Source organism: Thamnophis sirtalis, unplaced genomic scaffold, assembly GCF_051295495.1.
Source record: "Thamnophis sirtalis isolate CommonGarterSnake01/CBP01778 unplaced genomic scaffold, rThaSir2_p1.2 scaffold_14, whole genome shotgun sequence".
Classification (NCBI taxonomy): domain Eukaryota; kingdom Metazoa; phylum Chordata; class Lepidosauria; order Squamata; family Natricidae; genus Thamnophis; species Thamnophis sirtalis.
Window position 1 is genome coordinate 28,227,155 of NW_028261394.1, and position 72,089 is coordinate 28,299,243.

Sequence of the window (72,089 nt, forward strand, 5' to 3'; positions counted from 1 at the left end):
CGTGTGAAGAATGCATTTCCCCCACATGGCATCATTTATTCCTGGAACGGATCTTGAGACCACACCCAGCCTCCCACGGTCATCTGACCAGTCCCTGAAGCTATCCCGACTTTAAAGGCTTTGTGGGAACTCCTTGAGGCGTTTTTAACATGAAGGCCTTGGCTTCCTGGATTGCAATTTTATTTGCCTTTTGCTAGTTTGTGGGGGGGGGGAACCTTCCAATTTGTAGGAAAACCTCTGGGTTGGAGGGAAAGGCCTGTGTAGAGAGCAAGAACTTTTCAAAATTCTACACAATAGTAATTTGGCAAGGTTGTGGGAATCAACAATGTCTGGGTTTGATGGTGTGGAAGTCCTCCCCATAAGCAATGTAGTGTATATGGGTTTTCTCTCGACTGGTCTGACTGGCTCAAGGTTGACTCAGCCGTCCATCTTTAGGAGGTTGGTAAAATGAGGAGCCAGATTGTTGGGGGTGACAGGCTGACTCTATAAACTGCTTAGAGAGGGCTGCAAAGCATTGTGAAGCAGTATATAAGTCTAAGTGCTATTGCTATTGCCCTTCCTCTCTTCCATCCATGCATCCATCTACCCATGGTGCCCAGTGGTTAGAATTCAGTATTGTAGGCTAACTCTGCCAACTGCCAGCAGTTTGATCCTCACTGGTTCAAGGTTGATTCAGCCTTCCATCCTTCTAAGGTGGGTAAAATGAGATTGTTGGGGGCAACAGGCTGACTCTGTAAACAGCTTAGAGAGAGCTGGAAAACACTGTGAAGCGGTATACAAGTCTAAGCGCTATTGCCCTTCCATCCATCTATCCATCCACCCACCCACCCATCAGTGGTATGCAGTGATTAGAATGCTGTATTGCAGGCAAACTCTGCCCACTGCCAGCAGTTCAATTTCGACTGGCTCAAGGTTGACTCAGCTTTCTATTTTTCCGAGGGTAAAATAAGAACCCAGATTGTTTGGGGGGGGGGAAAGAGTCTGACTCTATAAACCCCTTAGAGAGGGCTGCAAATTGCCGGTTAATGTTTTTAGCGTGTTTTAAAACAAAAGGTTGGCTCAGTGGCTAAGACGCTGAGCTTGTCGATTAAAAGTTCGGCAGTTTGGCAGTTTGAATCCCTAGCGCCACATAACGGAGTGAGCTCCCGTTACTTGTCTCAGCTTCTGCCAACCTAACAGTTCGAAAGCATGTAAAAATGCAAGTAGAAAAATAGGAACCACCTTTGGTGGGAAGGTTTAAAGTTTAAAGTTTAATAACACTTGTATGCCGCCCAATCCCATAGGACTCCGGGAGGCTCACAATACAAATAAATCAAAAGGCATAGAAAAAAAGAAAAGATACACTTAAAAACACACCATGCACTCCATTCCAAGTGGGGCTGGACCATATTTTGGGGTCAACAGCCCCAGGCCTGCTGGAACAGCCAGGTTTTAGTGGCCTTACGGAAAGCTGAGAGAGTGGGAAGGGTCCGGATCTCTGCGGGGAGAACAAGGGAACAGTGTTCCGTGCGCCTTCGGAATTTAGTCATGCCAGCCACATGAGCGCTGGCTCTTTGTCTTAGAAATGGAGATGAGCATTCCCCCCTCCAGAGTTGGGAACGACCAGCACATAGGCGCAAGGGAGACCTTTACCTTTAAAACAAAAAAGGGAAATTCATGAAGTTGCATGGAGCTGTGGCTCCTGTCAGCCCTGAAACTTTATGAGCATTACAAGTAGTCCACAATTATGACCATAACTAGCACTTACAATTTCCACTGATAGTTGTTAAGTGAGCTTTGCCCCACTTTATGATGTTTCTTGTCAGAGTTAAGTGAATCACAGCAGTAAAGTTAGTAACTCGGTTGTAAAGTGAATCTGGCTTCCCCATTGACTTTGCTTGTCAGAAAGTTGCAAAGGAGGATCATTTAACCCTGGGATACTGCAATTGTCACAAACACGTGGCAGTTGCCGCAACGGTTTTGAAGGGTGAAAAAAAATGATTGTAAATCACTTTTTTTCCAGTACAGTTTTAAGTTTGAATGGTTGATAAACAAATGGCTGTAACATTTTTTCCCCCTGTAGTTCTGTGCAGATTAATAAAAGTTTGGTCCTTTGCTCTCCCTAAATGCATTTTTAAATACTCACCTGCCTGCTCTTGGCTGGTTTTGACAGTTACTACCATTAAAAAAGAATATATAGCAGAGAAGCGGACATGAATAGTAGAATAGTTTACATTACTGGGATGCAAACTGTATTGGAGGGAAATAAGGAAAAAGAAAAGCAGCTATGTGTAAAACTCCCCAAGAAGCTTTCTGTCCATTCAAATCCTTTCTGGGGTTTAAAAACTGCACCTGCTTCCTGCCTGAAATCCACTCCACCTGGTTTTATTGTTCACGGCGGATCCGCAGATTTTAACCCAGCTGTTGTGGGATGAAAGGGCGTCAGCGGAACCTGCTTGAAAGCTGAAGACATTAAAAGATAAAGGTTCCCCTCACACATACGTGCTAGTTGTTCCTGACTCTAGGGGGCAGTGCTCATCTCCGTTTCTAAGCCAGAGCCAGCGCTGTCCGAAGACGTCTCCGTGGTCATGTGGCCGGCATGACTCAACGCCGAAGGAATGCAGTTACAAGTAATTGAAGTTCACTCGGTTATGCGGTGCTAGGGAATCGAACCGCCAACCTCTCTGATCGACAAGCTCCCGCGGCGAAGACATTGAAAGCATTCAAATCTCAAATGCAGCAAGGCAAAACTGGCGCCTTTTGCTGTGCTATCGAACCTGCGCATCTAGAATTAGGTCACAACGCAGAAAACCACAGGTGTAGCTGTGATCCGCTCTTGTCGATTGCCCTTGACAAAAGCAGACAGTTGAGTACAGGTAGTCCTCAACTTACAACAACTCGCTTAGTGACTGTTCGAAGTTGAAAAAAGTGACCTATGACCATTTCTCACACTTGTGACCGTTGCAGCATCCCCATGGTCACATGATTCACATTTGGATTTGCTGGGCAACCGACTCATACTTATGACAGTTGCAGTGTCCTGGGGCGGGGGGTCCACGGGATTCCCGCTTTGCGACCATGTGGCTAATTTAACAATTGCAGTGATTCCCTGTGGCAAGAGAAGCCGGAAAATGGGCAAAACTCACTTAACAAATGTCTCCCTTAGCAACATAAATTCTGGGCTCAGTTGTGGTCGTAAGTCGAGGACTACCTGTAGTTCCATCGTTGTTAGTTTAGCTGGGAACTCATCAGGTAGCCTTTGGACCCTCTGTGGAGGGGTTTGCACAAGGTGGGAGCCTCTTCCGCTTGCGAGTTTGCATATCCAAGACCGAGGAGATGGAAGTGGGCTTTTACAATAATTATGTCACAGCTCTGGAAAACACCCAGTGTTCCTCTTCTCCTGTCTCTTTTAACAATAGCTTTTTATTGAGCTTGCAAGACAAGCATTTTAATCACTGTATTTTAAGGAGTAGACGCACCTTTTCCTCTCCTGAAAGAACGTGGAAATATTGGTGCGTGTATACACCGAATACAGCCATTTTTGGCCTCCTGAAATCCCACCTCTGCATCCCATTTTTGCAAAAAAACAGGCAATTTTTCACAAAAATGGAGGCTTTTTCTGCCTTCCCTCAGCCCCCATCAGCCCTCTGCAGGCTTCAGCAGGGCTGGGGCAAGGCAGAAGCTGATGCCTGCAGTGGGCTGCTGGGAGCTGAGGGAAGGCAAAACCTTTTTTTCCTTACTTACCTCTTCGAAATCCTGGTGCATTTTATACACCGGTGCGGTGTCTAGTCTGAAAAATACAGTAAACTTGAGACCAAATAGTTTAACTTCTATTACATTTAAAAATTTTGAATAGTAGATATTGCAAACTTTTCTGGGAAAACATGCATTGGAAAAGTTTCATTGAATTGATGTTTAGTTCTGGAAATGAATTTCAGAAGAAATTTCTCTACGGTCTAGAAACCAATGAAAAATATATACTATGGGATGTTACGGCTGACTTAAGCAAAAATGGAATTTTTCAACTGTATATACTGAGAATCTATTCAAAAAGAAAACAAAATAGTGATCACGCTTTAGGAATACTGCTTAGAAAAATAATAATAATTTGCCCAGTATTTCTTTTTAAAAAGTCAGTCCTTCTGACCTTGTGACTTCTTGCATTGCTTCGGAATATGGTTGCAAAGAAACAGACAGCCACCCGTTTCACTACACAGAAGTTTATTATGAACATGACAGAGAAAAAGACAACAAAAGCAATGTTGATGCTTTAAGGCAACTCTTAAAAAGATGGTTCCATGAAGATGATGCAACTTCTGTTTAAATAGAAATTATGAAAATATCAAATTGCATCAATAACTTAATGTTTAAGTTTAATAGGTTTGCACGAAATAGCGACGGAAAACACTTGTTAATCTTAATGCCAGCATTAAGATATAGCGGCCTCTTCTGACAATCATACCTTGGTTTAATAAACCTTTGCATCGCAAGGCATTAAATCGGAAATTCCTAATTAACCATAGCTTCATGTGTAATCCGAATTTAAAAAAAAAAAAAAAGAACTTCAGGTCAAGGAGAAACTAGATTGCAAAATTGATGTTTTTCATACTCTGTTTATTCTCTAAACAATTGGAAATTGAAAACTATGATCAATTTTAGGTGTCTTAATTTAATTGATTCTATCATGAATTGCCTGAAAATATGGCAAGTCCCCTTTATATATCCCACCTTATTAAACCGATGTGATCAATGGAATTGACCATAAGTAGCATGGTTCTAAGGAATAGGACAAAAATATTTACACACAAAGGTTAATATGCAATAATATAGTTTGCATACTTAAGGTTTTTTTCCCTCCCTCAAATCATATTGGAAGCAACCAGGTGACATCATGCTATTTGCGAATAAAAGGGAACAGAACGTTATGGATGATAACAGCAGCTAGAAATTCTTTGAAGCATTATTTCTTAAGGAAAATTTAAAAAAACACTGAAAAAAAGTATCAAAATTAATAAAATGAAGTGTGACAATGATCTGTTTAAGAAATCTATCTGGGAACAGTACCAACAATCAACCGTTACAGTAAAGATAAAATCCAGAATTGTCACCTCTGGGGAATTTCATCAGCTATTAACATAAATCTGTAGTTGTTTCTAATTCAGCTCCCATTATTAAAAAAAATAATGCATCTTAATTATTCTTCTGGGATCAGCAGAATATTTTAAGGGGAGAGGATTATATACAAAACAGTAGAAAAATAAATGCAAAAAAAACAAAAAACTGATAGGAAACAATTAGATGAGATGATTGCAGCTATATCATTATTACATCCTCAAAGTTAGTAAGTAGAACTTTAAAATCCTGAGGTTCAAATGATGTGTATAGCCTTAACTACCAGCTTCAAGAAATCTGTTGGGGAGTGGTAATAGCTGCGAAGGCAATTTCTTTTGAATTGATTCCTTTCCTTGGTGCAAAAGCCACCAGCCTTTCTAACTTCAGGTCCTGCTATGGTCAATCTTGTGGGCTTATTTGGGCTCCATCTCCCTAGGGACCACCACACCCTCTGAACCCTGTAAGAGATCTCAGAACAAGCACCAAGGAGCTTTTTTGACATGACTCTCCTTGACCTTCCCCAGTAAGAGTGGCATTTGTATGCTGGGTTACTGGTTTAACCCACAGATGGTCATAGCTTTCATCTGCCACACCAACATGCATGATTTGGAATGGTGCCATGTCAGTTTTTAAAAAGCAGGAAGGCCTAAGTAAGCAGACCTCACCTTCCTGGTTTGTGGCCAATAGTCATCCTGGCTAGCTTACCTTCTTGCTCGCTCATTCACGCTCTAAAGTCCTCAGAGGGTGTTTGATGGGCCAACAACTCTGCTTCACGAGGAGGGGGACAAGGTTCCAAAATGAACGAGAAACATCAACCGCTGCATTACCGAATTATGAACAAAAGAAGCCCTTTATTGGCTGACTAAGAATATTGAAAGACCAAGGAGATATGTCAATTTTGCAAAATGTAAGCAGGCAGAATTCTGCTCTGGCATTTTGCCTCTTGCCTTGGCTTTTACACAGATGGCCGACTGAAAAAACTGAAAACCAGACAACTGTGATTCAACCTAAAAGGGGTATCCACTCTTCTGCCAATGACCATTATCTACTCACTCTAAAAGTCTAAATGAATATTGCAGGTAGGTATTTCAAGTGGACGGCTTAGATAAACAGAGCAAAACTACTAGATACAACATAAAGCAGAGAATACTTCTTGAGTAATAAATGGAAGGAGGGAAAGGTGACTATTGATTAATGTTACCCGAAAGCTTAATCCCATTGGAAAATATGGAATCAATGGAAAGTAAACATACACAGACATACAAAAAGGAATCTTGCAACCAGTGGGAGATTCTGTACACACTGAACCATTACTTAAATGTCTTGATTTCAGAAAAAAAACCATTTCAGAATTCAATTTATAGCAGAATGTGCTGATAGGTTAAGATGCATTTCGCCCCTGGACATGTAAACTAAAATAATAGGACGCTACGGTACTTTTAAAAATAAAACCATGTAATTCAATAAATCAACAGACAACAACTTGGGTTACTTGGTTCAGGTTGCATAATGTAAAAGTCTTTTGCAAGTTGATTAAAAAAGTGCAAAAAGAGACAACCACAAAGGGTGCGTGTCAAAAGCAAGAACACTATGACAAACTTCTCACATCTCCTATAAAATTAGTTTAGAAAGTTTTGGTTTTTTTTAAGAACTCACAAAAAGTTATTCGGACCTATCCTGAAATGAACAAGTGTCGGCTGAGGAATGTTTTTATGGCTGCGTCAAGTTCTCTCTTTGCTAAAATAGTGCCAAGAAATCATAAGTTTGCATAGAAAAAACAAGAATCTCAAATCCCCACTGGCGACATGCTTATTAAAGAACAGAAACACAGGTAATGCAACACAAACATAGTGCAAACCACGGCAGGACATGATAATTTGGCTGCCGAGATCAGGGGAAAGGTTATATATTCCTTATATATATATAACCAGTCATCACAGTTTCTGGTCTTTTAATTCGATCATTTGCCAAGTTTAAAAAGCGCAGCATTGCCTCTCAACGCAGTTTGAGATCATCGCCACTTCCCATGTTTGATCCAGGACTAGGGTCTTGTTGTCTTCTTGCCTAGATGAGAGGGACAAAAAGGAAGGATGGAACAGAAATTAGAGATAATAGAATGTTGCAAATCAATTCAAAATGTTTTAGAGGACATTTGAAACCACCATTGGGATAACTAACAAACCGAAAAGAGAATGATGGATGGTCTTGGGCTCATAACACTGCGTCAGTGCCCAAATTGGAAGGTTTTAAAATATCCAGTTCTAGATGTACATGTTTATCTAGGCATCTCTTCTCTTCTTTTGCAGAGATTGTTCCTATATTTCACAAAGTTAGATATCTTCAGTGCCAGAGATTCTGCTTTTTCACTTTCACCCTGATTTAGTCTCCACTAACTCCAGACATTCCTAACATTGGAATTTTCCACTTCAAAGCTTCCATCTTTCTGCTTTACCATGATGAAAAGCTATAATCATCTTGTTTTATTACCATCTTTGAAAAGAGAATCTTTAGTGACAGACTTACAACCATTTGGTTAGTGACCAAAGTTATAACAGCACTGAAAAAAGTGACATTTTCCTTACACTTACGACCAGAGTAGCCATTCCCATGGTCACGTGATCAAAATTTAGCTGCTTGGCAACTGGATCGTATTTATGACAGCTGCTGTGTCCTGGGATCTTGTGACCACCTTTTGAGATTCTTCTGACAAGCAAAGTCAATGGGAAAGCCAGATTCACTTAATAACCTTGTTACCACAGTGATTCATTTAACAACTGTGGCAAGAAAAGTCGTAAAATGGAATAAAACTCATTAACAATTTTCTTGCTTAACCACAGAGATTTTGGGCTCAGGTGTGATCATAAGTCAAGGACTACATGTACTACAAAGTTTGTATCTTTACATTAAAAAAAAGTTCACTGCTATTACCATTATACTGGAAATCATTTTATGACAGAAGTTAAGCTCAAATTTTCTAATTGTATAGCTACATTAAAAATTAAACCATATGATCAACAGCCTCTTGCAAGAGCTTCATACCATATACATTTAAATCAAATCTTTGCACGACAGACACAATACGAAAGCCATTATAGCTAATGCATAAACTCATTAAAGTAGAATGATAGGCAAAAATTAAAAAATGCACATGCGCTCTTAAGGATTTCTGGAAGCAAACAAAATATCATTGTAGATATTGCTCTGTATTGAAACCCCACAAAATTGTCAAATCCATTGTTAGTTAAAGCATCTGAAGCAATTTCTACAAAATAAATATTGAAATATCGAAATGAATTAACATAATGTGCATATATACACACAGATAAAAATGATATTAGAATTAGCTGCATAAAGGTTTTATTTTCTTTCATTTTTTTAAAGTTGTATTTTTTATTTAGCATTCTTAACATATACATTTAACCAAATAAGCTTTAAGGTTAAAAGAAAACAGAAGAGACAATCCCAAATGAATTAGAAATGCAAGTAAGAAACTTAGAAAGAAAAGTAAGAAAATCCATCTTTTATTTTTATAAGGAACAATAGTTACTGGTTACTAAAAAATTCACTAGTGTAATATGAATAATATAGGATATTATTGCAAGATATTATAAGATCTCTTCCATAGTAACACATATCGTTACATTTTTTGATAGAAGTTATTGTCTTTCCCAAAACAGCTGACCATTTCTGGCAACCATTCCTTCATATTTGTAATTTCTTGACAATTCTTTTACTCACTCCCTATGCTCGATACCACCATAATTCCTGATAAACAGATTCCAGATTTATTTCATTTCAGGGCTTTTGGGAGCAGGCCACTTTCTTTAGCTATAGAAAAATAAGATTTAATCCTGGGAATAATTTTAACCAGCCCCTGTGCTGAAAAGAGTCTTGTTCATATACCAAAGGTTGTCTGTCAGGTAGACAGATGAGGTCCAACAATACTGAATTTCAGGTACTCAGGTATATTTTACACAACTTTAGAATATTAGAATTTTGCTAATCCAAAAATTGAGTAAGGCTGAGATGTAAAGTAAGAATTAAATCCAAATGCAATTTATTTATTTATTTCCTCTATCATTTATCTATCATCTATCTATCTATCTATCTATCTATCTATCTATCTATCTATCTATCTATCTATCTATCTATCCATCTTATCTATCTATCTATCCATCTTATCTATCTATCTATCTATCTATCTATCTATCTATCTATCTATCTATCTATCTATCATCTTCCTTTCTTCTCTCCCTCCCTTCCTCCCACCTACCTATCTAGTATGTCTGTTTGCCCACCTGCCCACCAATCATCCATCCATCCATCCCAATTAAAGTGAACCTAGGCAATCTATTACTACATCAGTTTTAATGGCAAGGACAATTACAAGCCTGTATCTTAAAGCTTGATTTTAAAAAGTTACTGTGTCTTTATTATTGCCATCATTATTGTTATTGCTATTATTATTAAACCTCAACCTATATACAGCTGCTTGCTTACTCAAGAGTACTCTAAAAAGTGCCAATAGTTCACCATTTCTAATTAACCAAGTTGATGGCTAAGGAGTCGTCCCATAACAATCTTGCCAGACAATATTTCTCTCTTGGTTTGGCTGGTTGAAATTCAGCTTAGAACTGAAAAGACCAGGAAATCCTAAGGGTTCAAATCTTTTCATGTACAACATGCATTTTAAAGGGAGTTCTAAAATTCACTAGCCAACCCAGGAAAGGCAGAAATATTTTCTCAGTTTGCACATGACTTTGATAGTATGTTAAAAAAAATGGCCAAGCCTATACTACAAAATTAATAGATGGCAGACTGGTTGTCTTTTTTATATCTGGTGCAGATAATGCAAGCAAACAAGCAAATAATAAATATGATGTTAGATGTTGACATAAATCCTTTTCCCCCTTTCCAAAGGAAGACAAGGTGACCTAAATGAGATATACTTTCCGCACATCTATGCATTCTCAATACTGACTATTGAAAGTGTCTGCTTTCTTATATTTCAGAATTATATTCTGATTTGAGACTTTCAAAGAGGGAGAAAAAAAAACCCACAACCACCTGAACGGTTGTTTAATGTCCAGATAAATATTTATGGCCTCTTTCTGAAGAAGAGGCTGAACTTCTGTATAAAAATGCAAAATAAACCAGTAGCAAAATAAACCAGTAGCAACAATAGTAAGCTGCTAAGAAAACTGCTTTCTTTTTTGCTTAGAATTTGCGTTATATGTAGCAGAGAGCAGTTAATCTTTGCAAGTCAAGCAATCCTGTAATATATGCTTTTCTTTCAGTCAATGCAGGTTAAAAAGGGCTGAGCAACAGTGAAACCCTGACTGACTGTGATCAATAGTGATTATATATTTATAGCATCACTATTAACACGGACGTCCTTTTTCAAATAAAAGCATTTTTTCCTAATAGAAAAAAAATCCCAAAGAAGCTAAGACCTGCAATAGACTTTCAAAAGGCATATAAAGATTTGTCCAGCTGAGAAAAATGAATTAATGTGCCAAGGATTCAGCTTTCAGTTGAGAAATTGCCCATAGCTTACAGTTTCATGTTACTTTTTCAAGGAAAAGCTTTTGGTTTTTACTGTAATTGTATTTTCTTATGTTTTATAATCTTACAAGCTTCTTTGGTAAGACTTGTATGTCCTGAAAAACAGGCTAAACATCTCTTAAATAAACAAAGGCTATCAGAGCCTCAATTAAATGTTTCAGTATTTCAAAACATGCAAAGCAATTTTTCCATGACCATATAGCTTGATATTAAATGTCACTTCCCCTTCTCTGTTTTCTATAGAAACCCATCAACCAAAAAGGGTAAGACATAATATTTTTCTTCTATTTATACTCAAGGCAACATTTTTCTTGCCTCTAGACTACACAATTCAAAAGCTTACCATGCAGAGGATCTCGCTTCAATACAGAACTGCTTGAAACTAAGCGGAATTCTAATTTCTACAGTGCTGCAAAAAGGCTGATACATGTATCTTTTGGAAGTTTAATGCAAGTATATTTACTGTCTTCCCACAAGGCAAAACAGCATCTTTTGTAAAATCCCCATTATGTGGTAGGCCTTGTGGCGAGACAAAGCTACCACAAGAATAGCAGCAACAACAGCACACTGGCAATCTCTTGTCGGGGGCATTAATATGTATCCAGCAAACAAAATCCTTGTAATGTTCTTGTTTGAACTGATTTATATGTCTTGCTGTGCTGTAAACATGGGATAAGCCAAGCAGCCAGCTTTCCCTATCTATCTTAGCTTCTGCAGCGCACTGCCCATGGGGAGATAAGAACAAATAGAAGAAGGATTGGTATTAAGAAGATATATGGTGAGATACCTCCGTTCAGAATGCTTGCTTTGTTTCTCTGGTCAATAAGGAAAGCTTACTTTAAATTCGAATAAAAATGTTAGGTTCCGAGTTGCATGGAAAATTAAGGCTATCACCCCTGTAAAAAGGCATTCATTAAACGTTACATCGCATGCATCTCTTTACTCCGAAACATCACTAAGACTTTAAAATAGTCAGACAGGAAGACACACTTTACTTTCCATACATAAAAAGAAATTTCGTAGGTAATATTTTCCAGATGTTGCCACATGGTATGCAGCATCAATCCACATGAATCTTTTGTCTCCTGGCTGTGACTACAACTTTAGGCCCTGTCTTCCAACTGCCCCGGTCCTTTTAATGTCAAAATCTGCTACTGCTTGTGTTGCAAAGCTTTTAGAACTTTCTCTCATTTGCTTTAAATATTACTGCAATTCTGATTAATTAAGAGTTATTCCCAGAAGATGGCTTCTCTTAAATTTCAGTGGCACATTTAATTGCAACTTCTTGTGCTAAACATTAGTATCTCTTCTTTTCCCCAAAAAAATGTTACTGAACTTTCCATAAGATGTAGATCATTTAACTGTCCAATAAACTGTTTTAATTTGCTGAACCAAAATTAGAAAAGGCTTCCCCACCCCAAATGATATATAGTTAAGGTAAAGGTTCCCCTTGCACATCTGTGCTAGTTGTTCCTGACTCTAGGGGGCAGTGCTCATCTCCGTTTCAAAGCCAAAGAGCCAGTGCTGTCCGAAGACGTCTCCGTGGTCATGTGGGCGGCATGAGTAAATGCCAAAGGTACACGGAATGCTGTTCCCTTCCCCCCTATTTTTCTCCTTGCATTTTTTTACGTGCTTTCGAACTGCTAGATTGGCAGAATCTGGGACAAGCAATGGGAGATCACTCCGTTACGTGGTGCTAGGGATTCAAACCGCTGAACTGATGACCTTTCTGATTGACAAGTTTCTTAGCCACTGTGTCCCTAAAATTATGTACACATTGGTTGAATATTCTCATTCTGTATTTTATATCTTATTCTCTAACAACTTGACTTTGCTAAAAAAATGCATTTGATGTGCATATAAACGTTGCTTGTGGGAACATTAATGAAGTCTTTGATTTAAGCAAAGGTCGCTCTGGGGTAGCTACGATGTGTCTAAGAACAATATTCCTTCCTAGCTTTCAAAACTGTCATGAGGCTAATCTAAAATAAGGACCCTGCGGATGTTTTAGGAAAGAAGACTTAAGTTTCTGCACATGCAGAAGACTAAAGCAAATAAAAATCTTTTATAGGAGAGAAATTGTATAAATAAAGAATACAATCTGTGATCATTTTCATATGCTGTTAAGAGTTGGATGAAGACTTCCGAAGAGCTGGCGCCTCTTTTGAGGAGTGGCAGACCAAGGAGTGCAGGGATTTCCCTTTTTATTGAACTCAAATGTGGTATCTATTAAAGTAATTTAAGCTACGCATGTTTTTTTTAATAAAAGGAACTTTTGTGCAGACTTCGCAGCAATCCTCTGTGTACATTTGTAACAATGAGACTTTTTAAATCTTTAAGCATTCTAATTGTACAGGCTCAGCAACCTTGCAATCTGAAAAATAGACTGCTTGAACTTCGGTTTTGTACAACAGCTCTGTTTTCTGCACAATCCGTGAGAACAGAGCTAAAATTCAAGGTAGCAATTGGAATCTTTTCAAATATTCTGCCCTGGTTCCCAAAAATAAGAACTCCCTGGATAATAAGCCTAATTGGGCTTTTGAGTGCATGTGCTTAAATAAGGCCTCCCATAAAATATTTAAACGCATGTGCAGCCGGTCCCTGCTATTTCCGGGGGGGCAGAAAAGGGGGGTAACATGCCCCGCATGCCCCACCCATCCACGCAGAATGGCCTTGCGGAGGCCGCTCCCACAAACCCTAGTTACTGCGTCCCTTCTTTTAGTGGCGGCTGCAAAAAGAATGGCAAGCCCAGTAGGGCTGGCAAGAGTATGCCAGAAACAGAGACAGAACTTCTGGTCCTCTCTGGAGCAGCTGATCCGAGGTTAAGCGGTATCCTGCACCTCAAAAATAACAAGACTTCCTGAAAATAAGGCCAAGCACTTATTTCGGGGGTCAAAAGAAAATAAGTCCCTGTCTTCTTTTCAGGGAAACACGATAAAATTGTGGAATTTGAAATGCATAAACGAGGAAAATGAAAATGATAAAACTGCTAACCAGCCTTACTTCCTAAAGGATGGGTTTTAATCCTGGAGCAAACAAATGGTATTTAGTGTAGGGCTTCCACTTGTGGTGTACAGATGGTTTTTGGCAAGATGCATTTCCCCCTCTTTAAATAAGCATACCCAAGAGAAAGACGAGCAAAGCCTTCGTCAAAAGTCTATAGAGATTCTCAATCATCCAGGTCATGGTTGTCCAAAAGGTGCTTTCCCCCCCAGGAGGCAGCTGGACTTCTCATTTTTTTTCTTTTGAAGATGTTTCACTTCTCATCCAAGAAGCTTCTTCAGTTCTGACAGGATGGTGGGGAATGGAGGATTTAGCTATCCAATTTGGAATGAACACCCTTTGAATGGTGTGGGAGTAGAAATGGATTTCCAGAGGAAAAATTGCAGACTACAGGAACCAGGAGCACCACTCAAGTGACTCTAAGGACACAGATACACCTGCAAGTGCTCCAACGACCCGCTAAAACATGGCTGTCAAACTTGGAGCCTGTGAGCTGGATGCGTCACACTCTGGTCAAGCCCAAGCCCAATTTAGCAAAGGGGGAAAAAGTCATGATATGTCACGTGAAGCCGCAAGTTTGACACCCCTACTCTAAAAGGAGGCAAATGACCAGCTGCCTGCAAGGAATATAAACCCTTCCATTCCCCACCATCCTGTCAAAGCTAAAGAAGCTTCTTGGATGAGAAGTGAAATATCTTCAAAGAAAAAAAACAAAAAAGTCCAGTTGCCTCCTGAAACCTCACCCCAAAATAACTCAGTTATGGGGGTGATCCCTAAGGCTCTGTAATGGGCAGAGAGAATAATCTGGAAGAACAGGAGGAAGAGCTGCAACCAAGATAACAGATAAAAGAAGTCTGAGTCCAGGACAGAAATGTAATTTGAGAAAGCATCTCAAGTATGACTGTGTCTAGTAGATAAAGGGAGGGAAGGGGGAAGCACATTCAGATTTGCAAGTTATTAGTAGTCCTGGGTTATAACAGCAGTCGCAACCAGAATTTCCTTCGCTAAGCAGTTGTACGGCATGACAGCAAGGGCTGCCAATCAAGAATTGCTCATGACTGTTGCAGTGTCCTGAATTCATGTGATCGCCTTTTGCGACCTTCTGACCAGCAAAGCCAGATTCTTAACAGCTGCAATGATTCACTTAACAACTGTAGCAAGAAACCAACCTAGGGTCTATGAGACCAGCATTGAGTCATGTTACAGAACTTGCTTTAATAGAAGGAGTAATATTTTTTATAAATGTATGCACTAATCTTCACTTAAACAACAGTTCTCCAAATCACAACATTGAAATATTAAACATTGTAAAAAAAAAAAAAAAGCTAGATGTTTGGTAGAGTACTAACCAGTAACTGACAGCAGCTGTGAGACTCTCACCTCCATTTCTTCCCGATGAGACCTATCTCTGTCTTCAAATTCTCGGGTTCTTCTCCGAGCTTCTTCGAATGCCTGCTGCGCTAATGCATCTTCCTGCTACCAACCAGAAACCAGAGTCAGGGGGAAAAAAAGGAGTCTTACTTGCATTGGAATCAAACGTTTGCCTGACTGATGCAGTTACCTGGCCGAATTCTACCTTTTGTAGGAGAATTGAACAAAGCATCATGAAACAAGAGCATACAATGGATCAGGGTGGATAAAAATTGATGATTTTAAAAAATGGATTTTTAAAATTTAAATTGGATTTTTATTTTTATCAAATTTATTTTAATAAAATGCTTTTTGGAGTAAATGTCTATCTAAAGATAGTTTTCTTTTTAAGATACATTAATAATTTAGTTTATTCAGCATGAAATGGAGCTTAGTTACGTAGCACATGAGGCTGTACATTCTATAATATTGGGACTGTCGGTGAGTCAACAGCCGGTCAGAGGAGGAGCCGTTGTGGGACAGAGATGACAGTTGCTCTTTAAAAATTATGATTTAAATCGAGTTGATTTAAATCAAGCCTTTTTATCACTGATTTAAATCTTGATTTAAATCAACTTGATTTAAATCTTGATTTAAATCAACTTGATTTAAATCTTGATTTAAATCAACTTGATTTAAATCAAATCCACCCTACAACGGATACGGCCCTGTGGCTACATATATATTCCTTCAGACTCAGTGTTGCCTTCATAAACAAATGAGGCATTTTAAAAATTTGCACTCGCCCTATCATTAATCATTTTATTTCTTCTCACGTTTAAAATGGGTGTTTGTAAAACGGTATGGGCGTAGCTCAATTCAAACTGTTGGTCATTGGGACTGGAGGTTTGTCCTTGCAAGCTTTTGGACTCATGCTAGAGCCCATCCTCAGAGCTTCTCAACATAGAACAGCCTTCTCAACGTAGAACAGAATATCCTGGAGATTGAGACATTCCCTGAGGATGGGCTCCAGCACAAATCTGAAAGCTTGGAAGAATAAACTTCTGATCCTGGTGACTGATTCACATTGGTTCCTGCAGCATTATATATTAATGTATATTTCCTTCTATTCACGACAGCTTAATTCCTCTACTGTTATAGAGGCCATGTGTGGATTCTCACAGGGTGCTGTCTCTGTCATGCAGGCAGTGAAGGATAGGAAATAATTTACAACCTGTGTGTGAGGAAATCACTGCTGATTTGCATCTTAGCAAAATTAAGAAATATGCTTGCACTAAGTGTTGATATGACATTTTAAAAAGGCGTTATCTTGGCATCATCTCTTTATAACATTAGTGTATTGCACCAGATAATACAGTAATAAACCTGGCTTATCAGAAGGAAAATGTAGTAAAGCTGGGTAATTTTTTGATATTATTCAATTGCAGGAAGCTTTATTGAATATCAGTGTCTATAATTTCAGCCTGGCATTTTCAAATCAAACATGAAAATCTTCCACCATAAGTTTTATAATCTGGAAAGCTTGTTGTTGCATAAGTCTAGTATATTTTTTAAAATATTATGAAGTTTCTGCTAACATTTCTCAATTAACTATTCTGCGCTGAGGAACTACATGTCCAACCATACATAGCAACGTGTAATACTGATGCACTATTTCTAAAAATATATATTTATCTTTTCTTTTTAGTATGTTTTACCCTGCTAATAATCAAAAGCCGCATGTATAATTGTTAATATAAACACATAACATTTGCTCATATTCCATTAGCAATCAGATTTTCCAACCGTTTACAGCTGAACATTGCTTTGGCGCCAGAGAATCCATCTATATTTGAATATGTTCTAAGTCTGAGTACATTAAAATTTAAACCTAAAAATCAAATAACTATACCAAAAAAGAGAGAAAACATTAAATTGGCTTTTATGCCTAAGGCATTTTCTGAGCCCTTAAGCTATTTTGAGAAATGATGTAAAAGAGCATCAGCGGGCCTTTGCCTAATGTAATCCCAACTTCTATTAATCAATAAACATCAGTGAAGGCCTCAGCCAGCTGCACTGAAAAGCAACACCCATTGGATACTGGATTTCGCTTTCATGGAGCAGATCGGGCCCTTTAGGTCAATTTTTATCTGGGTTCAAAACAATCCCTTTTCAATGTGCCAAAATGGAACATAACACCAACTGCCATTCGGGAATCTTGTTCCTGGCCATTGTCTCCACAGCTGCCGTTTCATGATGTAAAACGGGATGGAGAGAGGACCAATGCCAGTACAGAAGCCACAAAGCTCTCTGTAGCCATGCAAATCACAGTATTCAGTTTTACAAATAAGGATTTTTTAGTAAAATAAACAGAATAAAATAAAAACATTTAGCATCCAGTGAAGCATACACTGTCATAATCAAGCGATATTTAAACTCAATATCATCCAAAGAGTAAACTTCTACTTGCATTTTCTTGTAATTATATGAATGTCATATGAGCCAGAAAACTATTGGCCATTTAAATTATGTGCAATGAATACGAAAGGAAGAAGGAAAAAGAACAACCACCACCTAAAGTCAAAAGAAAAAAAGAATCAGGCAGACCCAAAGGTGCTGAACCTATTTCTTTACTTTGACTCTGCTGATGTTTTCAATGCATTATATCAGGGGTCTCCCAACTTGGCCATTTTTAAAGACTTGTGGACTTCAACTCCCACAATTCCCCAGCCAGTATGGCTGGCTGAGGAATTCTGGAGCTAAAGCCCACAAGAGGCCAAATTGGGAAACCCCCTTATTATAGGATTCCTTCAACCTCAATGTATAAATCTATATAGATATAAGAATGACTGTGTGTGTGTGTATGTTCCAGCATAACTCTGGAACGCCTTGAGCAATTTCAACCAAACTTGGTACACAGATGACTTACTTTGTGGAAAAAAATAGTGTGGGGGAAAAACACCCCTTGGGGTGTGTATTTTGTTAAGATACATCCTGTTGTGCTTTAAAATGGCTTATACTGTACTGCCGTAAAATGGCTTCTACTGTACAGAGCAGTGGAGTTGCCATGGTAACGGCTTCACAGTACTCCAGAAGGGGGCTCCATCTGGTAACGGGGGGAATCCAATATTAGAAATTACATTTGGTCCGGACATTTCCCCCTTATAAATAAATACCCACGTAACACCGGGTTATCAACTAGTGTATTATAAAAATGCATGAAATTTTGAAATCACGGAATAGTACATGAGAGCCTGTGGCTGTCTTCTTTACCTGTGCTCGCTCCTCATCAAATTCTAGGCAGCCCATGCCGTCCAGTCTTTGGAGATCTATCCAGCCTTTCCATATAACACAAACCCCATTAAGGATCATGGGTGCTTTTAAATAGACCTGGAAAGTGAGAAAACAAATGCTCATAGTGAGGGTGATGTCTACAAACATGAATCACGTCACACCATTATCTCTTTCTGTATCTTTAATTTTAACGTCACCTACAATGGCCTTACATCATCATTTTTTTTTAATAATAAAAGGCACGATTCCAACTTTTAATATACAAAAAAGTCATCATGGTGAATCCCACAAAAACGAACAAAATATAATATAAACCCAAGTGCACACAGACGCTTTTCCTACATTGGGGGGGTCTCAGTCTTGACAATTTTAAGACCTGTGGATTTCAATTCTCAGACTTCCTCAGCCAACCATGCTGGGAATATTGGGAATTGGTCTTCAAGTGGCCAAATTTGGAGAATCCTACAATCCACAAAGGTGAGGCTAGCATCACACACCATATAAGAAATTAAGGATGTGCAAAGCAGTGTGATTTTTAGAAAAAAGCACAGTCCCGACATGAAGGCAGTATTTTTCTAAATTCTCAGATCATTGGGAATTACCTCCAGACAAGAAGAAACAAATCACCAGTATTCTGAGTTTTGTTTTAAAGTCGGAACAATGAAGTTTTTGAACTGTTTTGAGCTGCCTCTCATTTTGTGTAGACCACCACAGCAATCAGACTGATAACAAAACAAAACTTCAACTACTATATTAATTAGGATAATAGCAGGACACAGACAAAAACAAAAAAACAAAAAACCACCCCAACCAACCAACTTTTAAAATAAAGTTTCAAGCTACCAGTACAAGTTTACTTTCAAATATCTACAATATGGTAACAGGAAAAAAAACCCCAGATATTCAAATACAAAGAGAATTTCCTTTTGTGATCTGTATTTTTCTTTTGTCCCAAAACAAAAACCATTAAATAAGCATGGACTGATCAGAGTTTATAACAGCTTTTACTCTAAGTTGTTACAAAGTGTTTAGATTATAACAAATGTATTGAAAAAATGTATCCTTTAAAAAGTGCTGGCACAAGAAACATTGTTCCTGGAAACATCTTTGTAAAAATGTGTTAGAGCTCTTCAGCAACTAGAGGAGGGAGATCATGCTGGAAATGAATTAAGTTATTCCAGGTTTCCTTTGAGAAGAAAATTCTGAGTCACTGAATACAGGCGGTACTTGTTTAATGATCACCAACCACTTCAATCATGCTGTATGGCTGGAAGTTACAACTGGCCCTCAAAGTTCTGGCTGTCCCTGGGTCTACAGTCATGTGATTTGTGATGATTCTTGCCAGCTTCCCACAAGCAAAGTCAATGGGGAAGCCAGCAGGAAATCACAATCATGTGAGCTCCTTGCTTAAAGACAGTAATTGGGGATTCCTAGAACTGCTGTCACTAAGAAATATGGTCATTTCATGTTGCACTATAAAATCCTATTGCTTAGAGCAATAATGACAAACCGTTTTCTTATCACATGGCAAAATTGTGTGTGTGTGCGCGAGAAAGAGATAACACACCTGCATCCACAAAGCAATGTGTGTGACCCGCCCCTTGCCCCTGTGCATGCGCGTGACCCCTCTGCGCTACCCCGTCCCCCTGTTTTGGGCCTAGTAGGCCTCCCTGCAGCCTCTTGGGAGCAAAAATGGACCCTTTGCGCATGCACGCATGACCGCTCCACACTTGGCCATATGTGCACATCTCCTGCATGCGCCTTTTCCCCCACGTGAGATAGTGACGTCAAAATCAGCTGGCCAGCTGGAGGTGCGCACGCATGCGTGGTGGAGCTGAGCTGGGGCGACAGCTCGCGTGCCTGCAGAGAGTGCTCTGCATGCCACCTGTGGCACATGTGCAATAGGTTCGCCATCACGGGCTTAGAGGCATAAATTCTGGTCCTATTTACCAAGCAAGGTTGCTGGTAAAATCTATCAGAATCATGAAAGATTTTCTGGTCTTCAGTTTAGGGAATTTTAAAAGAGCATTCTTTTTTATACTTTATTCTTTATTCACATTTTTTTTTCCTTTTAAGTCTTGTCTTGCACTCCCTTCCCCTATTGTTGTAAGCCGCCCTGAGTCCCCTCAGGGAAAAGGGCGGCATATAAATGCTCATTAAAATCTAAAATCTACTTCATTGGATGTAGACACACGTCCTCAGGACTTAGAGATGCAAGATTCCTTTCTACAAGTTGTATTTCATTTGGCTGATCCAAAAATGAAAATAACCAGTATTATCTCTCTTTCACTCCCATGGGGGGGGGGGTTTGCCAGCATTTAGGGAGAAGCAGAGCAAAGAGCTATGGAATCTAGACATCTGTTCAATTTTACATAACCCCAAATAAAACACTTTTTTTTTTGCAAAACCAGTCTAGGTGGCTCACATTTCTTCTTTCCTTCCTTCTTCTTTCTTTTTTTTCTTTCTGCACCTCCCTCCCTCCTCTTTTTTCTTTCTTTCTCATTCCCTTCCTTCTTCCTTCCCTTCCTTCAGAATTTTTTTAGACCACCCACAGCAAAAAAATAAAATAAAATAAATTCAAGAGTATCTTGTCTAGAGCCTAAGTGTGTCACATCAGATCCATCCTTGTGATAGCAAGGTTACTTCCGATAACTAGAATTTTATCACGGAAAAGCATGATGAAAATCTGGAGGTTGCAAACAGGTTATCTTAAGACACCAGGATGCAAGCCTCGAAACTCTGGTGCTTTATCAAAGGCACACATCAAAATCAGGTTATGACGTGACATCCACAGAGCTAAGTATAGCTTGTTTCTGAAATCCTCCTTTAACCCATTAATGACTTTGAAACAGCGCAAGAATTATTGCACCAGTTGGAAATGAGAGCGGTAGGGTATTGCATTGATTACAGCTTATTTATTGTGGGTGGAAATAAAATCCCTGTTTCCTATTAAATTGTTTCCCAACAGTTGTGAACAACAGTTTGCAGAAGGAGCTATACTTGGTTTTTCCCCTTTCAAGCTGAATCTACTAGTAGGAGCTTCTGTCTTCAATGATAAGATTTCAGTGGAGAGTCCTCAACTTACAACCACAACTGAACCCAAAATTTATGTTGCTAAGCGAAACACTTGTTAAGTGAAGTTTTCCCCATTTTACGACCTTTTTTGCCACAGTTGTTAAGTGAATCGCTGCAGCTTTTAAATTAGTAACATGGTTGTTAAATGAATCTGGCTTCTCCATTGATTTCGCTTGTCAGTAGGTTGCAAAAGACTCCAGGACACTGCAACAGTCATAAATATGAGTCAGCTGCCAAGTGTCCAAATTTTGATCATGTGACCATAGGGATGCTACAATGGTTGTGTGAAAAAAAGAAGTCATAAGTCACTTTTTTCAACTGTTGTAAGTCTAGGACAGGGGTGTTAAACTCAAGGCCCATGGGCCAGATTTGGCCTGTGAAGTGCTTAGATCTGGCCTGCAGGCCCACCCTGGAAACAGCAAAGAACTGGGCCGTAGTGCCTCTGCCAGCGAAAATGGAGCCTGAATGGGCCACATGTGGCTTCCCCGAGCTCCGTTTTTCCTGGCAGAGGGCTGCAGAAGGCCGTTGCTGCAGAAAACGGATCGATGACTGACAGTGAACTGGCCACGAACCTCCCCCCCCCCCAGATCAAACACAACCCTGAAGCAGCCCACAATGAAACCAAGTTTGACACAACCTGGTCTAGGACTACATGCACAGTTTTCCAAAAATGCCTCTCTCCAGACAGAGGTTATTAAAGAAAATTGAAGATGATGCTATAAGAACTACTTTTACGCTCAATATCAGTAAGACTTTTTTTAAGGGGATGGGGTGGAGAAAGGGAAAAAATGAGCAACAAGATGATAATGCTTCCAAGACAACAGGGTCTTTTTAAAGCAGGAGTGTCAAAATCATCAATGTTTTGACTCTGAAATGACTGTTTTGAGTGTCCTGAGCTGAGAACAAAACACTTGGAGCTCTGGAGTTTTGTCCTCGCTAGGGAATAAAATGAGGCATTCGCTTTTTGCTTTTCCTTTCAAAATCTTTCAAGATGAAAAATCTTAAGAGTGCATTAGCCTATAAAGCACCAGATACAGCTTTCATCCACTTCTTCTTGTCAGAAACTCTTTGATGAGAATTGGAGGTGAAGGAGAATCCGTTAAAAGTTTTAAGAGGCCATTTGAGACTGTGGGGGAGGTGGGGAGAGAAAAACCATTGGTAATTTGACAGGTAAATTTATCCTGCTGGTTTACGGTAAATTGTTTATGATAGGAAAGTTATTCGTGAGTAAGCAGTGCAGTGATGCCTCATGAATTGGTAGGTTGTTTTTTTTAAAGTGAAGACTGCCAAATGTAAATTGTGCAATCACAATGTCCATTTAGAAAGAAAGAATATGGGGAAAACAGGAGTGTGCAAAACCTGTGAGAAATGAGTGTGTTGATCATTCTGCTCCAGCCCCAGAACTTGGTCGATTCAAGCAGTTTTGTTCTGAGTGTTCTGGTGACAGAAAAAAAAAAAACCACTAGCAAGCAATTTTGATTCAAACAAATATACTGCCACCCTCACTTGTATTTTGAGTGTTCTGCTTCGACACTGGAGCAAAACATTGGATCTGTTAAAAGGGCTGCTCTAAGCTCAAACATTTCTTTCCTATTTCATACACACACTACCAGAGAAGTCTATTTCTGCCATTATGTTTTTGTAGGTTGTCTTAAAATGAATCTGTCACATTCCCCATACCCCCACCACCCCATACTCAGTTCAATGGACATTTGTACAATAAAGCTGTAATTACCTCATTTTATCACTTTATTATTGCTTGACTCTTCTGCTGTAGCACTTTTAAAAGTATTTATCTTGCTAATTTTTTTCTAATTTTGGAGATGTACATTTACAGATGGTTCTCGCTTAAAAACAGGTTGCTTAATGATCACTGGAAGTTCCAACAAACACCCCCCCCAAAAAAGGTCACTTTTGACTACATTGAAAGTTACAATTATTCTACCCCCTTGCAGTCATATGATCGCATTTCTGCTGCTTGGCAAGTGGCTTGTACTTATGTTGGATTGCAGGGTCCTGCCATCTTGTGACTGGAACTTGCAAAGGTTTTGCCCAGTTTCCGGCACTTTTTGCTGGTTTCTGGCAAAAAAGTTTCCCATTTGGGAGAATGGATTTGCTTAACAATCCACATGTTCCAGTTAACAACTCCAGTAATCACTTTATGACTATTGTAAAAAATGGTTATTATGTTGTCAGGCCACATGGTGAGCTGCTTTAGTGACTGCAATTCTTGGCTCAATTTTGTTCATGATTAAAATGAGGGCTTACCTCATTGTACTTCCACACAACTTTTGTGATTGCATGATGAAAACCAATGCTGCAAAAGACTTACCTGAAGTTGCTTTTGCTCAAAACAAATGACTTTTCCCCTATTTCATGGACATTCCACCCATGTCTATAAGCCAGGACACTCAGTACTAATAACCATTACCTGTAGTACTTTTTACCTATTTTGTGGGATTTAAACTATTAAATGAGTGTTTCTCACTTTTCAATATATTCCATGCTGGCAAGCTGAATTACAATTAAAAAAAGGCCCACAAGTATGCTTGGTACTCCAGCAGTTGGGCATTGTACATTATTTATTTACCAAATTCATATGTCACCAATTTCACTGAGCTCAGGAAGTGTTAAAGCAATGTTTCAGCATGTGCAGCACTCTAAACAATACAACAATCCCACACAAATATAAAACTTCAAACAATCAAACTATCAGCAACAAATCAGAGAACACCTATAGAATAATGTAACAAGCACAGTAACACTTACTATAATCAGATACAAATAATCTCTATTACACAATCAGATGACGGTTACACTACATCCTGCATCTTTTCAGTTTACACGGTAGCAACAGCAGACAATATTCAACTCCTAAATGCCTCTAGGATAATTACGTTTCCGACATTTTCCAGAAACCACCACAGCAGGGGCATATTTAATACCCAAATGGAAGCTGTTCCATAATGCTGGTGATATTTGGCTCCCTCCCTGCTGTAATCTTAAATTTATTTTAGAATAGGGCCTCTGAATCTTGCAGTTTGTCATTTTTAAAAAAAATTCCCTTCCAACTGAAACATTTTCCAATGTACAGGCAAGTCCTGTAAGCTCTTATGTTCTGACATTTTTTTAAATGAATATTCCTCCCTGTTAGAGAAAGAAGCCTAAGTCTACAGCTTGGAAGAAACTGCTACTATTGCTAAAGCCGTTTGACCACATTTCCTTTTTAAAGATAAAACTGGTTTCCTCTTCATTTCTAGCTCTATTTGAGTTTTATAGCTGTCACATCCTCTTGACAGTCAAGTTCCGACTTTCAAAACAAACTAGTAACCAAGTAAAATTGCCTAAATGGAGTCCAGAGTCTTCTGAATGATTTGAACACTTTAGCTAGGAGTCTTGATCAAGGAACATGCTGCTTGCTGCTTTTCACTCATGCCACCTGCAAGTGGCACCATGAAACAAGTAAGATGCCTCTATTTACAGAGTTGCTACATTACGCCCAAATAACGACATTTGTTTTCTTCTCTCCTGCATTGCTTGAATCCTGAGATCCTAGTGGAGGAGATACTAAACAAACCTACATCAGTTGGAAGGATTTCCAAGGACAAATTGCTCATGTCTGATAGCTCAGAATTCTGAAGAACTCTGATTAAGGCTATATATAAACAATGCCTGCTATTTTACAACAAAGTAAAGTAGCAGCCGGAGTGTTATCTCATGAAAATTAATCTTGGGGACACTATTAACTCTACCCTGTATACAGAAATAATGTTTATATTTCAAGTTGTATGTTTTGAAAGCAATACTTATTATACACATTTTTTAAAAGGATACATTTTTCGGTTCCACCACAAAACCGCGATGCCCTTATCCGCGACGACATAAGTGCGGAGGCAAATCCGCGGGGTCCGAAGTGCTAAGAAAAAAACGACCCTACCGCCGCGACAACAGCGCGGTGACAGAAGGGCGTTCTACATGCTTTGTTCTTTGCCTCCAAAGGCAGCCCTCCTCCTCCAGCTGACAGCGGCCCTGCTCGAGCCCCCCGCGGGCTTCCTGCTGTCCCCCGTGGCTGTGCTGGACCCTTCCTGCAGGCTGCTGCCGCCGCTGTCAACTGGAAGAGGAGGGCTACCTTTGGAGGCAAAGAACGAAGCATGTAGAACGCTCTTCTGTCACCGCGCTGTTGTCCCCGCAGTGATGACGCGCAGTGATGACGTCGCGACTTTAGTGACGCGATTTAATCTCTGCTATTTTGCGTAGCGCGGTTTTGTCGTGCCACGACATTTTTCTAGTAAAATACAAAGAAACTTCAAACAAGAAACTGCTTAAAATGAGCTTAATACGTACATAAAATCTGAAATTCAATTTTAGGCTGCAGACTACTGTTGCACTTTTACTCAAGATTTACAAGGAAGGTGCCACTTGCCTTACTTTAGGTTAACTCTATGAATCTTTAGAATAACAAATGCATGCAAACTGAAGAGCTGGGATAGAAATCTGAGACAAGGGCTTGCAGAATCTTCTCTGTTTTTCTTCCCAGGTAATAGGGAGCTAGAATGAGCCTGGCATTCAAATATGCAATAGCTGATCATTTTCTAGTATTCAAATTGTTAAGAGAGCAAGCTATTTTAGCTTTGAGATGACATTAAAAAAAACCTTATCAATTTGTTTTCCACCATGAATGCAAACGTACATATAATAGTACAGACTCTCATTTTAGACATACAAGACTAATATAGGCAACTATTCAGTGGTATAGAAATGGGACTCTTTACAAAAGCATACAATACAATACAATAGCAGAGTTAGAAGGGACCTTGGAGGTCTTCTAGTCCAACCCCCTGCCTAGGCAGGAAACCAAATGGCTATCCAACATCTTCTTAAAGACTTCCAGTGTTGGGGTATTCACAACTTCTGGAGACAAGCTGTTCCACTGATTAATTGTTCTGTCAGGAAATTTCTCCTCAGTTCTAGGTTCCTTCTCTCCTTGATTAGTTTCCATCCATTGCTTCTTGTCCTGCCCTCAGGTGCTTTAGAGAATAGCTTGACTCCCTCTTCTTTTCTTCTTCTTTGTGGCAATCCCTGATATATTGGAACACTGCTATCATGTCTCCCCTAGTCCTTCTTTTCATTAAACTAGACATACCCAGTTCCTGCAACTGTTCTTCATATGTTTTAGTCTCCAGTCCCCTAATCATATTTGTTGCTCTTCTCTGCACTCTTTCTAGAGTCTCCACATCTTTTTTATATCGTGGCAACCAAAACTGGATGCAGTATTCCAAGCATGGCCTTACCAAGGCATCTTGAAAAAAACATTGTTACTCAATACCTGATAGTAAGCAGTTGATAGTGATGGTTAGAAGCTTATACATTTAATCTCACCGGCTCAGGGTTGACTCAGCCTTCCATCCTTCTGAGGTGGGTAAAATGAGGACCCGAATTGTTGTTGGGGGCAATATGCTGACTCTGTAAACCGCTTAGAGAGGGCTGAAAGCCCTATGAAGTGGTATATAAGTCTAACTGCTATTGCTATTGCTATTTATGAAAACATTATGAATTTCAGAAGCTTTAACTCCAACAGTGATTTTAACAAAATCCGAGAATGTGAAATATATCTTTATTGATACTCCTAATTTATGGTGAAGCATATTTTAGTGTCTCAAGAGCATCCCAATGTTTTTCAGACTTCATCTGTCTCTCTTTGAGCTGCCCACCACCAATGGATTCTCAATTCCCGTGACACTCTATCAACTGCATTTTATGTTATGATGTTCACACACAAATGTACATGAAAAGAACATTTACATTCTGATATCCAATTTAGTACTTGGCCCAGTATTACTAAGCAACTATTAATAATGTAAGCTTCTATAGAAAGCCAATTGGGAGTGTATATATTTATATTCTAAAGTTGTCAAAAATCTTTTCTTCTTCTTCTTCTTTCTAAAAAACCAACTGAATCATTTCTAACACAACTGAATGCATGTAATTCACCAATCACCAGCCGTCAGTTAGTGAGTCAGCATAGTCAGTGTCACCCCATGGAAACTGTAAAACAGTAAGAACTAACCCCTGCACTGGAATTCGTTTTCAGTCATATTCCGAGCAACTAGGACTAACATACATTCTCACAAAATACACTCAGGTGAGTCACTGCTCAAATATCATCATATACAACTTGTCTTATTCACAGAACACAGTTAACAGCCTGTCTGCTTATTAGCTATGGCAATGAACCCTGAAGGTTGAACTCAACTGACTCTGAATCATCTTACTAACTAGACAAATGAAATGGCATTCTAAATGTTGTAGTTTTACTCAGCACCATTCATAGAGCAAAATAGTGTTGCATCGGCAACAAAGAATGGCTTGTTTTTATCAGCTTTGCTGAAAACTTTGCTGCAGTCTGACAAACAGACTTAGAAGAAATCTTTCAAAGCGCTGACAAGCACTCTTTGTGATAACAAAGAGCAACATTAGGAAAACTAAATAATGCTCATCATTATAATTACAGCAGCAGCAGCAGTGTTAATGATAATATATTCGAAGTCTACCTAAAAGTCACACCCTGAAATCTTGGCCAAGCAAGAGCACATTGGATCACTTTGATTTGTGACAGGCCAAGCAGTGTTCTCTACTATTTACATCACAAACATTCCAAGCAAAACTCCACATCAATTATTCACAAGGGCAACTTGCCACCACTGTTTTAAAACGGAGAGAGACAACCTTCTAAACCCTTCCCAGGTCTCTAATTACAAGTACTCCTTTCTAAAGCTGTCTAGATTTTAAAATATAAAGGCTGCAATTGAGATGATAAAATACCTAAAAGAATAGGGTGCTAATGACTGTGGTCCTGTTCGTTGACCTACAAGCAGTAAAAAGTAGCTCTGAAATGCACTTTTTAGAAGATTTCAAGCAGTTGAACATACAAATAGTCCCTGACTTACAACGGTTCATTTAGTGACCATTCGAAGTTAGAATGGCACTGAAAAAAGTGACATGACCGTTTTTCACACTTACAACTTTTGCAGCATCCCCATGGTCACAAGATTTACATTCAGTGCTTGACTACTGGTTCATATTTATGATGGTCGCAGTGTCCTATGATCATCTTTCGCAACCTTCTGACAAGCAAAATCAGATTCAATTACTAATCATGTTACTGATTGAACAACTGCAATGATTCACATAAACAAATGTGGCAAGGAGCATCGTAAAATGGGACAAAACTCACTCACTTAATACATTTCTTACCTAGCAACATACATTCTGGGGTCACTTGTGGTCTCAAGTCAAGAACTATCCAAATTAAAAGGAGCCAAATGTACAAAAAATTAGAGTGTGTGAATATATCCATCATAGGAAACAAAATTGTCTAACTTGACTTCCTGTCTCCCATGGCGACTGCCTGACCAGTCCAATACAGTAGGACTGGCACTCCAGTTTCCATCCAAGAAACCATGAAGGACATGGAGCTTTCATTATGCTCTTTTTCTCCCCCCACCCCAATTACTTGCATATGGATTATTCTTTATACTATTTATGTTGTTTGTATTTTTTGTCATGGATTGCACCAGTGAGGCTAAAACCAATTTCGTTGTATACATGATGTACAATGACAATAAAGGCTACACTACTACTACACTACTCTTGTCTCTTAACTCAGCATGAAAACATAAGAACTATATGCCTTGGTAAGACCACACTTGGACTACTGCATTCAGTTTTGGTCACCATGATGTAGAAAAGATGTGGAGACTCTAGAAAGAGTGCAGAGAAGAGCAACAAAGATGATTAGGGGAGTGGAGGCTAAAACATATGAAGAATAGTTGCAGGAACTGGGTATGTCTAGTTTAATGAAAAGAAGGACTAGGGAAGACATGATAGCAGTGTTTCAATATCTCAGGGGTTGCCACAAAGAAGAGGGAGTCAAACTATTCTCCAAGGCACCTGAGGGTGGAACAAGAAGCAATAGGTGGAAACTAATCAAGGAGAGAAGCAACTTAGAACTAAGGAGAAATTTCCTGATAGTTAGAACAATTAACCAGTGGAACCACTTGCCTCCAGAAGTTGTGAAAGCCCCAACACTGGAAGGCTTTAAGAAGATGTTGGATAGCCATTTGTCTGAAATGGTATAGGGTTTCCTGCCTAGGAAGGGGATTGGACTAGAAGACCTCCAAGGTCCCTTCCAACTCTGCTATTGTATTGTATTATATTGCTAGTTGAGTAATACCTACCTTGTCCATAACCTGGTTGCTTGCAAGGTGGAAACCCAGAACAATAAATTAGGTACAATTTACGCCTAATATTTTCCATAATACTTGGCTTTCAGAGGAATGTTTCTCACCATGTGAACCACAATAATTTGCAGCACCTACTAGTGTCTTTCTCCATGAATCTAGCTAAGTGCTTTTTAAGGTCCCTGGCATAAGCTGTGTAAAGAGGAAAGGGAACTGCTCAACAAACTGCACGAATTCAAGTCTCTTATATCCCAGTTGGTAATACAGGTAGACCTCGACTTACAACCACAATTCAGCCCAAAATTTCTGTTGTTAAGTAAGATGTTTGGCCCATTTTACATTTCTTGCCACGGTGGTTAAGTGAATCACTGCAGTTGTTAAGTAAGTAACATAGTTGCTAAGTGAATCTGCCTTTGCTCATCAGAAGGTGGCAAAAGTGACCCTGGGATATTGCAACCATCATCAATAGGAACCAGTTGCCAAACATCTGAATTGTGATCACATGGCCACGGGGATGCTGCAAAGATCGAACTGTGAAAAATGGTCATGTCACTTTATTCAGTGCCACTGTAACTATGAACGGTCACTAAATGAACACAAGGAAAGTTGTGACTCTTGTTTCTCTGCAAAGTATTCTCCCAAATATTGTACTTTTTAAAATGTGTGTGTAAAACTGATGGAAGGAGGCTGAAAATTGAGGGTGTAGCATTATGCTAATCTTCACAGCAAATTATTACAATATGGAAATCAGCAAAGAAACATCAGTTTCTATGAATGGTTTAACACAGAAATATAATTAAACCCTATTAAAATTACTTCCTTTATCTGTAAATTAATGGGACTCTATAACCCAATGAGATGAGGAGGATGGTGGTGGTGGAAATGAATGAATAAAAGTCTACAAATGAATTGCAGCGTTTTCCCTTAAGCACTTATTCATGGTAAGACCACCGTGATTGCCAGCTGGCATTCTGCCATACATCTGGACAACAAACCTCACAGGAATAACCAATATACTGCTCAGCTTTGGAACAATGTCACTCAAGTGACAGCAATTTACAAGAAGCAAAAGACTAACTTTTATTCTATGGTCTGAAGAGGCAGCAGATGGGATCCTGTCTTGTCATTTGGAGGAGGATTGTTTACGAAGTCAGCAAGGCTTAAAAAACAATTAAGATGAAGTTATTGCAATGTGAGCTCGAAGACCGTTTTCCTAGCTAGAGGAATGGGGGACCGGGAATGGCAACAGGTGATGAAGCCACTGACATTTTCCTCACCTCTCTTTTTCTTTCGGCATTCCAAACAGAAGAAACAGACTGCTCTTGCTGAATTAATACCTCTTCCCGCTGGGATGAAATTAGGAAAGACCAAGTACAGCTATTAGACTACAATTGCCTAGTCATTTTGGATTATGTTACTCAATTTCCCTCTAAGCGCACAAGAGGCTTCCAACAATAGTATTAAATCTCAACAGAGCTGTGCAATAACCCAGTTCAATGGGGGGGAAAGTGCTTCAGAATGTGTCGAGAATAAAAGCAGCACCTGTCTCTGATTCATTGCAGCAGCCACATCTGTTTCCAGGTTTGTGCAGTTGCTGCTAGGAGGTTTTCCCGCAGTAGCCACCCCCTCATGGAAACGGTGCAGCTGCTTTAATGAGTCACATATATAGATGCTACATCTGTGCTCCTACAGTCTGAAGCACGTATTCCGATCCAAAGCATACGGAAGCCTAATCACAAAATCGCTCATCACGGAGTTTGGATGCAAACATATGTAGATGTAAACTTGCTAAACTCTGTTTATTTATCTAGCTTTCCCAGACCCCATATGGACTGAACAGAACAGAAGCTAGATAAAACTCAAACCTTCTAAAACACTGGAAGAGTTTTAGAGGATGATCAGAGGTGGGATTCGGCTGGTTCGGTCTGGTTCACCCAAACTGGTAGTGGAAATCATGGGTGGGCCTGCTCCCCCCATGCCATCCTATTTAGGTATGTTTTTGAGAATGGGCACATGCACGGAAGGCTCATGTGCGAGCAAAGCACATGCACAGAAGGCTGGGTGCATGCGTGGAAGGGGCAAAGTGAGTGGGCAGGCAGCGAACCAGTGGGAACAAAATGTGAAACCCACCACTGACCATTCTTTGGGAAGAACATCAAGCCCAGAAGAACCCTGCAAAACAGGAGTTTCGGCTCACTCTCTCCACACCTCAATCCTGAAAGGGAAAACTTGGCACAGTGCCTAAAGTCCCAACTCTTAGAAATAGTCCTGAATCTCATGATCACCAGTAGTGAAAAGTTGCTGAGCTATTAAGGAGAATCGGGACTGATCCTATTGCAGTTGTAGGACTCGTCCCAGAATTTGACCCGCTGCCCAGTCTAACTGTGCACCCACTCTCCATTTTAATACAATACAATAGCAGAGTTGGAAGGGACCTTGGAGGTCTTCTAGTCCAACCCCCTATACCATTTCAGACAAATGGCTATCCAACATCTTCTTAAAGACTTCCAGTGTTGGGGCATTCACAACTTCTGGAGGCAAGTTGTTCCACTGATTAATTGTTCTAGCTGTCGGGAAATTTCTCCTCAGTTCTAAGCTGCTTCTCTCCTTGATTAGTTTCCACCCATTGCTTCTTGTTCTGCCCTCAAGTGCCTTGGAGAATAGTTTGACTCCCTCTTCTTTGTGGCAGCCTCTGAGATATTGGAACACTGCTATCGTGTCTCCCCTAATCCTTCTTTTCATTAAACTAGACATACCCATTAAACTAGACATCCTGCAGCCGTTCTTCATGTTTTAGCCTCCAGTCCCCTAATCATCTTTGTTGCGCTTCTCTGCACTTTTTCTAGAGTCTCCACATTTTCCAAAAACAGAAGTGATCTAATGTCCTTTGCCGATACTTCAAGGGTGCTAGTTTGGTCCCATGAATTGGTCACATGAGTGAGCCAAAGAAGCCTTATGCCATACAAATAATCTCTACTTTCCAGAGAGGTTGATCACAGCTTAGAGTAACTCCTGCTTTCTGAATACAGGTAGTTCTTGACTTACACCCATTCGTTACAATGACACTGAAAAAGGGACTTATGAACATTTTTCACACTTACAACCACTGCAGCATCCCCATGGTCATGTGATCAAAATTCAGATGCTTGGCAACTGACTTCTATTTATGACGGTTGTAGCATCCTGGAGTTATGGGATTCCCCCCCCCCTTTTGCAACCTTTTGATAAGCAAGGTACATGGGGAAGCCAGATTCATTTCCCAATTGTGTTCCTAACTTAACAACTGCTGTGACTTACTTAGCAACTGTGGCAAGAAAGGCTGCAAAATGGCATCAAGCTCACTTAAAACTTAGCTTAGCAACAGAAATTTGGGGTTCAATTGTGGTCATATGTTAGGGACTACCTGCAGCAGGCACTACTCATATTACTAAAAATCATATAAACCTTATATGCTGGCTGAGGAATTCTGGAAGTTGGAAGTCCACAAATAATAAAGTTGCCAAGTGTCTATAGAGATTCTCAGTCATCCAAGTCCTGGTTGTCCCAAAGGTGCTTTTTTCAAGTGGCAATTGGATTTTCTGTTTTTTCTTTGAGGATGTTTCGCTTCTCATCTAAGAAACTTCTTCAACTTTGACTGGATGGTGGGGAATGGAAGGAAGAATGGAAATCCAATCAGAACTGAAGGAGCTTCTTGGATGAGAAGCAAAACGTCATCAGAAAAAACCAGAAAGTCCAGTTGCCTCCTAAAAAAGCACCTTTTGGATAAAATTAAGTTTGGAGACCCCTGAAATAAATAGCAGAACCCTAGGAGATGAACATTTATAGCTTTCTTGCAGGCTTTTATCCAATAGAATTGTTCTCTCTTTCAAAAGTTGTTATTTTACTCAAATGTAACAAGCAGTTACGTACAAGATGGTAATTTTACAGGATAAACTGTAAAAAGTAAAAGAAAATATTGATGTTTTAATGCAGTTGCTGTCCTAGTCACCTTCCTCATCAGCTATTTCCCTTTTAGCACAGACAACCTGCCACAGGAAGCCGATCAGTTACTCTTGATGTTATCTTTGATACCTGAGCACTTAGCCAAACTATGGCTGGATCATATTATACAAAGTAAAGCTTCAGGCCGTGATGAGTCAGAAGAAAAACAATTATTTATTTCATGTTCATGTATTTTCATGTGTTGTACTTATCAACAGACATTTTAGTGAATCTACTTCAATTCCCACCATCTAGTCATGTAGAAGTTTCACCACTTAAAATATCTCAGGCAACAGTTCAGTCGCTGCAACTGTTTTCACCAAAAGTGGATGAGGAACTGCTGGATCGAAGGTTTCATTACAGAGAGATACTTGAAGTATTTCCTGCATTCTTATTTTATGATAAATACTTGGAATATGTCAATTGTGCATCTACAATTGCAAGCTAATTTTCTAATTAAAAAGGAATTGTATTTTGAGGCACTCAGGTGGACATTGTAAAGCTGTATACATAAATTCTACATATAGGACAAGATTAACTATTCAAGCACAAAGTGCTTTAATGTGCCACTTTTATTAAAATGAACAATTCAATTCATTAGACTATGTGTCAAGTTTAGAAACTCTGCAGCATAGAACTAAATTATATGTGTGTGTGTGTGTGTGTGTGTGTGTGTGTGTATGCTGGTCTTGTTGTATTCGGGTCTTTTCCCGTGTAAGATTGAGATTGCCTTGGCAATGTTTCGACAAGATCCCACTCACCATCTTCAGGCTGGTGTTTTTGGCTTCGTGCTTGTGCGAGTAAGCGTGGTCGGAGCTGTCGGCCGAACAATCTACAAACATCAACTTCATCTACCAATCAGGATGCAACTACACAGCCAATCAACCTACTTACAGCAACAAAGCCAGCACTCCACACACACACCAAGATTTATAGAAAGACGACAGCTCTGACCACACCTTACTCGCAAAAGCACGAAGCCAAAAACACTAGCTTGAAGATGGCGAGTGGGACCTCGCCAAAACATTGCCAAGACAATCTCAATTTTACATGGGAAAAGACCCGAATACAACAAAACCAGTGTGTGTGTGTGTGTGTGTGTGTGTGTGTGTGTGTGTATGTGATGTATGTGTGTATGTTTCTGTCTGGATGGTCTCTTATGACGAGGCGATGGACAGAGAATGGAAGCAGTGAACTTCCTCCCATATTTGGGCATACCAAGGGTTGTGACTTTAAATATATATATTTAAGCAATTATTCTAGCATGAAGAACAGTAAAGATGTAACTGATTGTGATATACATATATATATATATGTATGTATGTATGTATGCATGCATGTATATGTATATGTATATGTATGTATGTATGTGTGTGTATATATATATATATAAACACTGGGTAAGGTAACTTTTGAGTATTCCATTGTCAGATAGTAAAAGAAATATACTATGAAAGAAACATAAAGGAACCAGCAGGGGACATATTTAATGTTCTATGAGTTTAGGACAGTGGTCCCCAACCCCCGGTCCGCGGACCGGTGCCGGGCTGTGGAGTACCTGGCACCGGGCCGCGGAAGCCAGGTGTTCGCTGTCCCAGGCGGCCCCGCTGCGGGGAAACGGAAGCCCCGAGAACAAAACAGGTGTCAACGCAGAGAACGGGAGCCTCGCAGAAACAGCCCTTCGGGCGCTTCCTCTGCAGTCGGAAGCTTCAGCGGCCAAGGCGGCTCCGCTTGAAGAGGCTCTTCGAAGCTTTTTCCGGCGCTGAGAGGAGGGCTAACCCGCCCTCCCTAGCCAGGGCTCCGGCTTCGCCACATGCGATGCTCGGCGCATCCCCCGCTGCTGCATGGCCTGCGAACCCCGGCAGCTCCGCTTTCGCAGCGAAAGCGACAAGGCACCTGCCGAGCGGCCCCAGCCCAGTTGGCAGCGGGCATACGGTCCCAGCCCAGCCAGCCTCATCGCAGCGAGGGGCTCTTGGGGAAGCCGCCTTGCTCGCCCCCCGACCGGCTAATTTGCAGGGCGAGGCTTCCCCGGATGCAGTCCCGGCGACTTCCCTTCGGCTCGTCGGAGCTGCCCCGCGGCCAAGAAGTAGCCAGGAGGGCGGCCGCGGCTCCCCTGGGCGAGGCCTGACCGTGTCTCGGGAGGCGCCCACGCAAGCACGGCTCAGCCGGCAGCCGGGTGGGCCTCCGGAAGCACCGGCGTTCCTCTTCAGTGGGATCGCCGAGAGGCCGAGGGCAGAGCCGCTCCCTTCCTCCCCATGGAGCCCACTGTGGGGAGGGGGCGAGGAGGGAACCGCCACCCGTCCCGGCAGGTGGGGGTGGCGGTTCACCGGGGAGACGATCCGGAGGTAAGCATGGCTGACGACCACGCCCGCCCACCCACCTCCTTGCGGGCCACTTTGGCCTCGGCGTGCCGGAACTTGGACACCCTGAACAGGCTCATGCACCTTTCCCCGCACCTCTGAAGGACGCCGACCAATGACCGCCCTCTGGGCTAGTGCCCAGAACCGCTTTGCGGGAGCCCTGTGGGCGGAGGGGGTGGGCAGGCAGGGGCGCAGGGTCACGAACAATGCCCCCCCACCCCTGCGCGCGCTCAGCGGGCCACGATAAAATTATCAAAGGCTGACTGGTCCGCGGCGATAAAAAGGTTGGGGACCACTGGTTTAGGAGAGCCATAATTACTATACTGTTTTTATAAAACCTGCTGATAGCCACTATTAATTTAAACAAATAACAACTTAAGGTCCGTTGGAAATCACATAAACCAGAGATAAATATCAAAAGGGCAATTATATTGCAATGCATGTTTTTAGCTGCTTTCTTCTTCCACAAAGTAAACAATATTGTATAAATAATAATAACAAAATCTAAACTAACAGATATGGCACTATGATTGTCCCAATATATTTATGAAGAATAATAAAACTTAATATTTCATTACAGGACTTTGTCAAACTTTGGAAGAAAAGTAATAATCAGAGGTTCTTTGTAGTTTACTCTCTTCTGTTCAGATTAAAACAAAGTAAAAAAAAAATCCCACAACAAATTAAGTGAATATACTGAAAATGAAAAAGGGCAATTGTAAAGTAAGTTCAATTACAGTATGTTTACAAGCAATGTATCTCCAAACTTTAACACTGTCAATTTAAAAGCTTATTTCAAAAGTGGTACTCTTAAGAAGATTAGTGTTTGTAAAGAAAACTTTTATTTAACAAAATGTTCTTAAAAGTATTAATTACAATCACAAAGATGAGCATAGTAACTTCCAAAAGTACACAAGGATTTCTCACCAATACAATCCATAATATGCACAGTTTAGCTCTAGAATCCTAAAAATGCAATCCACCACCAAACCAAAGCCTGCTTGTTGTGCTTTGAATTTGGGGCTAAAAAATTAAGGGGCGGTTGTTTTCCACGTAAAAGTTCAAACCAAATTGAATATACCAGGCAATATATGGAAGTAAAAGTGATTGTATTTTAGAGTTCTTCTGTTATTAGTTCACAATTTCTATTTGCCCCTATAGTATTTTGGTTCCCTGACAGCGAGAGACCCAAATTATGGAAAGCAGCATGAAAATAGCAACATGAGGCTCTATTGGGTTTTGGGGCACTGAGAAGGACTGCAGAGAAAAGCCAGCAAACTTAACTTATGTGCGTTTGTGACAAATTAAACATCGTGACAAATATGTCACTGAATGACACCACCACCCCACCTAAGTTTTTTTTTAATGACCAATAATTATACTTCTCTAGAAGTGAAGTTAAAATGGGAAGCTTGAAGAAAAAGGAACACATTTTTAAACTGGAATGGTGTGCAAAAACATTCAGATCTGTACCAACAATTCAAGTGCATTTATAAGAACAGACCATTTCCAGAATACAAGGGAAAGGCTGAATGCTAAATGGTGGAACACTGTGCAAAAGAAAACAGCAGTTTTTGTTCTAATGTAATTCCTTTTAGAAGTCTATGTATATTCAGATTACTGTAAGAGCTTTCTTCTGATTTTTAAAAAAAGGATTGATAAAACAGAGCAATACACAGGTATTAAAGAAGCGCACACACGTCTGGAGAATTATAAGCAAATTTATCTTTTACATTACTCAATAATGAAGAACAATAATTTATTTTGTTCTTATATTAAGTTGAAAGGAGCTCACCCTTGGTACAGTTAATCAAATACATTCTGTGCAGATTTTATCTACTGTAACCACACTAAGCATTTCGACAGGCAAAACATAGTAATGGTAGGCAAAACGAGACCAATGCAATTTTGGGGTTCTAAAAATACATATGGAATTTCAAATTCAGGGTGGCATTATTTTCACTGGCTACTTTTGAAAGAAAAACAAATACAATTATCTGTGTTTTCTAATATGTACCCTTTTCTACAAGGATTTCCTATGTCTATGGAGATGAATTGCCATATGTTAAGCTGATTATCAACTGAAATCATTTGAATGCTGAATTGGAATCTAACCGTTCTGAATGCTGTCAGAAATACTCTTACAAACACATCATTGCTATCTGTTGACATCTCTGCATGCCATGTATATTTCAGTGTTCAGGAAAAGGAGTGTTACACAGGGTTATAGAGTTCTTTTGCAGTTCTTAAAGATAATATTGTGTATACAAATTTTAAACAAGGTCTCATAATGGAAAAAAAGTATCGAAAGGCCACTGGAGATAACACACTCCTAACAAGCAGAAAAAATATTCTTTATAAACAGATACAAATTTATCTACAGAACTGTTACTGAAACAGTAATGTGGGGCTTCAGAACATTTTGTAGACAGCATAGACAATTTGCTGGAAAACAGCAGCATTTCAGGCAACTAGTCTCCATAAAATTGGATATGTGTAAAGACATAGCACATTCATTCCACATAATGCTTTAAAGTTTTGGGGTTTTAAAACCTCTGGAAGACAGATCTTGAGGATTGCCTTCTATCCCTTTTGTCCTTACCTTGCCTCCCTCTCTTTCAAAGTCAACGTATTCTCGGGTTGGTGTTTGCCGCTGCTCCCCCTGCCAGCTGGCCGGAAAAAACTGGAGAGACAGATTGGTTCCTGTGGCCACAAAAGCCTTTTAGAAAAATCAATACAAACAGGATCAGGGAGCAAGGCATTACATAAATTATGCAAGCACTCATTTATTTTTACATCAGTCTTATGTCGTAAAGCTGAACTGCGTTGAGAATACTCAAAAGTCCAAAATATGCACTCATCATTTTTCTTAAGTACTAAGTCACAAACATCTGATTTCATTTTGACAATATTTGCTACAGGTTGCTGGAGAAATAAGATACTTATATGGAATCAATACTTTTATTATAAATTGTTTTTGGAGACGTTAAAATTCAAAGTACGGTCTGAAACTCCTGCGTGACTTTTTAGCACTCAAGATATAAGATACATTTTCCTGCTGTTGGTAATTTTATAAAAAAGCACTTTCAGTTTTAGTTAGATTTACCCCTTTGAATTATATGGGGAGCTGTACAGTACATCAAGCAGAAGGTTGAGCATTCTTTACTAAAACTTCTGTCAATTTCAAATTCTTTCCATCAGTCACACAAATAGAGGAACACAAGACTGATGTGTATTGCACAAACTGACTAGAGGAACTCCCAACAGCAGGAAGGAAAATGAACACAGATATTGAAAGTAACATTTTCATTAAAACATTAGTTCCAAATATGCTGCCGAAAATATTAATTAACTCCTTTCTATTAAAGTCAAGAATTTGTATATGTAGGCACAGCTCTAGGCATTTCTTCAAAAACTGAAAGCCAGGATCAAAGCAAACTATATGCCAAAGGAAACCAAGCAAACACAAATAGTCTCAATATGCATATAGTGGTGTTTTAGGAATCAGTTCGAGAATAAAACAGACTTTGTAAGAGAGTAAAGCATTTGCCAGAATAACTCTTCTAACAGCAAAGTCAGGTAATTGTGCTATCTATCTTAAATCGATAGGATTCCAGGACATAAGAAAACAAATCAGTAGCCTCCCTTGAGATTCAATACTTCCTTAAGGGGTTCTTTAGGTATTAATATCATAGAGAGGATGAGAAGAAAAATAGAAATCCCATTCATATTTTTTCCAAAATATACTGAATATTGCACATGCAAAAACCAGAAAGCTAGAAATAATGCTACATCATTGAAATTTACCATTAAGTCAGATCTCCTCCCCTTTGTGTTTTTTTAAAAGATTTGTTTCCAATTTGAATTCTATTTTTCATTTTTGAATTTCTGGACACATAGGAGCAAGGGTGAAAAGAACCAGAAATAAGTCAGTTTGTGTTTGCTGCAGTAAAAGACAAAGCTGAATGTAATTAAGCCATGCACTACAGAAGTATGTCTATGCTCAGATGAATATAGAAATGATGGGGGATTTAACCAAAGTCCTTGCATTAGGAAAAGGCAGCACTTTGGTGGCCAGGGGCTACAAGTAATGGGGTGGGAAATGGGAAACTTATGGAGGAGATTCAGGATAACTGGGTATGAAATAAACAAACAGTGGGTATGAAATAAATAGACTACGTTGTCATTAATGTGGAAAGTTCTGCAAGGGACCTGAACCTGGGGAATGTATAACATATTTCCTAGAGCTCATAAACTTTACATGTAATTCTCCCATGCTTTAAACTGTATGGTAATTAAGTGATAATGTCCAAAGCTAGTTTAAAGTTCCAAGCCTGAACTTTTGGCATTATGTAATATGGTACATGAAGGAGAAGAAAAAGGGTCACAGACAGTACAAGCCTCATGGTTTAGCTAGAAATGGGAAATTCTTTTTTATTCCCCCTGGAACTGGAATTTTCTACTTAGGGCTGACTTTATACCACATTTTTTTGTTATAGGTGCATAGTGACAGAATCAAAACACAGATTAGAGAACCTCACTGTGTTGAGAAGACTACATTTGTAAGACATGTGGAATAAAGATGCATCTCCTTATGATCTCTGTTAAAAATGGAGGAAGGGCACGAGTGAAATAATGCCTCAGAAATAATATTCAAATTTGTCTGCAGTACAGTTGCGAAGTGAGTTCTTGCAACTTACAAAGGTTGTCAGAGGGTTCTTTGATATTAATTTTTTAGACACAAGGTTTACAGTAAACAAACTATCTTTATTACCAATTTTGCAGTAAAAGCACGTGAATCAGCTGCTAAATAAATATGAGCAACCACATACGGTCCTGAAATGTGTCCGTAAAATAAATTAAAATATTCAGCAACCATTCAGCCAGATGGCATTCTTCCAGATTATCTTATCAAAGCAGTTGTTGTCTTAGAACTCTGTAACAACTTTAAGAGGCTTAAAATTGGAGAGTGTGACTGGTGGGAAAGATATCATTGACACAGGAACAAATCAGTCCTTTCTATTAGTAACAAACATAATAAAGTAATTGTTGGGAACTTGTCTTTTTGTGCAAGTAAGTTTTGAAAAACTACTTGCATTCAAACTCAGTTCAATTAAAAGAATTCAAACAGTATACCATAAAAATTTCTTGACAATGGACAGTCTTCTTAGGTACTTCATATGATACAATGCGTGCAATTAAACAGATTTCATTCTGATATATTTGACTAATTCTTACACTCTCATAAAATTCTAAGTACTGTATCTTGTTTGCTTTAACAGTTGAACACAATCTATCATCCTTCTTACTTTTTAAAGTCTATACTTTATACAAGTATAGAGAAGCAAAGTAAACAATGTAAAGTCTGAGAATATGTATGAATGCTGCTGCATACTTGTTATACCGCTTATTCTGGAACTAAAGGAAACTATGGATCCAAATGAGAAATCTATACACTTTGGGCCAACTCTTAACATACTGTTCTAATAGTAGTAGTTTCTAACAATATTCAAAATCTAAACTACAATTAGATTAACTACAGTTTGTCAGGTTCTGCTGAAACAGGATGAGTTAATTTAAAAAAAAATCATACAGCTCTTCTTTAAGTTTGGATCTTGATAATAGTGAGTTTAGTGAATAAACTTCAGGCTCTGTCATATGCCATGCTTTATTATAATAAATAAAGTGTAGACTGCATTCAACTAATTAATTCAGGACAAATATTACTGTACAGAGCATGTAAATCCATGATCTGTAGAAGGTAACCTTATTGCTATATAAGATAGACCTTGTGAAGAGGCCAATGTATAATGGAAAAAATATTGTTAAACAAACAAGTCCCATGCTACTTACTGAATAACAACTCAGCAAATGTTAGTTTAATTATGACTCTTGTGAAAGATAAAAGCTTCCATAGGGTATATGCTATCAGGATGTTCAAGGGTTCACTTACAAGTATCTATGTCAGCCTTCAACATAAAATATACGATTATCCTCATTGCTGTTTTAAAAGTTACACCTGAAGGTCACAATGGATACAAAAAATCCATGTAACTAAATATTACACATCATGTTACTATATAATAGATCACAATTAAGAAGCAGAAACTAAAATCAAGCCATGAATTCCATGCAGTTCTTTCAAACAATCAACATGTCTAATTACATGGCTGAATAATGTACTTTTTAGCATCCAAAGTCCTTAGCCTTGAGAAATCTTTCCTGTAACCAAGCTCTTAGAAGTGTTCCAAGTTTTTAAAATAACTTTAAAAAAATAACTAGGTACAGAAACTATGGTAGCATTCTGTTCTCACCCACATTTAGCTACCCCTTTCCATGAAAATAATACCTCCCCGGATAATAAATCCAATTGGGCTTTTGAGCACACACGCTAAAATAAACCCTCCCCCAAAATAAGCCCTCCCTGAAAATATTGCAACGCAGCAGTAGCCATGAGGTGACCATGCTCGCTGCCTCCTGCACCTCAAAAATAATAAGACCTCCCTGAAAATAAGGCCCAGCACTTATTTCAGGGGGTCAAAAGAAAATAAGACAAGGTTTTGTCTTATTTTCAGGGAAACACGGTACATATTTTGTTAGTGTAAATAAATATAGATTATAGTTTGAATTTATCTCTTTGAAAGCCCCTTCTCAGTCCTTTCTGCCTAGCAATAGTTAGTGATGAGAGTTTTTCCTCCTAGAATGTTATCAGTGTTTTTGATGGCACATGAACTTTTATTTAGTTTAGGCTTCTTATACAATTTTTACTGTATTGTAATTGAACCTAGACAGAGATTCAAGCTTTCTTTTTAACTGTTAAAAACTGCCAATTAAGCACATACTTTTCTAAACCACCTCAAATGCTTAGAGTTATACCATTAAACTATGAGTAAACAGATAAACAGTAACATCATGCCTTGCTGAAATAAATGAATGACACAGAAGGAAAAAAAAATGCAAATGGCCATTTTTTTCTAGTTTATGTGAATTGGAAGGAAAATTGAAGGATATTTTTTTAACTGTTTTATATGTAACAACTATTATAAAAAACTCTAAGAGATAACATGTTGATTAAGTTGGTTCTATATAGTATGCAGTTTAAATTATAAATTTGGATTTAATTAGTTTACATTCTGTATTATTTCAAATAAGATTTAGTTATCTAATCTGTATCTTAATTCCCTCACATTGTGCAGCAAGCAGATAGGCATAGGGAGAGAGAAAGACCAATGCTAACAGATGAGAACTAACGTAAGAAAGGGGCTAGATTCCTAAAAATCGTGCAGTTTGTCCCGAGTCACCAAGCAGTTCAGATTGAAGACACAAATACCTTAAATAAAAATATAAATACATAAACTTACTATCTCAGATCGTCCATCCCGGCATGCATTCTGAAACCTGGCTTGTCTTTCCTCATGTGGTCTATCCCTGAAGCCAGTATATTTAATCTGCAAAGAACAGGAGCTAAATCAAAAATTGAATCATGCTTGTTTTACAGTACCAATGAAGAGATAAGGACAAGCCTGCAGAGATGATGGTTAGAATGTGAATATTACTTTTGTAGAAGCCAAGCAAGGACAATTCTCTGAAATATCGTTACAGTATGCCACTACCCATTACCAACCTTAAATTTATATACATATACATATGCATACACACACACACACAAACATATATACACAAAATTCTAGCCATCTTCGTAGGAAGATCATAAGGCATAAACATAACTGACAGCAGAACATGAAGAGATATATTAAACTTTTTTTTTGTGAATCAGTCTATTAAAATATCCTTTGCAGTAACCTAACAGATGATAGATTACTGATATATATATATATATATATATATATATATATATATATATATATATATATATATATATATATATATATATATATATATATATCAGTAATCATATATATATATATATCAGTAATCATATATATATATATATATATGATTAGTGCAAATGCACATCCACATAAAGGTTAGATTGCAATAATATGCGACTTGAGCTGCATGTGGTGTCTAAGGCAAAGGGAATATTCCATGTGTCTCTCATTCAACTGAGGACAGCAAGGAAGAAAGTGAGAAGGCCCATCTCCAGTAGCAGAAATAAAGAACACAAAGGAAACTGAACTTCTGTTTTAATGGTGCTGGTAGGATGTGAGGCAATAAATACCAGAGATGAGTGGGATGCTCAGAATAGAAAATGAAAAAAGAGAAACAGGAGCTGCATGGGTGTATAAAATAAGGAATATACTAGAGAAAAATGTGTCCATAAGGAAGTTGGGAGATATTCACAACATGACACCTTTAGATATAGTGTAGGAAAGTTCCCACTATAATTTTTGTTGTTACAAATGTTAAAATAGCATCCAGCTCTCTTGTGCTAGAAAATGAATTTTTACTAATTCTAATTAATTTAAATTTGACAACTTCGGCATTTGATATTTTTTACTGACGCTTTGCATATTTAAGGTATAGGAATAAAAATTTCTGGAATATGTGGTTCTTACTAGTGCAGATTACCTCAATTATATATATGGTCATCTTCAACTGAGTTTAATCTGGGATAAATATGAGTTGTCTGGGTCATATACAGACAGCAAATACTACAGAGTTTTCTCTTACTTAATATCAATAAACACCAAAGTTATATTTAAAAAGTGGTTAGATGTATACCAGGGCATAATTAGTGGATGCTTTTTATCTTTCTTCAGGAATCATTATCCATCCTTTGAATGATACAAAAGGATGGCAAAAGCATAATTTGCTGTGCTAATATCAGAAATGCAATCAAAACATGGGTGCTTAACTCTTATTCTTTGCATTCAACCATAGCTCTTTAGTACATATAATATCAAGACAATTAAGGTGGATTTTAGGCCACTCTTCCATTGTGGGTTGCTACAATCATATTCATTTAAATTATAATTATAAACCCATTTAGAATCCAATGAAACTCAATGAAAACAGCAGAGCTTGCTTTCAAATTAACATTTGTAGAAGTGTACTATTACCATCTTATAGTCTCATCAATTATACTGAGTTATAACTAAGCTGATTGTAAAGCATATCTTTTTTTCAACATCATTATCCATGAAAAGTAATCAGTACAGAAGACAAAGGTAGATATTCTTCAACTTTCCAACTAATCAACAGCAATGCAATTTTTTTAATGGAATGGGGGAGGGGAGAAGTAATTTTTTCTTTCTGTACAGAGCCCTGCAGATCAGTTGTGTGTACAAAACAGGAACAGGAAGAAGCTTCACATCCCTAAATTCAGTAAGGACCCCCTTTAATCCCCCCCCTTGAGGCTCATGCTATCAAGTAACTGTAACTTTAAGAATTCTCCTGCATGAGGGCAGGGAGGAAAGTGGGGTTACTTCCAAGTAAAAATACTTGGAAATGGGGCTGAAATCTTATACATGATGGATTTAATTTCAGTTTAATTTAAACCTTCCCCAACTTCAGAAACTTCCGTAGGGCACCAAATACCATCATCTGCAGGCTGCACAGGATTGGCTAGACTGATTGGGGATGATGGGAACTGAAGTGGTACACATCTGGAGGGCATCAATTCCCTGGAGTAAAAATGACTGAGACAGTCTGTAACTTCTGAGAGATGATTGTGGGGCTTTCTTCCTGCACAGATACAGGATGACAACCTGTTCATTCAAAAGCACCCAAAGCTTTCTCAACTGAAGAAAAGTAGGATAAAAATACTTTTTAAAAAATCAAGATAGGTAAATACCTGCACACAGCTTTGAATCCAGCAAAAGGTAAAGGAAGACCAAATGCTTCCTTTCCTTAGTTCATTTCCAGCAGGGTAGCCATTATTAGCTCTTTTCCAGCAACAGAAAAAAAGCATGCTCCTGCACTTCATAGACCAACCGCTTTATTATCTGACAGAGTGGAACTGCGATCCACAAGGACCTAAACTGATGACCATGGCAGGATGGGGCCTGACACTCGATTTCCTTCTTTACACAACTTCAGTTGGACAGCTGCCTGCCTGGGGAGGGAGGCTTGGGGGAAGAGAGGGGGCTTTCCAGTCTCTGGGACTGATGTAGTCGGATGTGAGTGCCTCCAAAGGCATGACATTCTCCTGCCATTCTCTGCACATGGCTCATGTAGCTGTGCCAGTCGGGAAGGCGCCAGTTTAGGGAAAGACGAAGGCAAGGCAGGTGTCCAGGAGCAGAGCTTGTTGGTGGCTGTGGATGATGGGAGTTCAATCCCAAAGCCCAACAGCTTGAGGCTGGCTGAGTTACAGGGCTGAACAATTAAGACTGGTTGGGGATGAAAGGAGAAGAGGACTGGCGTTCGGATCGCAAAGTGGAAGACGGGCTAGGAAGGATGAGAGCAGAAGCCCAACATATCTGGAGGAGGAAGACTGGCTGGGGATGATGAGGATCCACAGCTCACTTGTTTGCAAATCATCAAGTGGGGGAAGATGAGGTGGCTGCAAAAAAGATAACCGGCTGAAGATAATGGAAGTCTAGAGAGCACCCATTTGGGGAGGGAAAGGAGAAGCTGGCGGCGAGGAGCAGCACCGGAAATCTGGCTGGACACGATGAGAGCGTGAAACATTGAAAACCTGAGGGGGGGGGGGAGGGAGACAGGCAGTCCTCGACTTACAACAGTTCATTTAATGACCGTTCAAAGTCACAACAACCCTGGTAAAAGTGACTTAAGACCGTTTTTGACATCACCTGATCAACATCCAGATGCTTGGCAGCCAGTTCCTATTTATGACCATTGTTGTTTCCTAAGGTCACGTGATCCCCCTTTGTGTCCTTTTGACAAATCAATGGGGAAACCAGGTTCACTTAACAACCGGGTTACTAATTTATCAACTGCAGCAATTCACTTAGCAACTGTGGCAAGAAAAGTTGCAAAACGGCGCAAAACTCACTCAGAAACAACAGAAAGTTTGATCTCAACTGCAGTCGTAAATCGAGGACTACCTGTAGTTGCTGTGTCGAAGAAAAACTGGGGAGAGGGAAGAGAAGATGTCAAAACTCAAACAGGGATCCAGGGGCAAAGAAGGAAGGCTGGCTGGGGATGATGGGAATCCAAACCAACAAATGAGGGAGACGGGTGGAATGAATGGGCACAGAGGGAAAGTTAGATGGGGATGACGGGATTCCATACCCAGGAACTAGAGAGAGAAATCAGGCTGGGGATGATGGGAATGGCCCAACGACTAGGGGAGAGATGGAATGAAGGATCACCAGAGGCTGACTGGGGATGATGGGAATACCAAAACAAGAAACTGGAGGGAAGTGGGATCCAGCACCCTGGGGATGACGCAATTCCAGGGATAGAGCTAGAAACAAGGACCACAGAAGCAAAGCTGGCTGGGGATGATGGGAATCCCGAACCTAACCAGCAGGGATCCCGCGGACCCGGCTGGGGATGATGGGACTCCCAAACCAGAAACTGGGGGGAAGTCTGGCTAGGGATGATGGGAATCCCGAACCCACCAATCGAGCAGAGATCCCACGGACCCGGCTGGGGATGATGGGATTCCCAAACCCAGAAACGGGAGGGAAGCGGGATCTGGCACAGCGAGGAAAGTCTGGCGGGGGAGGACGGCAATTCCAGAGACAGAGCTAGAAACAAGGAGAAAAGCTGGCTGGGGATGATGGGACTCCCGAACCCACCAACTGAGCCGGCTGGGGATGATGGGAGCGGGAAAGCCGCCGCCGCCGCCGCCCCACTTCCGCCCCGCCGCCTCACCTCGCACTCCCGGCTCAGTTTCCTGAAGAACTCCTCGTTCTCGAACTTGCTCCGCTGGTCCGGGACGACGCGCGGCATGGTGCGCGGGAGGCGCCGCGGCCAGCCAGCCGGCCGGCCGGCGGACCAGCAAAAGACGTCCCGCCGCCTCTTCCTCTTCCTCCTCCCTGGACGCCCGGGAAAAAGCCGGCTGGCGGCGAGGCAAGGAGCCGGAAAGCGCGGGAGAAGGAGGACACCCCGCGCCCGCTTGCTCGGCCAACGGTCGCCGCCGCCGCCCGCCGCTGAGGCGTCTCGGAGCCTCTGAGGAGATCCGAGGGGGGCGGAGGCGCCGCGCGCCAGAGGAGCGAGAAAACCCGCCAGCGCTCCCCGCTGCGCCTGCGCGGCCCCGCCCACTCGCCTCTTTTTCTCCCTCCCTCCCTTCCCCCCTCCTCCGGCCGCCCATTAAAGGAAAGGAAAAAGGTACAGGACGGAGAGCCGCGCCGAAGGGCTTTTCCCGCAGGGAGGGGTGGGGAGCGAGCGAGGAGCGCGCATGCGCAGGGGTGGAGGAGAGGCGCGGGATGCATCTCGGCGTGGTCTCCTTTCTCAACTCTTATCTTTTTCTTTTTTCTTCAGAGTGCCGTAGATTTGGGAGAGTGGGGAGGGGGTGGCTTTCCAAGCCAGGGTGGTGTGGTGGAGAAGAGAGTGGGAAGCCCTCTTTCTTTCTTTCTTTCTTTCTTTCTTTCTTTCTTTCTTTCTTTCTTTCTTTCTCTTTGTCTCGCCCCCTTTTTCTTTCTTATTCTCCCTCTCCTTCTCTTTCTTTTTCTTTCTTCCCACTCTCTCTTTTTCTTTTCTTTTCTTTCTTTCTTTCTTTCTTTCTTTCTTTCTTTCTTTCTTTCTTTCTTTCTCTTTCCCTCTCTTCTTTCTCTCCCTCCCTCTCTCTTTATTTCTCTCTCTCTCCCTCCCTCTCTTCCTCTCTCCCTCACTCTCTCCTTTGAGTTCCCACAGACCTGGCTGTCTGTGTTGGTAACCAACCGAGTCCACTGGATCAGAGGAGAGGGTGACCACGTGTAAAAGTTGTGCAATGTGCTAAAAACTTAGTTTGGGCCGAGTTTGGGGTTTGTTCATTCGAGGAGACGGTTGTGAGAATCGAGAAAAAACAGCGGGGCGGGGGGCTGTTAAAGTTAATCGTTTTGGGTGAACATAGCATCATCTGGAAACTGTCTTCTGAAGAGCTACATGTGTTTTTAAGCAGGTCAGTGAAAGCTGCCTGGAGGATTGATGCGCATTCACATGTGTTTATGTAGATTCTCAGTCATCCAGGTCATGGTTGTCCCCAAAGGTGCTTTTCCAAGAGGCAACTGGACTTTCAGCTCGGAGCTGAAGAAGCTCCTTGGATGAGAAAGGAAATGTCTTTAAAGAAAAACAAAGGAAATTCAGGTGCCTCTTGAAAAAAAGCACCTTGTTGCATGTGACTTGTGTTCACCTCGCTTTTTCAAGTGCAGCTGTCCTTGCATTGAGCTGAAGAAAGGGGCCTGGTTGAAGAGGACGAGTTATTCCCACGCATGTCCCAATTTCCCCCAGAACCCCAATTCCACGAGTTGGGGCTTCATCTCAAAACCCTTCTTGAGTTTTGGACTCCAATTCCCATCGCCCGCAGTTCAGCACCAGCATTGCACTATGGGGGTAGGGGTACCTCGTTTCCTATCCAGGCTCATTGCATGGGGTGCAACCTGTCGCAACCACAGTTGAGAGCTCAACATTTCTGTTGTTAAAAGGGAAGCATTTGTTACAAGTGAGTTTTGCCCCGTTTTAGGACTTTTCTGGTCACAGTTGTTAAGTGAAACACTGCAGTTAAATTAGTAAGACGGCTGTTAAGTGAATCCGGCTGGGTGACTCAGTGGCTAAGACGCTGGGCTTGTCGATCAGAAAGGTCAGCCGTTTGGCGGTTCGAATCCCTAGTATAGGCCTCCTGCTCGAGCAGAGGTTGGACTAGATGACCTCCAAGATCCCTTCCAACTCTACTGTTAACACTTCGCTTGTCAGAAGGTTACGGAAGGTTATCATGCGACACTGCCATTGTCGTAAATATGAGTCACTTGCCCAGGGTCTGAATTTGATCACCTTCATAAGTGTGAAAAATGGTCAAGTCGCTTTTACAATCCCGTTGTAGTGATCGGTCACTAAGGGAACTGCTGCAAATCAAGGACTACCTGTACTTGGGATGTGTGTGTCTGTCTCTCCTGTCACTTTTAGGAATCCAAGTCCCTCCAAAAATTTTATTTTATTTATTTTGTCAAGTATGTATAAGATAACAGAAGTATAAACATGATTACGATTATACTTCATTATGATTCATCAACACAATCATACAGGATTATGTTTCCACCTGGATCGCCACCCCTACCGGGCCCTTTTCCTCGCCGTCCAAAGCGAGACAACCGCCGTAAATCCGGTTAAGAGGCGGAGCCCGATCCGGAATTTTCACGCGTCGGGAAGGGTGCCCCTTTTGCAAGACTCGCGGGGGTGGGGGGCGTGGGTGCGCGGATCCACCAAAGCTACAACTCTAGCATGCGAGCCACGCGGGGAATTAATTCCCTTGGCTGCGTGGCGCGTGGGATCGGGCTGTCCGGCGTGGCCCCTTGCATCTCGGTGGGTCTGGCTTCAGAAAGGGGGCTGATCCACGCCCGGGAGGGTTTCCTCGCGTGGGAACAGGCTAACTCCACGGGGAGAAGGGGGAACAATCGAGTTTGCAGAGGGCGCGGAGAATAAGTCGGGGGTCCTGGGCTGCTACCCGTTGCAAAACCGGAGAAAGCAAGCAGAAAGTGAAGAGCGGGGAGGGGGGGTCTTCTTCCCCAGTTCTTGCGTCCTATCCTGCACCATCCTGCTTGCACGCGCTGGCTCCCTTTCTGCCTCTTGCACGCGCGCACACAGACACACACACACACTCGCGCCTCGTCTGCTGGATTTCCTGTTTCCTGCTTTGCAGAGAGCAGCAACTCACGTCCTGCTTCTGCTGGTGGCTCAGGAGAGCTGGGCTGGGGTTCCCTCGGGTGGCCTGGTCGTGGGAAAACAGCCGCGTGCAAAAATACGGGCAGGGGCAGAGAGGGTAGGCACCTGGGATTCTCACCTGGGATTCTCTGGAGTGGAAATGATGTGCAGGATCACACCAAAGAGGCTTTCAGGACACGTTCAGCATGGCCTGTGGCTTAAGCCACAAGATTTGGGGGTATTTTGAATGCAGAGAGTTCAGGGAATCCTCAGTTTATGGCCACAGCAGGATCATAATTTCTGTTGCTAAGCAAGGCAGTTGTTAAATGAGTTGCACCTGATTTTAAAACCTTTTTTTTGCCACAGTTGTTAAGTGAATTGCCTGGTCGGACTAGGTAGTCCTCGACTTGCGGCCACAACAGGATCAGAATTCCTGTTGCTAAGCAAGACAGTTGCTTAGTGAGTTTAACCTGATTTTTTTTGCCACCGTTGTGCCATCCAACCTCCTCCATTGACTTTGCATATTGGAAGCCAGTTGTAAAGATCGCACATGGCAATCACATGATCCCCAGACGTTTGCAACCATCATATACACCGGTTGCAAAGTGCCCTAAATAATTTTTTAAAATTAAACATAAATTAAAAGGTTGGATTCTGTAAATCGTCCTGGCAGAATCTATGCCCTACATGCTAAAATATTCAGTTATACATTGTAGCCACCCTGTTTTTTTTAACATTTGTTCCACACCCTATTTACAAAAAGGAAAAAGTAACCTATTTCCAGCCGTTTTGGTTTGTGCTTATCTTGTACATTCTCGCGTTTATCATTTCATACATAGCTCTAGTCTCCATTCTATGAATCTTGGCTCATGCCTATTTTGGGCTTTCCCTTTTATATTCCAACCATCGATAAAAATATCCCAGATCTTATAATATTCTGATACATCTTTAATCTTCCATTCCCACGTCAATTTATCCATTTCAGTGCAGATCAAAATTTTCCTAATTATTTCCCCTTCAGGTGCAGTTTCCCTGTTTTTCCACTTTTGCAAAGTGCCCGAGTTTTGATCAAAATGACTGGGGATATTTCGAGGTTCGTAAGTGTGCGGAGTCCAGCTGTAAGTTCCATTTTTCAGTGCCGCCGTTAAACAAACCAGTGGTTGTAGATCACGGAGCCCCTGCATTTGCAGAAAACCAGGTTTGTCAGATGCTGCAAACGGGATCCTACATAGTGAAGGCTGAACGACCCGATCACATTGCAGCCTCGTGAGTTGTGCGAACCCAGCCTCCAAACGTTTACTTGAGTGTCATTCAATCCCCACCAAGTTGGACGATTTGATCAAACCGCAGTTCGACTCTCCCCCAATAATTATCTTGTGTGAACAAAGCCTCCACTGTCTATTGTGTTTGCCTCAACAGACCACAGTTATCCCTCTGGAAATTGGCAAACATGGCTGTGTTCGTACGACATGCTTGATTGCTGAATTAGCCCATTGTCTGGCTACGCACAAGCCAACGAACCCAAGCCAAGGAAATGCCTGGACTTCACTGCTTAAACTAACTCAGGTTAATGTGCAGATGCTGCTGGTTTTTTAAGAGATCTGGTTTACTCCTTCGAGGAAAGGCAGGGATTCTACATTTTACAGATAAAAGAGAGTTCAGTTCGTGATTTCACTCTTTACCGACTCTGATGGGCTCTCAGGAGGATATAAGCATTTATCCTTCATTTTTAGAAGTTCTGAAGGCTTTGCAAGAATCATATGTAAATAAATCTTAAAACTTCTCAAGAATGGACCAAGGATAGACTGCTTCTAAACAAAGAAGCTCCACTTTTTTTTCCTAGGTTGGGCATGGGTGTTCTGAACATGAATGTAATATATATATATTTGTGTAGTCTGGCATGAGGTTTCCTAGGCAAGAATCTGCTTGTTTAGTTGAGAAGATCAGAGAAATGATGGATAATTAGGAGAATAATATTGGTATTTACTCTTCATTTCCACAAGTTCTGAAGATTTTGCAGGAAGTGAGAAAAGGTTAAAATTGTAGCCTCATAAAATCTCAACAATTACTGATCAAACTCATTCGCTGAGTTGACTAAGCTGAGTTTACCGCCCCCAGAAGAAAAGAATAGACAATCTAATTAGGATAATTAAGTATTTATAGTATTTTATAGTATTTTATTGTCACTTATATTGTCACTTTAGTATGCTAAAGATGAATCTGAAAAGAGTTGTAACAATTGTCTTAGAGTTGGATGTGCATTTGAAGATTGCCATTTTAGTGTCTATGAAGATTCTCGTTCATCCAGGTCACAGTTGTATCAAAAGTGATTTCTTTTTGAAAAGGGCAAGTGGACTAATTTTCTGAGGAAGAAGAAAAAGAAGAAGAAGAGGAGGAGGAGGAGCAGGAGGAGGAAGAGGAGGAGGAGGAAGAGAAAGAGAAGAGAAGAAGAGGAGGAGGAAAAGGAAGAAGAGGAAGAGAGGAAGAAGAAAAAGAAGGAGGAAGAGAAAGAAGAGAAGGAGGAGGGGAAAGAAGAGGAGGAGGAAGAGAAGAAGAGGAGGAAGAGGAACAAGAAAAAGAGGAGGAGGAAGAGAAAGAAGAAGAATTGCAATTTGGACACACATAAATTCCACCAAATTGAGTGCAAAAGGAGAAGTTGAACCTCAATCATCCTCACTATGGACAAATCCTGTATTCTTACCTCTTTCTTTGGGGAGGAAAAGTTTATATTTCTATCCTGTCTGTCAGGGAAAGTCAAGCCTGTTTTTTAGAAATTAAATTTGAAGTGGAGATCTAATGCATTTTGACTTCAGAAAGCTAGTATCCCACTGCTTTCTGATTCATCTCTTTTTAACTGTCTGCTCCGATTGTAAATGTTCCTGAATATGTTTGAATGGAGGTTATTCTATACTAAACACAACCAGATTTTGTCAAAAGGAAGAAATGGGCCCCGTCACTTTTGAAGGGAGCACTTTCTGAACCTTTCTGTCTGGAGAGATAAATTGATCCTCCTTTCTCCCTTCCTCCTGCATCTCAGCCATCTCTCCCTTTTAATGTAAGGTGACAGCACTTTCCCGTAGAAAAACGAACAATAAAATTCTCACACGTCCCTAGCCTTCGGCATATCCAGTTCAAAGATTCAGTAGGAGCAATTGGGAAAGATCTGCCAAAGAGTCACCACCAAAGGCTAATTATTCTTCTTTTTCTTCTTTTTAAATTAAAATGTGTACATTTTTCATTTCACAAATATACATGCCAAAGTGGTTTGCAGGAAAGATGATCTTATTCTTACAGTGCTGGTAGTTGAACCAACAGCCTAAAATGCAGCCATTTCCTTTGTTCTTATAATTCAGCTGCGTAGCCCGATAAGCCGCCTTCTGCCTCTGTACTATTTTTAATTTTTGTATTCCTATTTTTAATAGCGGCTTCGGAGTCAGATTTGGGGGGAAATTTTCCAAAGCAAAACAAACATGGTTCTCATGAAGCTTTTTAAATTAAAAGTTTAAAAAGTTTAAACTTTTAAAGCTGAAGAGTTTTAACTGGAAGTTCAGAAAGTTTAAACTTGAACTGTTTTTAAAGTTTAAAACAGACCATATCCCTGATTTCCTGGTCAAATGCTTCCATATTGCCAGAAAATACAACATAGAGACCTGGGTTGAACTCCAGGGAAAACATGATCTTGTTTGTCATCCATAGAGATTTTGAATGAGCTGAAATAAAATGGGAGAGAGGAAGAAGGCTCTCAAGCTTAGAATGAAGGGAAAACAAACCAAGATAAACAAGGAAAAGAACATGTTGGCTTCCCTCACCTGTGTCTTGGCAAAATGCAAACTGATTCATTCAATTAACTCCCAAGAACCCCAAGAATAGAAGAGAATCGGCAATGGAGAATTTATATGTAGCTCAGGGTTGAAATGAGGGGTCCTTGCTGCTCTCTGAGCATGGTGGTTTTCTTGCAGACATTTCATTACCAAACTAGGTAACCTCATCAGTGCTAGAAGGAAGTGGGGTTTGCAAGGAGGAGGAGGAGGACTGTGGGGTCCTTGCTGCTCTCTAGAGCTTGATTGTTTTGTTACAGACATTTCAGGACCCATCTAAGTAACATCATCAAACCCAACATGTTGAGTGACACCACTTTGGCTGGTTGTGGCACTGATGATGTTACCTAGTTTGGGTAATGAAACATCTGGAAGAAAACAACCAAGCTTAAGAGAGCACCAAAGACCCCTCATGGAAGAGAATGTTTGCAACGCAGGATTGAACTGTGACGTCTTTTGTGTCCTCTGGATTTGGTGGTTTCCAGGGGTTCACCCACAAAACCGCGCTCAACTAAACCGCGCCCGACTAAACCGCGTCGCTGATGTCATCAACAGGGCGACAACAGCGCGGAGACAGAAGCACGCTGTAAACCCTAAACCTAAAATTAACCCCTAAACCTAAACCTAACCCCCCTAAACCTAATCCTAAACCTAACCCTAAACCTAACCCTAAACCTAACCCTTAACCTAACCCTAAACCTAACCCTAAACCTAACCCTTAACCTAACCCTAAACCTAATCCTAACCCTTAACCTAACCCTAACCCTTAACCTAACCCTAACCCTTAACCTAACCCTAAACCTAACCCTAAACCTAACCCTAAACCTAAATCCTTACCTTAAGTTGAATCGGCTTGCTTTCAAAGCGCTATTTAAAGCACCCTTCTTTTTCCGCGCTGGCTGTTGTCGCCCTGTTGATGACATCAGCGACGCGGTTTAATCGGGCACAGTTTAGTCGAGCGCGGTTTTGACGGGTCACGGTTTCCAGGCAGACATTTCATTACCCAACTATGCAACATCACCAGTACACTGACTAGGTTAGGTAGTTGGTACTGAAACATCTGCCTGAAAACAACCAAGCTCCGTGGGCACCAAAGACCCTAACAAGTTAGGTTGACTTTCAAATAGCTCCAAAGGATGGATTGGTCAATCTGCCAAAATTGGGCAGTTATTTATATTATAACGCATGACACGGGCAAGATCTGGCGAGCCCCTTGGTACATCCAGGTGTTGCAGGAAGTTCATCTCAGGGGTCATTTAGGTTTCTACCTGACACCTTTGTGGAATGTGAAAAAGGAGGAAGGTATGGGTGTCAGCAGACCATGTCTCTGCAGTGCTGCTGACCTTAGTCTCCTCGCCACCAGTCTTGATGGTCATTTGGTTGAAGGAGAGCCTGGCAACGACTCACTCATCCAATCTTCTCGCTTGACAGGCTAGGAGCCACCAGGTCAGGGGTCCGCAATCCACGGCTCTGGAGCCGCATGTGGCTCTTTCATCCCTCGGCTGCGGATCCCTGTGGCCAGTTAGTAAAAGGAAAAAGGGACGCTGGGCTAGGAGGAGACTATGGTGGGGGAAACTGGACTTCCTGTTGGCAGTGGAAAAAGGATGCAGCATTCGGAGACTATGATGGGGGAACTGGACTTCTGGTCGGCTCCAGAATTGAATGGGAGGCTTCCGGTTGGGATCTTTGCGGCTCTTTGAGTGTTTAAGTTTATCAACTCCTGCACCAGGTGGTAGGTTTGAAATGAGAAATGTGCACCTTCTGTGGCCAGAGGCATATAGGGTAGACCTGGCTAAAAAGTTTCCTCCATCTCAATTAAGAAAGTTACACCATTTCAGACAAGTGGCTGTCCAGTCTCTTCTGGGTGCTCCATCACTGGAGGCTTTCCAGGAGACTGGACAGCGACTTGTCTAGAATATAGGCTCTTCGGCCTGAGTAGGGGGTTGGATTAGAAGACCTCCAAGGTCCCTTCCAGTTCTATTCTGATTGTCCATGCAGATTCTCAATCATGCAGGTCATTGTTTGCAGTGGTTAGAATGCAGCATTGCAGGCTAACTGCTGACTGCCAGGAGTTTAATCCTGACCAGCTCAAGGTTGACTCAGCCTTCCATCCTTCTGAGGTGGGTGAAATGAGGACCCAGATTGTTGGGGGCAAATAGGCTGACTCTGTAAACCACTTGGAGAAAACTGTAAAAGTACTGTGAAGCGGTATATAAGTCTAAGTGCTATTGCCCTTCCTTCCTTCCTTCCTTCCTTCCTTCCTTCCTTCCTTCCTTCCTTCCTTCCTTCCTTCCTTCCTTCCTTCCTTCCTTCCTTCCTTCCTTCTTTCCCAGTGGTTAGAATATAGCATTGCAGGCTAACTTTGCCCACAGCCAGCAGTTTAATGCTGACCAGATCAAGGTTGACTCAGCCTTTTGTCCTTCCGAGGTGGGTAAAAATGAGGACCCAGATTGTTGGGGGCAATATGCTGACTCTGTAAACCATTCAGAGAGGGCTGTAAAGCACAGTGAAGTGGTATATAAGTCTCAGTGCTATTGCTATGGCTATCTGGCATACGTGGCATCAACTTTTGCAATGTCTGAGTCTCCAATCCAAGGTTCCTTGCCTTAGAGTCACATTGGCCATTTGGCAATTCGCTTTCCAGCCTGCAGTTCTACCATAATCGAGATTTGCACCCATTTAGTGGGAGCAATTAGGTTATTTTAAAACAACGAATACAGACACGTTGAACTTTGATCTGCGAAGAGTGTTTACCGGAGAGCTGCCAAGTCATCTATCATCCAGGCAATGGAGCCAACCTCTTCACTGCCAATAATCCCTCATCAGCCTGCCTGATTCCAGCCGGTTTACAGCATCTATTAAACATAACATGATTTCTCCATCGTCTCTGCCGTCTTGATGCCAGTATGGGTGGTCCTCGACTTACAACCACAATTGAGCCTGCGAAATGAATGTCACTGAACAAGGCGTTTGCTAAGCAAGTTTCCCTCCCTACCTTTTATGATCATGGTTCTTAAGTGAATCAGTGCAGTTGTTAAGGTAGGGACACAGTCGTTAAGTGAATCCGGCTCCCCCCATTGGCTTGGCTTATCAGAAGGTTGCAAAAGGACGTCACGTGACCCTGGTACATTTCAGTCATCTTAAATATGAGTTGCTGAATGTCTGAATTTTGATCAAGGGATCATGGGGATGTCGTAACGCTCTTAAATGTGGGGAGGGGGGGGAAATCATATCACTTTTTTCAGTGCTGTTTAGTGAACAGTCAATAAATGAACTGTTCCAAGTCAAGGATCAAAAAAGGTGAGTTTCCCTAATCCCTACATGGTCATCCCTTCTTTGCAACACTTACCTTTTTTAACCAGCGGTGGGTTTCACATTTTGTTACCACTGGTTTGCCGCACATGTCCCTGGCCTTCCGCCAGAGGTGGGTCCTACTGGTTCGGCCGAATAGGTTAGTAACTTGGTGGCTTGTGTCGCTGGAACTGGAACTCCCCCGAACCGGTTCTCTCGGCAGCGCCATGGGCACCACCATCTTGTTTTTGGCTTCTGCGCATGCGCAGAAGCATTTTTTAGTATTGTGCAGGTGTGCATGGCGCACATCAAGTGCACACGAGCAAACCAGCAGTAACAGCAGCCAGAAACCACCCCTGCCTTCTGCCCATCTGCCCGGCCTCAAAAAACGTGCCTATATAGGACAGCGTAGAGCCAGGGGGAGTGAGCGGGCACATTTCCGCTACTCGTTCAGGTGAACTGGCTGAATACCACCTCTGCTTCTAACCGTTTTAGCTCACCTCTGAATGCTGGCATCTTACAAGCCGTGATCCCTGGGTTCATCGTATGCTAGCCATTCCTCAAATCTGTCTATAGCTGGCAGAAAGGAAGTTGTTACTTCCTCTCTCTTTTCCGCTTTCTTTGTTGTCGCTTAGAGTAAAAAGTAAACAAGAAGAAAATATTTAGAACGGGGACTGCAATAATTATCTGCCCCCTCCTGCTTCTGCTCTAGTTTTAGGATGGGTGGGAAACGTTAAGGGTGATAGAGACAGTCTTTCCACATTGATTGATTAATGATGTGTTTCATCAAGTTGTTGACTGAAGAGTTCTCCAGAAAAATATTGTCCCCTCAAGGAGAATTTCACTTTTGAATTCATGGTTACACAACAGGTTCTCCTGCGCTTACAACCATGCCTTTCACATCCGTTCCAAGTTACAACAGCACTGAAAAAGGTGACTTATGGCCGGTCCTTGCACTTATGACGATTGCAGCTTCTCCACGGTCACATGATCAAAATTTGGGCCCTGGGCAGGCAGCATTGTATTTACAACAGCCTGCCAAAGTCAGGTAATCCACTGTTGGTGACCTTCCTAGCCAGCTTCCAACAAACAGCGTCCATGCAGGAAGCCAGCTCTGCTTAACAACCACCTGATTCACTTAACAATGGCGAAATTTATTTAACTCTGGGGGAAAGGTTTTAAAATCGGATGCAACTCACTAAACAATTCCCCTTGCTTAGCCATGGAAATTCTGGTCCCATCCGTGTGGTCTTAAGTCCAGGGCAACCTGTAACTGAGGCCATCCGCCGGTCCTCAGTTTCAATGCATAAATTGCATGCAGATAGCTAATTTCATCTGCAATGCAGGTCTCTTGCTTTACTGCAGCCATCTTGGCTGACTTAACACAACCAAGTTTAACCAACTAAAACCGAGTTGGAGAATCCTGTCTGTCAGGATTGTTGCAAATAGCATCCGAAATTAAATCAGAGTCCGAGGAAAAGGATTCCTCAAAGTTCCAATTTATGAAGGGAGCCATGTTGGAACATCTGGGGAAACCTGAATCTGAAAGTTTCCAGGTTTTCCCCACCCAGTTGAAAGTTCAAGATCTTGTCCCCACACCAGGGGTGGGTTCCTGCCAGTTCTAATCTCTTCTATAGATGAGGTTCCACAAATCTACCGTGCCGTTTAGAACCAGTTCCAGCTCCCTCCCCCCACCCGTCCACACATCATCAAGATGAAGAGCAAGAGGAGGAAATCTGGGAGTTGAAGTCCACAAGTCTTAAAGCTGTCAAGTTTGAACACCCCTGGAGGTTTTTTTCTAAAGGGTTAGGGGTGCAAGGGTCTTGTAACTTGACAGCTTTCACCACATTTTACAAGTTGGCCACACCCACCCAGTCACATGGCTGGCAAGCCACTCCCACAAAGCAGACCACACCTACAGAAGAGGTTCTAAAAATTTTTGAAACCCACCACTGCCCCATACCCACAAGTCCATCACATGGTCCAATCTTCCACTGCCACGCTAGAAGCTTCCACCAATCCAGTTCCAGCCAGGTGCAGAGACAAAGATAATCTTGGCTTTCTAAAAAGAATATTATTATGGCTACATATCACCCAACTCTGTACAATCCCCCCTCCCATTTTCCCACAATAGAAAGTGTGGTGGGCCTGAAGTCCAAAAGAAAAGATGGCTTGCAGGCATGACCGTCTTTGCAGTTGTGTAAATCCCAGGGTACCACACGAAGGCATCCTAATCTGCCATTTTGCTTAAGCAAAGCATGGTAAATGAGGGCAGGGTTTATTACTTGTTAACCCCGGTCTAGAATTAAACGGGTTGTGTGAACCCATGTACAAGGACGTGCCTAGAGAGATGAGAGTCATCTTGCAGAAATTGCCACTTGGTGGCAGTGTTTTATGACTTCCCTATTTCGGTTTTGCAGTTTCCGGATTTTTGTTCTATTTCGAACTCTGCTACCATTGGGCAGAGTAAAACAATTGTCTCCCGTAGCTGATTTTGATCTTTGGAAAAAGATGGCACATTTTTTGCTATTTCATCTTCTGTGGGGTTGTTTTTGGTGTTTCCCAGTTGAGCAAAAGCATTTAATAGAAATACTAGCTGGATACCCATGCTTTGTGATGAAACTATATGATCAGGCAATGCAGGAGAAATCAGGTTCACTCCAGTTCAATCCATTGGCTCAGTGGTGGTCGGTGATTGAAACACATATGGGAGTATTGCTCCCGCCGCCTTGAGTCTGGAAGCAGTTCCATAGGTGAAAGGCATAGACATTTTGGTGAGGTACTGACGTATAGTATTGTAAGGAGCCCCAGACCGCTCCTGAGTGAAAGAGTGGAATGTCTGCCAGTTTGAACTGAGGTAACAGAATGTGAGGCAACTGGCAGTTGGAACAGAGTTCTTTTCAGGTGGGGAGGGGGAGTAGAATGTCTTAACTCCTCAGCATCAGAGCGTGCTAATTACTGTATAAGAAATACTAATGATCTGATGGTCATTTTGAAAAATCCTTTTTTAGCGGGCACCTAGAAGCCAAGAGGAACATACGGGCCAAATTTCAAGCTTGTACGCTTTACGGTTCTGGAGATTTCGTGATAACTGAGTGGTATCTTGCTTTTATATATATATACGACCAAAATAAAGCCCACAATTTCTGTTGCTAAGCGACACAGAAATTAAGCGAGTCTTGCCCCATTTTTATGACCTTTCTTGCTCCAGTTGTTATGGGACTCGCTGCCATTGTTAAGTTAGTAACACAGCTGTTAAGTCAACGTGGCTTCCCATGGACTCTGCCTGTTGGAAGGTCACAAAAGGCAATCACATGACCTTGGACACTGCAACCATCATAAATACATGCCAGTTGCCAAGCATCCAAATTTTGATCATGTGACCTTGGAGATGCTGCAACGCGAGAGTGAAAAATGGTCGTAAGTCACTTTTTTTCAGTCCTTTGTAACTTCATCACTAAACAAGTAGTTGTAAGTCGAGGACTTACTAGTGGTGTTAGGCTGAAAAATTTTCCTCCCTGGATTCGTGAAAGCCACAGGTCTGGTCAACTAAGAGCGTGGTGCAGTATTGCAGGATAACTATGCCTACAATCTGGAGTTTGATCCTGATGTAAATCACTTAGAAAGGGCTGTAAAACACTAAGAAGCTATTGTCCTACCTTCCTTCCTTCCTTCCTTCCTTCCTTCCTTCCTTCCTTCCTTCCTTCCTTCCTTCCTGCCTGCCTGCCTGCCTGCCTGCCAGCCAGCCAGCCAGCCACCCACCCACCCACCCGTGGTGTGCAGTGATTAGAATGCAGCATTGCAGACTGACTCTGTCCACTGCCAGGAGTTCAATCCTGACTGGCTCAAAGTTGACACTTCTGAGGTCAGATAAAAGAAGGACCCAGATTGTTGGAGGGAAATAAGCTGACTCTGTAAACCGCTTAGAGACGGCTGTAAAGCACTGTGAAGCGGTATATAAGTCTAAGTGCTGTTGCCCATCCATCCATCAGTCCCTCCACCCATCCATCAGTCCGTCCGTCCATCCATCCATCCATCCATCCATCCATCCATCCATCCATCCATCCATCCATCCATCCATCCATCCATCCATCCTGAGCAGTGGTTAGAATGCAGCATTGCAGGTTAACTGCTGACTGCCAGGAGTTTGATCCTGAGTGACTCAAGGTTGATTCAGCCTTCCATCCTTCTAAGGTGAGTAAAATGAGGATACAGATTGTTGGGGGCAAGAGGCTGACTCTGTAAATGGTTCAGAGAGGGCTGTAAAGCACGGTGAAGAGAGATATAAGCTTAATAATTACTATTGCTATTCCCTGGGTCATTCTATGGAAGCAAAAGTTGGACTTTGAAGAATCAGGAGAAGAAGAGTATTGACACGTTTGGTTTTGGAGAAGACTCCTGAGAATACTACAGACAGCCAAGGAAACAAATCAATGGATCATCAAACAAATCAATCCAGAATTCTCATTTGAGACACAAATGACCAAGCACAAATTATCCTATTTTGCAGAACATTTTGCTGTTTCTTTCCTCCCTCCCTCCCTCCCTCTGGTGCCTTTCTTGTCCCTTTCTTCCTTACTCCCTTCCCCTCTCCTTGCCTTGTCCTTCTTTCCTTCCATCCCCCTCCCTCCTCTTCCTCCCTCTGGTGCCCTTCTACCGCTGCACCGTAGAGAGTATTTTAACTTACTGCACCTGTGTATGGTTTGCCAATTGCATAGTGGCAGATAGGAGAGTGCTCCAGAGGGTCAACACCATTGCCCAGAGGATCATGGGTTGCCCTCTCCCCTCTTTGGAAGAGCTTTATAGCTCCCAATGACTTACGAAAGTTCAAAACGTTCTTAAAGATCAATCTCATCCTGGGCACCCTCCCCTTTTTTTGAACTATTACCATTTGGCAGACAGTACAGGACAATAAAAACATGGACAAATAGGCTGAACAACAGCTTCTATCCCAGGGCAGGAACTATATTGAATTCTCCTATCTAGTGCAATATTAATGCAATATCAGGGGCTTTCAAGTCAATCGTATAGAATGTGAAGGATATGTGTTTTTGTTTTATTTATAGTTTTCTTATGTATGATGTACACTGAAGATGGCATTTAATTTTGTTGTACAAGGTGCGATGACAAAGTAAACTAAGCTCCCTCCCTCATCTTTCTTTTCTTCCTTCCTTCCTTCCTTCCCTCCCTCCCCCTTGTCCTTCCTTTCTTCCTTCCCTCCTTCCCCTTTGTCCTTCCTTCCTTCCCTCCCCCTTGTCCTTTCTTCCTTCCCTCCCTCCCCCCTTGTCCTTTCTTCCTTCCCTCTCTCCCTAATTTTTCTTCCTTCCCTCCCTTGTCCTCCCTCCCTTCCTTCCCTCTCTCCTTCCCTCCCCTGGCTTCATTTCCGCAAACTCTGTGAACCCCAAGAGAAGCCAATGGGTTCCTTGAAGCAATTTGCAGTGACGTTATTCAAACTACCTGCTACAGGTAGAGTCATGCCTTATTTACATACCCTAGGATTACACGGATTAAAGCGAAAGCAAAACGGGGGAAACCGCTGCTAATCCCAAGTCCCTGATGTGATGGGGGAACAGGGGCAAGTACCCACAAGTAACTCCCTGATCGAGTCAAATCACAACGGCTGCTTAAAAGCGATTAGACGCAGCAGGCGTGAAGCCTGTTCCTCCCATTGCAAACTTGTCCCTTTCGACTCTGGAGCGCACAAAAAGACGAATTGCTGACTTTGTCTTAACCCAACAGCGACAGAAGACAGCTCTCCTTTTCCCCTTCTTGCTTTCTCTCACCTGTATGTCAACCTTGCAAGCCTGGGTGCACCTTGGCTCTGCTCCTATTTTTCGGAGCATTGAGGACTGGGGTAAACTCATTGCTCCTTGGGAGGAAAAGGTAATAAAAAACATTTTTCCCTTCTTGCCTGCCACCATAGCTTTTAGGAGGATAAAGAGACTCCTTTTACAAAAAACAACAACAACAGAAGAGTCTTGAAACTCCCAGGGGAAGTGTCGATAGGCGCCTAGGTCACCAATGCAGTTGTGCACCCGGTTCTAACATTTTGGGGGTCAATCAAAAAGTGGTTCCTGTCAGGCCTGCAGCCATCTTTTCTTGTGGATCTTTGGCCTGCCACACTTTCTATTATTCTACTATGCCTTTTTCTATTGTGGGAAAATGGCAGTGGGGGATTGTAAGGAGTTAGATGGTATGCAGCCATAACAAGATTCTTTCTAGAAAGCCAAGGTCATCCTTTGTCTTTGCACCTCTGCAGCTGACCGGAAATGGATGGGTGGACCTGCCAGCATGGCAGTGGGAGATTGGACCATCTTTTTCTTCCTTCCTTCCCTTTCCCTTTCCCTTTTCTTTTTTCCCCTTTCTTTTCCTTTTTCTTTATTTCCTTCCTATGCGCTTCTTTTTCTCCCTTCCCTTTGATGATTTGAATAACCCCTACTCAATCGTTCTACTTCATATTTTTGGTTCTTGTTCCTCTACAGTTCACCGTCTTGTGGAAAATTCAGGGCCTAGGTCCCATCTGTCGTACGAGTGAAGCCAAAGACTACAAATTTGTCTCGTTTTCATGATTTGGTGTGCCTATTTGCATTTCAAAAAGCAAGGGCCAGGGCTCAGAAATATGCAAACAAATTTGTTCTGGCTTTAGCTGCAGTTTTCCGTGACCATGTTATAAATGGCTTTTTTTTTTTTTTAAAGAAAGTTTAACATTTTCTGGTTTAAAACAAGTGATTGTCTGGGTTACAGCATTTATTTTTAAGCTTATTTTTTTAGATTTATATCCCCTTTTTAGTTTGGAACTGAAACTAATGAACACAGCATTCCTCTCTTAGAGTTTTCTCTATAACAACAGCCCCTTATTGTGCAGATGTGGGTAAAAGAATGGCTGTATGCTAACAGGATCCCAAATAGAGCAGGTTATTTTAGAATCCTAAGGCTGGAAGTACTGCCTAACCTATACCTACGCATTACCTATACCTGTGATGAACCTGTGGCACCTGGACCCATATTTGCTGGCAGGCCAGCTGTCAGCTGCAGTGCGCATGGGTGTACCGGCCAGCTGATTTTTCACCCTTCCAGAAGGCCGGGGGCAGGGGTGGGTTCCTGCCAGTTCTAACATCTTCTATAGAAGAGGTTCCACAAATCTACTGTGCCGTTTAGAACCGGTTCCAGCTCCCTCCCCTCCATCCACACATCATCAAGATGAAGAGTGAGAGGAGGAATTCTGGGAGTTGAAGTCCACAAGTCTTAACTCACTTAACAACGCTCTTGCTTAGCAACCAAAATGTTGGCTGAGAAACTCTGGCATTGAAGTGTACAAGTCTTAAAGCTGTCAAGTTACAAGACCCTTGCACCCCTAACCCTTTAGAACCCCTCCCCCCCGGGATGTTCAAACTTGACAGCTTTAAGACTTGTGGACTTCAACTCCCAGAATTCCTCCTTCAGTCATGCTGGCTCAGGAACTCTGGCATTGAAGTGTGCAAGTCTTAAAGCTGTCAAGTTACAAGACCCTTGCACCCCTAACCCTTTAGAACCCTCCCCACAGGGATGTTCAAACTTGACAGCTTTAAGACTTGTGGACTTCAACTCCCAGAATTCCTCCTTCAGTCATGCTGGCTCAGGAACTCTGGCATTGAAGTGTGCAAGTCTTAAAGCTGTCAAGTTACAAGACCCTTGCACCCCTAACCCTTTAGAACCCTCCCCACAGGGATGTTCAAACTTGACAGCTTTAAGACTTGTGGACTTCAACTCCCAGAATTCCTCCTTCAGTCATGCTGGCTCAGGAACTCTGGCATTGAAGTGTGCAAGTCTTAAAGCTGTCAAGTTACAAGACCCTTGCACCCCTAACCCTTTAGAACCCTCCCCCCAGGGATGTTCAAACTTGACAGCTTTAAGACTTGTAGACTTCAACTCCCAGAATTCCTCCTCTCACTCTTCATCTTGATGATGTGCGGACGGGTGGGGGGGAGGGAGCTGGAACCGGTTCTAAACAGCACTGTAGATTTGTGGAACCTCTTCTATAGAAGAGATTAGAACTGGCAGGAATCCACCCCTGTTGTATACATTCATGAACTGCTTCTGGGACTCTGGCTCTGGAGTTTGCTTGGAGGTTGACTCCTGAAGCCTTTTCCAGTAGTAGATATATAGCCACAAGGCAATGCAGGTTTGTAATCAGAGTTTCCCTTCTCCTAGAAGATGGTTCTGCTGCTTTATCTGCCGTTGGGGCGTAGAGCGCTCTTCCGCCTTCCAAACCGTGGACTGTCTTCTCCTGTAACCCTGGAAAGCAGCCATTACGAGGTGCCCCCAGCCGGGCCAGCTGGACCAAAGTTTCTGAAGGAGATGTTACTTCTCCATCACTCTCCCTTTGTCCTGGCTTGTTACAGGCAGAGCCTAGCTTCCCAAACGTTGGGCCCAGGGTGGCGGGTTTTCTAACTCATGTATCCCAATGGTTTCCTTTCCCAACTCTTCTATTTGGAAATTATCCAATGCACCAGAAATGATCGTTTTCCCTCCCAGTGTGCCAAAAAAGAGGTGGCCACCGGTTTACCATAAATTCAGAGTGCTGGATGGCTTCCAATCAACGCAGAAGGTCTCTATTTTTCATTGGGGTAGTGGAGAGCGTGCCAGCCTGATCGAACCACCGTGAACAACGGCTCTGCTTTCCCTAAATATAGCGCTATATAATCTGGGCTGCTTGTTCACAGTTATTTACCTAAAGGGTTTGGAAAACAAGGAAGGCTTGTGTTTTTTTTTTCTATTGGTGCCTCTTTTTTTCTTTCCTTTAAAAAAAACAAAAAACCTAGCTTTGCTTTTGCAAATATCTGCAGATCGTTAATGTCTAAAAATACTCTCTGGTTTGAGGTCCTGCATCCAAACTAAACTTGTGGGTAGAAGCCGAGAGGTAGAGGCGAGAGAAAGAATGTGTGTATCAGGAAATCACAAGTTTCTGTGGGTTCCCCCAGCCCAGGACACAGAGGGGAAGGGCAGGGGTGCGCAACTGTGGGATTCTGGGAGTTGAAGTCCACAGGTTACAAAAGTGCCATAGTTGCTCACCTGGCACAGGGGGTTGAAATCCACCAGTCATAAAGCAATAGCAACAGCACTTAGCCTTATATATCACTTTCCAGTGCTTTACAGTCCTCTCTAAGAGGTTTACAGAGTCAGACTCTTGCCCCCAACAATCTGGGTCCTCATTTTACCCACCTCGGAAGGAGGGAAGGCTGAGTCAACCTTGAGTCAGTTAGGATTGAACTGCTGGCATTTGGCAGAATTAGCCTGCAATATTGCATTCCAACCCATGTGTCACCAAGGAAAGGAAGGAAGGAAGGAAGGAAGGAAGGAAGGAAGGAAGGAAGGAAGGAAGGAAGGAAGGAAGGAAGGAAGGGCAATAGTAATAGCACTTATGTATCACTTCACAGTTAGCCTTGAGCCGGTCAGAATCAAACTCCTGGCAGTGGGCAGAGTCAGCCTGCAGTACTGCAATCTAACCATTGCAAACTATGAATGGATGGATGAATGGAAGGGACGGAGGGAGGGACGGAGGGAGGGACGGAGGGAGGGAGGGAGGAAGGGAGGGCAATAGCAATAGTATATAACACTTCACAGTGCTTTACAGCCCCTCTAAGCGGTTTACAAAGTCAGCCTCTTGCCCCCAACAATCTGGGTCCTCATTTTACCCACCTCGGAAGGAGGGAAGGCTGAGTCAACCTTGAGCAGATCAAGATTGAACTGCTGGCATTTGGCAGAATTAGCCTGCAATATTGCATTCCAACCACTGTGTCACCAAGGAAAGGAAGGAAGGAAGGAAGGAAGGAAGGAAGGAAGGGCAAAAGCAATAGCACTTATATACCACTTCACAGTTAGCCGGTCAGAATTGAACTCCTGGCAGTAGGCAGAGTCAGCCTGCAGTACTGCATTTTAACCATTGCAAACTATGAATGGATGGATGGATGGATGGATGGAAGGGACGGGGGAGGGAGGGAGGGCAATAGCAATAGTACTTGTATACCGTTTCACAGTGTTTTACAGCCCCCTCTAAGCGGTTTACAGAGTCAGCCTATTTGCCCCCGACAATCTGGGTCCTCAGTTTACCCACCTTGGAAGGATGGAAGGCTGAGTCAACCTTGAGCCAGTGAGATTTGAACTGCTGCAGTTAGCAGTCAGTTGAAATAGCCTGTAGTACTGCACTCTAACCAGTGCGTCACTGTGGCTCATAAAGATGCCACAGTTGTCCACCCCTGGAATAGAGTGTATTATAGATATCTGGGGATCCCTACACAAGATGTTCCTTTTATTACTGACATGACATTTTGGGACCCAAAAGAACATTTTTGTCCTCATCTAAATAGGCCAGATGGAGTAGATGTGATGGAACCAACCCCTCCGATTTCAGCTGCCTATAGAAGTCACCCTGGACTATGTTCATACAAAGCATGGCATCAGGTTTTCATTAAACTGTGGTTTGTTAAACACACTGCCATTGCTCGTTCTTATGTAACACTAAGCCATGAAGAAATGTATTTGTCACACTGAACCCAAAACACAAAAGCAAATATATTACTAGTAAATGTACCGATTGCTGGTGTCAGTTCAACTCTCGGGGTTTCATAACACAAAAGTAAGTTTGAGACCAACGCATGAACCAAGTTGGTCATTGTTCTTCCTCTCCTAGTTGTCGTTGGTTGCAAAGTCATGTCCGACCCATCATGACCCCCTGGACAACATTCTTCCAGGCCTTCCTGTCCTCTACCAACCTCTGGAGTCCACTGACGTTCATGCCTACTGCTTCGGTGACTCCATCCAGCCACCTCATTCTCTGCCGTCCCCTTCTTCTTTTGCCCTCCATCGTTCCCAGCATGAGGCTCTTCTCCAGTGAGTCCTTCTTCCTTCTCATTAGGTGGCCAAAGTATTTGAGTTTCATCTTCAGGATCTGGCCTTCTAAAGAGCAGCCGGGGTTGATCTCCTCTAGGACTGACCGGTTGGATGGCCTTGCAGTCCAAGGGACTCACAGGAGTCTTCTCCAACACCAGAGTCCAAAGGCCTCAATTCTTTGACGCTCAGCCTTTCTTATGGTCCAACCTTCACAGCCATCCATTGCAACTGGTCCTAGTATTGTAGTTAAAAAAACTGGATTCAATAATGTAAGATAGAAACATGAAGTGTGGTAGGGCAAATTCTTTGCAAAGATTGTGCAACATTAGGCTGAGTCATTTAGAGCAGTTTCATGTTTCCCTGTAAGCTGCCAAGACAAAAACAACTCCATCACATTTCATACCTTTCTGAATTAAATATGTCATCATCATCTTATCGCAACATAATTGTTTTTGGGTCTCTCTTGTTTGAGATGGTGTGTGGGCGTGCATATTTATATGTATGTGCATGTTTATGTATACTCATTTTCTTTACTCAAGATTTATGTGAATTGGGCTAAGCGTGTGCACTTTGGAATAACTGATTTATTACTGCACAGTTTTGGAAAACATACCTTGAGTTACTTATTTTTGCTCTTAAGGGAGGTGGAAATCGGGCACTGAAATCCTCCAGAAGTCTTCGGATTTCAGCACTCAAGAAGGGATAGTAAAGAATTTGTGCACTAATATTGACATGAACTAAAGGTAGCTCTTGACAACCTAAAGCAGTGTTTCTTCAACCTTGGCGGCTTTACGTCCTGTGGACTTCAACTCCCAGAATCCCCTAGCCAGCACTGGCTGGGGAATTCTGGAAGTTGAAGTCCACAGGACTTAAAGTCATCAAGGTTGAGAAACACTGACCTAAAGCAACCTGGAATTAAGGAGAAATTTAAATGGCCTCACTGTTAGGAAGTGTCTCCTTAATTCTAAGTTGCTTCTTTCCTTGATTCGTTTCCATCCCTTGATTCTTATCCTGCCTTCAAGTACTTTGGAGAATAAGGACTCCCTCTTCGGTTCCACCACAAAACCGTGGTAGACTAAAGCGCGCTCGACGAAAGCGCGTACGTGACGTCATCACAGCGCGACGAAAACAGCACGCTGTGAGCGGTAAACTGAAAATTAACGCTTAAATCTAAACCTAACCCCACCAAACCTAACCCTAAACCTAACCCTAAACCTAACCTTTAACCTAACGCTAAACCTAACGCTAACCCTTAACCTAACCCTAACCCTAACCCTAACTCTAACGCTTAACGTAACCCTAACCCTAACCCTAAACCTAACCCTAACCCTAACCCTAACCCTAACCCTAACCCTTACCTTTATGTGAATCGGCTTGCTTTAAAAGTGCTTTTTAAAGCGCCATTTTTCTTTCTTGTCGCGCTGCTGATGACGTCACGTATGCGCTTTAATCGGGCGCGCTTTAGTGGACCGCGGTTTTGACGCGCCAGGCCCTCTTCTTTGTGGCAGCCTTGCAACTATTGGAATGCCGCTACCATGTCATCCCTAGTCCTTCTTTTCTCTACCCAATTCCTGCAACCGTTCTTCGTATGTTTTTATCTCCAGGTCTTTAATTGTCTTCGTTGCACTTCTTTGCTCTTTTTCCAAGGTCGCAACATCTTTTTTTTTTATAACGTGGTGACCCAAAAAAACTGGATGCAGGATCCCAGGTGTGTGGCCTTTCTAAGGCTTTATAACTGCTTGCCTTCAGAAGCTGTGGGTGCTCCATCACTGGAGGCTTTTAAGAAGAGCTGGTCTTCGTGCATGAGGCAGTGCCAGAAACTGGAAGAGCTGGTCTTCCATTTTCCTGCATACGCAGGCATGCCAGCCAGCTGATGGTTGCATGTGCTTGCGTGCCAGAAATAGCTGGCTGGCATGCATGTGCGCCCCAGAAACCAGAAGTTCATTTTTGGGCACGCGCATGCACCCTGGGCACCTCCTCTTCCTGGTTGTGGCCCAGGCGAGTGTGCGTGCTTCCTTGGTGCCAAAAAGGTTCGCCATCATTGGTATGGGGTCGCTTGCTTGAGCAGGGGGTTAGACTAGAACAGTGTTTCTCAACCTTGGCAACTTGAAGATGTCTGGACTTCAACTCCCAGAATTCCCCAGCCAGCATTCGCTGGCTGGGGAATTCTGGGAGTTGAAGTCCAGACATCTTCAAGTTGCCAAGGTTGAGAAACACTGGACTAGAAGACCTTCAAGGTCCCTTCCAGCTCTCTTCTGATTGTATTTCAGATAATCTTCATAAAATCAGGGTTCAAGGAGACCACTCTTCTACACTACACCGACTCACAGCTCCCTTAACCTGGTTTTCCAGAACAAAAGCCAGCACATTGGGTTCAGAGAACACGTTACGCAAGGAAAAATTTGTACATGCAAACTGCCTGTATTCACACAGAATATTACACCAGCAACCAAGCACATTTAGGCTTAGTGAGGCCTGTTGAACTCCACTAAACCTGCTCTTAGTTCCCACTGAGATTTATAGGAACCTAAGCAAAGTTGTATCTGGTTAGTTAGTCACTCATTCCTCTGGGTAATTAAATTACCTTGATATCAAGCCAACGAGATGCAAGTACATTTTTTTTTCCTGCCGTAGAATTGCTGTTTTCAAAAGTTAGAGCTCTCTTGGAAAGCGAACTATTAAAAATACGAGCATTTGAAAACATGCAAAGTGGCTCTCTCATTTTAATTGCCTTCTCACTCAGGTAGTTGAGCTTTAGAAGTAGCACATCCTTACTGTCTCCGGTAGGGCAATTAATTTGATGCTCTGTCTGCATTTTTCTCCCCAAGTCTGCCTTGAGAGAAGCTTTGTACTTTGAAAGATTTCTTTGCTAAAAGTGTTGGCTCGTAGCCTGCCTGCCTTTTGTTTTCACCCGATTGGCAATTATTTCTCTCTAGTACTTATCCAAAGGAAATCCTTACCACCTCTTCTTTTGATACCCTTTTCCCCTACCCCTTTTTAAAGAGGGCTTAGAATCTTAGAATAGAATACAGCTGGAAAGGACCTTGGAGGTCTTCTAGTCCAGCCCCTTGCTCCTGCTACCGAACTGGTAGTGAAGAAAATAGGATTTCATGCCTGCCTCTGGTGCTTTGGAGAATAATTTGACCCCCTTCTTCTTTGTGGCAGCCTCTCAAATACTGGAACACTGCTATCATGTCTCCATTAACTCTTCTTTGCTCTAGACTAGCCAGACCCAAAACCTGCATTTGTTCTTCCTATGGTTTAGCCTCCAGGCCTTTGATCATCTTAGTTGCTCTTCTCTGAACTCTTTCCAAAGTCTCAACTTCAAAGTAGGGTGACCAAAATTGGCTGCAGTATTCCAGGCGTGGTTTTACTAGGCTTAGCATGCTGCGTAAACCATGGTTTATTCCTTCTGTGAAGCTATTGATGAAAGAAATGCCCTT

The 72,089-nt window shown here is 41.7% G+C and overlaps 1 protein-coding gene across 4 annotated transcripts; it reads right to left on the reverse strand.

Moving 5' to 3' along the window:
• Positions 1 to 6,594: 6,594 nt before the first annotated feature.
• On the reverse strand, positions 6,595 to 48,015 carry CBFB (core-binding factor subunit beta). 4 transcript variants are annotated; one of them, XM_014060085.2, is made up of 6 exons: positions 47,705 to 48,015; positions 43,321 to 43,407; positions 38,562 to 38,678; positions 18,283 to 18,399; positions 15,040 to 15,132; positions 6,595 to 7,155 (listed from the first exon to the last, which is right to left on the reverse strand). In XM_014060085.2, the coding sequence occupies exons 1-6, from the start codon at positions 47,780 to 47,782 to the stop codon at positions 7,087 to 7,089; spliced, it is 561 nt and encodes a 186-aa protein (XP_013915560.2). In that variant the 5' UTR covers positions 47,783 to 48,015; the 3' UTR covers positions 6,595 to 7,086. The 4 variants fall into 4 exon arrangements, with proteins under 4 accessions (XP_013915560.2, XP_087584716.1, XP_013915550.2 ...); XM_087728590.1 differs by having other exon boundaries at positions 15,009 to 15,132; positions 47,705 to 48,014; XM_014060075.2 differs by having other exon boundaries at positions 15,040 to 15,135; positions 47,705 to 48,014.
• Positions 48,016 to 72,089: the final 24,074 nt, after the last annotated feature.

Bases quoted from the DNA above. Each gene is read 5' to 3' on its own strand.
- CBFB (XM_014060075.2), bottom strand. From the start codon at position 47,782: ATGCCGCGCGTCGTCCCGGACCAGCGGAGCAAGTTCGAGAACGAGGAG. The intron at 38,679-43,320 runs GTAAGTTTATGT...TTTTTCTAAAAG, and splicing joins GGGATGGACGATCTGAGATA to GCTTTTGTGGCCACAGGAAC. The intron at 18,400-38,561 runs GTAAGGACAAAA...CTCACTTTCCAG, and splicing joins TTGAAAGAGAGGGAGGCAAG to GTCTATTTAAAAGCACCCAT.